This window comes from Aristolochia californica, unplaced genomic scaffold, assembly GCF_029961685.1.
Source record: "Aristolochia californica isolate CCGP_79_NKW_82.1479 unplaced genomic scaffold, dmAriCali1.0.hap1 SCAF_13, whole genome shotgun sequence".
Lineage (NCBI taxonomy): Eukaryota > Viridiplantae > Streptophyta > Magnoliopsida > Piperales > Aristolochiaceae > Aristolochia > Aristolochia californica.
In genome coordinates, this window is record NW_027181804.1 from 6515834 (window position 1) to 6586794 (window position 70961).

Consider the following 70961-nt stretch of genomic DNA (forward strand, 5'->3'; position numbering starts at 1 on the left):
GTCATATGTACTCCACCAACAACTTCATCTGTTGAAGGACGTCATGCGGTTGAAGATCATCTTGAACTTCAAGTTGACTAACCCCCCCTCAAATGTAATATGTCAATCATGAGTCACCTTCTTCTTTTAGGTGGCACTCTCCTACAATACCATATATCAATTATGTACCACCTCTTTTCCTTAAGTGAGACTCTCATATCAATTATGTACCACCTCTTTTCCTTAAGTGAGACTATCAATTATGCACACATGTCGACAATGTGTCCTTCCTTCGTTTGGGTGACACTCTCATACAATACTACATGTCAACAAGACAAGGTTACATGTGTCATCTCTTTGATAAGATTTAGGCCATTGTATCAAATTGTAGAGCTTCACAAACTATCCAATCTAATTCTAAGAGAGACTCTCCCTTATCAACTTTAATCTCAATCATTGGTTGGGTTCTCATCATCCTAATAATAAATTCAAACTTTGACCAAAAAACTTTGACTTTAGCCATTAATTGACATCATCTGTAAGGAATTTTAGTTTTGACTATTGATCAACCTGTAGCTAGATTTTTCCAATCTCGATCACTGATCATTACTCATGATTTGAACCTTCAATTGGGGCTCTAATTGGAGATCAAATTTTTAGAAATAAAAATATAATATTTATATTTTTTGTTATTTAGATAATTACAAGCACCATAAATTTGTCTTCCCCTTACTTTCTTACAAGCCTAAATATATGAAAATTGGATAAAAAGCTTTCTGATTTTTCTTTATCCAATTTATCCTAGGGCAGATTGATTGACCTTGTATGTAAGGGTGGCTTCGAACTGAGACGGGTCGAACTCGGCTCAATTCGACTCGGTATCCCTTGAGCTTGAGCCGAGCTCGATCGAATCCAGGTTCGGCTCGACGGCTCACAAGCCGGCTCATTAATTTAACGAGTGGCGGGATCCGGGGGATTTTGGATTTCGGGAGTCTCGAGACCGAGAGACTCTCTTCCATTTTTTCTATGCCATTTTTATAGATCAAAATCATTGTCTGTCAGCGGGAATGCATCGAAAATGGGGGATTTTGGTCTTCATATCCCTCGTTCTCCCTCCCCCTCTTCAATTCCTCACTCTCTGTCTCAAACTCTTCAATTTCTTCTTTTTCTATTTCTTCCTCTTTTATCTTCTTCATCCGAAGTTCTTCCTCGCCGACGAGACGAAAGCGACGGTCCAACAGAAGGAGGTAAGATTTTTATTTAAGCTTCTGTTTTGTTTTCTTCGCCGACCTAACCCTACTAAAGCTCTAACTCTCACTTCATTTTTGCAGTACTCCTTCATTCTTGGAAAGACTTTTGGAAATATCCCCGAACGACGAACACACTTTCTGTTTCAGTAAGTGAAATGTTGATTTTTTTTTCATTTTTATCTTCTGTATTATCTAGTGTGGAAATATCTTCATAGAGTCAATGTTGTGGAAATATCCCAGTATAGCCCAACACATAGTACATATCCAGTGTATTGTTTCAGATTTCGAGTATGTTGATACAATACCCAATACCAAAATGCACCACTCTGCTCTAAGACATGATCTATAAACCTTGTTCTGCATTATCCAGTGTGGAAATGTGAAAATATCCCAGTATATCCAGTGTATAGTTTCAAAATTTTTTTTAGAGAAATATGCATGGAAATCACTATAACGCTAAAAGGTAACTCCTCTTTTGAAGGGAGTTCCATATTTAAATTACAAACGGTGTTTTTCATTATTTAGATTCAGTTATAAAGCTTAATTTTATTTTGGTTACTACCTCATTGAAAAAGGAAAGTTTTAAAGTTTAGAGAGGAAAAGTCAGATGCAATTTTAACTTTCTATAAATCATTAATTTCTTGGTATTGAGGTTGAATTTCATCAGAATATTAGAAGAGTAGTGAAAGAGCAAACTTGTCAGTGTTTTTTTCTCTAACAAACTTGGTCCTAAGGTGTTTCTTGCTCCCTGACTGAAGCACTATCCTTTCAGCAAGGGTACCCTTACTGCCAATACATGTTCCAAATCAAAAGCATTGTCCTTTCAGCAAGGGTACCCTTACTTTCAATACATGTTCCATATCAAGCAATATAAGGGATGAGATAAATACCGAAGCACATTTATTTGAGAGAGAGAGAGAGAGAGAGAGTTGGTGTGCTTATTTCCTTCTCTTAGAAATTTTAAAATTTATATATAAAAAAAGGAACGGTATATTGGACTGGAAACTATTAGGTGCAGGGTTACTGGCTCAAAGAGACCCCGCTGCATTGAAAGACAAGGGTCGTTCCCGATTGTCACAACGTCACATACCTTCCTGTAAGAATAGACAAGTTTGATAAAATAAGATTAGGCCTAATAATAGACTCTGGAGAGAGAGAGAGAGAGAGAGAGAGAGAGAGAGAGAGAGAGAGAGAGAGAGAGACATACAGAAAAACAAAGACATACAGAAAAAACAGAGACATACAGAAAAAGAGTCATTGAAAAATAAATCATCCAGATATAACAGAATAATGACTACCGCATATGATTTTTTGTTAGAGATATAAGAATATTAAAGGTTAGGGGTATTTGGGTAATTTTATAAGAATGTTAAAGGTTATGGGTATTTGGGTAATTTTATTTTAGGATATTGTGTTCTGAAGTTATAGTTAATGTAGAAACCTCCCTAAGGAGGTACATACTAGTTCCTACTTCAACACTTTTGAATCTTTTGATAATCTTGTTTTGTCTTTTCCTATCAATGTCATTAAAGTGTTCCCCCTAGAATTGTTAATCTTCATAGGCATTGTTCTCCTTATTTCTGATAAGTATCTTAAATTATGTGTAGGATCTTTGTTGTTTGGATTGTTTTCTTTTCTTTATGTTTTTAATTTGTAATTTTATTTTTTTGTAGAAGTAAGAATGTCAACACCTCCTCAATTGACATCAATAATTAACACTAGTTCTAGTGTGGCCATAAATAGTGACTCAACTCCACCAGAGTCACTATCCTCTAGAACTATTAATGTCATAGAAGTGGGCCCAGATGAAATTACCTTAAATAAGGATGAAGGTGACTCTACCCATACTTCAAAAAGATAGACTAAGTCTCATGTGTGGTTGGAATTCAAAGAAGTATCACTTAATGGTACAAAACTCAGTGTATTCATTGTAAAATCAATTTGAGTGTTATTAGTAGTGGAGTGACCACACATATGAGTCGACATTTGAAACGTTGCCCTAGTAGAAAAGTGGCAATGAGAAAACAAAAAACCTTAAACTTTCAACCAATGGGAGTGGGGTTTAATGTTGATCAGAGTCCATATGGACTTCCTTTTATGGATTTTGGAGGCAAATATGATCAAGGTAAAATGAGAGTACTCATTGCTCATTGGATTCTTATGCATGAGCATCCATTCATGATAGTAGAAGAGGAGGGATTTAATTTTGTAATGAAGATGGCAAATATGAATTATGAGAAAATATCACGTAAGACTATTAAGAAGGAATGTATGGAGGTGTATGAGGCAGAGAAAAATAAATTAAAAATTTTATTAAAAGAGATTAACAAGATTAGTCTTACCATGGATCTTCGGAAGTCCTAAAATCAAAAGATCGAATACATGGTTATTACTGGGCCTTTTATTGACAGTAATTGGAAGCTACAAAAACGAGTCTTGAGTTTTGTACATGTTCCTCCTCCTCCTCATGGCGTTGATATAGGAGATGCTATTTACAAGTGTTTGAAAGAGTGGGAGATCAAAAATAAAGTTTTTAGTATTTCAGTTGATAATGCTGCATATAATGATGTTTGTATGAGAATTTTGAAAGAAGAATTTTCAAGGAAAAAAAATTGGTTTGTGGTGGGAAGTTATTTCATGTACGTTGTTGTGCTCATATTTTGAAGTTATTAGTCCAAGATGGTCTTGTTCAGATATATCATTGAGGATGTGCGTGAGAGTGTCAAATTCATAAATCTTTCTAAGGCTAGACTTTGCATTTTTTTCTGAAATTGTACAACAACTAGAACTAGGTAAAAAGAGGTTGATTATTGATTGTCCAACTCGTTGGAACTTCACTTATGATATGTTGTCTTCTGCATTAAAATTCAAAGACGTATTCTCTAGATTTAAAGTTAGAGAACCAACTTCTGATTGTTTGCCAAGTCTTGTTGAATGGGAAAATGTTGACATGGTGTGTGAGATTCTAGAAGTTTTTAACGTAGTTACTAATATAATTTCTGGGAGTGACTACCTTACTTCTAATTTGTACCTTAGTGAGGCATATAGGGTAAAAGAAGTTCTGAATTTTCATTCTACAAATGAAAATATTTTCATTAGGACAATGGTTAGTAGAATGAAAGAGAAATTTGAGAAGTACTGAGGTGAATGCAATTTATTGATGTTTGTTGCTTCAGTTTTGGATCCAAGGGTCAAATTAAGGTTGATCGAAATGTGTTTTTCAGAGATATATTCTAAGGAGGAAGCTACGATGAATATAAACTTAGTTCGACACACCTTATATGAGATCTACAATGAATATGTATCCTTATATAATGTGGATATTAGAAATGAAGAGATTCCGTCAAGTGCTCTATGGGTGTTTCCACAAGTCGTAGGTCATATTCTTCATCAAGTTCAGGTTGGTCAAAGTTAATGAATTATGTGAAACAAGTGGAAGCAGTTAATTCACCAAGGTCAGAATTGGAAAATTATCTTGAAGAAGGTGTATATAGTTGTGAGGAAACTTCACAATATGATTTTGATGTTTTAGAATGGTGGAAAGTGAATCATATGAAATTTCGAATGTTATCTAAGATGGCAGCAGACATCCTTATAAATCTCATATCCACAGTAGCTTCAGAATCTACATTTAGTGCTGGTGGTAGAGCAATAGACTCATATCGTTCTTCCTTGGCACCAAACAGTTCAAGCTTTGATTTGTGGCAGTGATTGGGTTCGGGCTCTTCACTGTGTAAAAAAAAATATCAAAAGGTGATTTTCTTTGATTAATTATTTATTATGATATTTTTTAGTTTTATTTATTAAAATTTTGTTTTATAATTACTGCCTGAGAAGAAAAGTGTAGAGATAATGCTACCAACTACATGATTTTTCATGTTTTTCTCATCATGGTAATTTTAATATTTTTAACTACATTAAGTAACTAGTAGTGAAATAGTATTTTTTTATCTAACAATAACTAATTTTATTTTTTTGTTTTTGTCAAAGGTGGAGATTTTGCTCATGCAAGGACATATATTATTTTCTAGCATGAAGAGAAACAATTATAGTTTGTAAATTTATAATAGATTTATAGTTTTTATTTAGATGATTGTAAATTGATAGTGATATTTCATTTAATTTTGTTGTGTTTGATTATTGTATGGAGTTTATTCATAATGTTATGCAGTGTATGTAGTATTTAGACTATTTTATGGAGTGTATAAACATTTTCATGGAGTGTTTATGGAATGTATAGACAATTTTATGGAGTGTTTATAGAGTGTATAGATAATTTTATGCAGGTGTTATGTATATAGATTATGCCCAATTTTAAATAGAGGTCATGCCAAATTTTATATAAGTATTATATACATAGATTATGCCCAATTTTAAGTAGAGGTCATGCCTAATCTTATACAAGTATTATATATAGGTTATACCTAATTTTATGTAAAATGTATGCATATTTTTATATACAATTTATTTGATATATATTTTTTGAAAATTTTAAATATATGTTGAAGTTCAAAACTCAGTTAAAATTATTGGGCTCTAACTCGATAATAATTTTTGGCTCGAATTCAAGTTTTGGTATAGGCAAGTTCGGGCCGGGCTCAATGCCACGCAGGCAGGCCAGTAACCCTCTCTATGAGCGGACTCATCTATCGAATTCATGGGTTGCGGAGTCGGGCCAGCGAAGAATCTAGTTCTAACCTGATAATGTTCCACCTGTCAAAATGTCATTGGCTACTTAGCTTACAGACGATGAGGAATCAGACTAAAGTGTGACGATCTTCCCCTACTCCCTTCTCTGCTGTCTCTGCAACATCCCGCAATCTGCTCAAACCAGTGAATCGTGAGTCGTTGCAGTGGAATTAGAAAAGAAAGATGGCAGTAATCTCCGCGCCACCCACTCACTCAAAGCTCCGCCACACGCGCTCTCGCTCGCATTTTTTCTCTGCCCCAACCGCTGCCTGGCGTTCCACCATCAAAATGGTGAAAACCTCCGCCGGGGGAGCAGGAGGTATTCCAGCCTTCAAGGAAGGGCAGCTAGAACGCCCCCGGTGGGTGGGAAAAACCTTGCTCTCCCATTTCGTCGGCGCTCTTATTTCCTTCAAGCCTCTCTACTCCCTCATGAAGGTTGGGGCAAGACAGGTGCTCATTAGGTTCGTGCGCGGCATGCGTACTTCTTCTGGAATTCGTAGTAGTTGCAGTCAGGTTAGTTTCTTCCTACCGATTGATGATTTGTATCTGTTCTTGCGAGCAGTACGGCGGAGCGGAGTAATATTCCGTGGCGGGAGATGACAAAAGAGATTCTTGAGTCGGAAGTCTACAAGGAAATGGAGAGTATAGAGAACCCCTCCCTCGTGTACCCAGATTGTAATCTCCTCCTAACTCTCTTCTGTGTTTCTTTAAAACATTAAAATCTCCTTGAAATTCTCCCATTCTATATATAACAGGGCATCCTGATCAGAAAATAGTGTTCGGCACTTCCATGAAATAACTGAAAACTTCTGAATGTCAAATTTCAAACTTCAGTTAGATCTTTCTTCATGCAAAATGTCAACAGCTTAGTGCCTGGTAAATCTTCGAAGGGCCTGACTTGTTCTGCAATACTTTTTGTCAGATTTTCTTTTTTTAATTAACATTTGAGCTGTTATTATTGTTACTTACCATTGCGCCAAAAGACCGGTCTCTTAACAAAGGCGCAACATGTATATTAAAGACAAGTCATTCCAATACTCCCCCGCTCGGGGAACACCCGTGTACAAATGCAAATGCACAATCCCACCTATACGGGGACGGCCAAAGACAAAGTCCCACCTATGCGGGGACTCGAACTCGAGACTACCTGCTCTGATACTATGTTACTTACCATTGCGCCAAAAGACCGGTCTCTTAGCGAAGGCGCAACATGCATATTAAAGACAAGTCATTCCAACAATTATTCCCCTTAGCGAATTTGAAAATAAAATTACAGATTTTACTTGTCTTTTTAATCTTAGTGATGTTTTGAAGAAACAGAAAATTGGGGTTCCATCATTCCAAAATGCTGTTTCTTGGATGTGTGAGTGGTGGATTACATCCTTTCTTAGTCTTCCATTCCTGAGACTGATGGCTTCGAGTGATTGTAAACAGATTATCTGAATCCGTTCCACGCATATGATGAAGGCAACCTTTCATGGCTGGTAATTACTTCCTTCTCTTTCTCACTTAGTGAATATCAAAAGAGTAAACTTCATTAAAAACGTTGCAGATCGTTGAAATCCTAAAAACTGTCTTATTGCAGGCAGCAGCAGAAGCAGAAGCAGCAACTATGTCAATGGTGAGGCGAGCAATCCCATACGCTTCTTCTCTAGATGAAGCTAATAAGATTGTCCGTGGAAATTGGCTGGAAGTGATACAACAACACCACAAAAAATATTCAGGAAATTCTGCAATTAGGGACATATTAGATATCGGTTGCTCAGTGGGTGTAAGCACAAGATTTCTTGCTGAAAGATTCCCTTCTGCTCAAATCACGGTAAATGTCCTTTATCTGTTTCGCTAGAGCAAGCTCGTCTTCGTTCCTAATGCTCCGATCACTTAGTAAAACTGTTTGCTCATGCTTGTGTTTTTTAGGCACTAGATCTTTCTCCTTACTTTCTTGCAGTAGCACAATACAAGGAAAAGCAAAATTTCTCAAGGAGTAAGCCAATCAGGTGGATTCATGGAAAGGGTGAATCCACTGGCTTACCTTCTCATTCGTTTGATCTCGTCTCAATTGCCTATGTGGTATGCTTCATCACATGTAAATTTCTCTATTCTGGGCATCCTTTCAGTTTTTGCTTTCCATTTAAAAATACAGTAAAAGAAGCAAAAATGGTGTTTCTGGATTGCGGTTTTGAATCTTAAATGCTCATTAATATTTCCAAATTTCCATACTGCAACTATGAGAAATTAATTGTTGGTTTCATTGTTTAAGAGTATCTGCATTAATACGTCATAACTCTGGAGTAACTTGCAGTTCCATGAATGTCCTGCGCAAGCAATCATCAACATACTAAAAGAAACTTTTCGAATTCTTCGGCCTGGAGGCACACTTGCAGTAACTGATAATTCGGTATGATAACATTTTTCTTCTTCTGAGTTACATAATTTACCAACTTGACTATTGCCCATTTTATTCTTCTGAGTTACATAATTTACCAGCTTGACTATTGCCCGGTATAACTTGTTTTGGTTTTCTTTTTTTCTCCATTCGCAGCCCAAATCCGAAATCCTTCAGGTGAGAAGCTCTTAGCTTTTCTGATAAAAGATCTGACTAATGCTCAAAAGCCTGAACTTACTGATATGGGTTTACTGTTTATTTGTGTAGGGACTGTCTCCAGTGTTGTTTACACTGATGAAGAGCACTGAACCATTTCTTGATGAATATTACTTGCTAGATCTAGACCATGCAATGAGAGAAGTGGGATTTGAAAATGTTTCCTCTCTTCTTACAGATCCTAGACACCGAACTGTGACAGCAACGGTTCCCATACTGTAGCAAGCAGTCTCTGCCCTGCTTCGATTTTGCAGAATTTGCTCAGAAGTTTGAAATATCAGAAGTAACTTCTCAAACATGAACATCAATTAGCATCGCGATGAGGAACTACAAGCTCGTCAGATAAATCTGGGGATGATAACAATGATGGAATGGGCAGGGGGTAGTCATCATTTATCATGGTCCTTCTATTTCCCATTTGAAAACTGAGTTCTTGCTCTCGAAGCATTTGAATAAAAAGGAAATTCTTGTAGCTGTCCAGACCTTATACGAAAGGATGCATATTATTTGCAATTCTCAAACTCTAAAGCTACCCCATCTTATGAAGATGGTGATTAAGTTATAAAAATTAACCAAGACCATAACTGAGAATTTTTGTGTTCTGGGCTTCACCAATTAATTACACGGATATTTATATAGAAGCTTTGAGAATGGAAAATTGAGGAAGAGGTTCACAAAAAAGTTTCGCAGCAAACCTTTGACAGTACAGAAACAAACAGAACTTGATTTAGTAGTTACAAGAGGACAGAACTTGACAAGAAAAAGTAAGAATCTCAATCCATCTACAATATCAACATCCATCAGTAATTACTTTCACTGTCAAGTCTTCATCATTTTTCTCTTTTCTTTTTTTGTGTTCTGTCATTCGACTCCATCCTCTTGTTTTTGGGAAAGGGTGTCCCAAACCAATTTAGATGTCTCAAGGTGGAAAATATTGTTTGCTACACTCTCTTCTGTACTAGTAATCAACCAACTAATGACAAGAATATCTTCTTTAAGTCATTGCTTATAGATAATATCTTCCTCTGAAAGCAAGAGAAGGTGTCTTAATTAGATGATCTGATAAAAGTCTCAGGTAATAAGAAATCTTTTAATGGATTGTGACCAGCATGACAATCCTTTCAATTGTATGGTAGTAATCTTGAGTAACTCACTCTTTATAATGAATTTTAGAAAAAATTCTTCAGCCATGATTTTTTATAATAGGCTGTGCCTTGATAAAAAAATTATAACCTTTGGATAGGATAAGACTAACCCAAGGTATGCAGCACTCACAAGCAAGGCTAGCCAAATAACTTGAAACAGTAAAGTGTGATTCATACCTGGAATAATAGGTTTTTGTAATGAAGTTTGAAAACTATGTAACAACAACTTGGATGGCTCCTCGGGTAATGCTTAGATGCAAGTGAGACAAAACAATACATCCAAGTTCAGGTACGAAAGAGTTTCAAACTCGATGATCTTGAGAGCCTTTGTAATCAGACTGCAACACGGGATTTCAAGTCCTTCACCAGCAAGGACTTGATTCTCAGCAAGTTTCTTCTTAGAGAGAGTTCTCCTTCAGCAAAGAACTTGAACTCAGGCCAACTGAAAAGTAAAGAAGACTATTGAACCAAGGGTGCTGCTTCTCGGTTAGAATCCTTCTCCAAGAAGGATTCGATTGTGACGAGTGTTGATTCTATTGTGCACAAGTCGTTCTTCTTAATCTTCAGATATCCTACTTCAACAAGGATTTAATTGCCCAAGGGATAGGGTGGCATCGAACCGAGCCAAGCCCGAACTTGCCTATGTTCGAGCCAAGTTTGATTAAAATATTTTGAACTCGAGCTCGAGTCGAGCCTAGCCTCAGGCCTAAAATTGTAATTAAACTCAAGCCCAATAATTTTAACCAAATTCGAGTTCGAGCTTTAACCTATATTTAAAACTTTGCATAAAATACAAGTCAAATAAATTGTATATAAAATTAATACATTTTACATAATAATGGGCATAACCTCTACTTAAAATTGGACATACCCTCTATATATTAACCTTACATAAAATTATCTATACACTATGTATTAAATTATTCATAAAAACTGTATAATTATGCATAAACTTTGTTCAATAATCAAACACAAAAATATTCCTTTGAAAAACAACACTAGTTTTGTCCATTTGTACTCAATCAGATAATTCTGATTCAAGGACTAGAAAACCAGATCATGGAGACAAATAAAAAGTTTAAGAAAAATGGTTTTGGATCACTTAATCGTATGCCCATTTTTCGTTTTTTCTTCGAAGTATGGATTCATACAGCAACAATTCTAAAATGATACCAATTTGTTCTTCTGAAAAACTTGAGTGGGGTTAGCATTAAGAAAGTTCTTCAAACAATTTGAGTCTCTTCAAGAGCCATGAGGAAGAGACAGTCGGAGTTCAAGAAACAATTTTTTTTCTTCACGTGCTTGTGATCTCACACATGCGATATTGCACGAGTGAAGATCGCATGATGTCTTCGCTCGCGCAGGGGGGAAAATATTTCTCCCCTAACTTAGGTATCTGGTTTTCCACTGAGACGACGTAGGGGGCAAGGGGGGGTCTAGTGGTGCCAGCGAGGAGTTGTCGTCGGGGCTGACTGTTGCGATTGAGGCGACGGCGACGGAAACAACGGTGAAGGCAGGCTAGGGGAGGAAGAAATTGAACCTAGCAGTGGCGAAGGCCGTCGACACGGTGATAAGGATCGGCAACGACAGACAAGGGGAGGAAGAAATCAAAGATGACTATCGCTCACTTTGGACTCCCGAGCCCTCGTTAAGTTAACGAGCCCGATTCACGAGCTTTTGATCAGAACCATGGTTCGGTCGAGCTTGGCTCATTAACTCAAACGAGCCTTATCTGGATCCAGAACTCGGTTTGAGATCTAGATAAATCGAATCGAACCAAGCCGAATTCGAGCTGCTCACAAACCGGCTCGTTTCGATGCCACCCCTACCTAAGGGAGTTGTTGTATTCGAAGCCAACTTAGGAAATATTTTTTCCAACTAAAATACTCAAGATCTTTGTACTCATTAATCCATGTGAAGTTATTTTCTCACTTGTAGAACATCTTTTATGGCTCTATATTTAGATAATTTGGGTAAAGGTCTACATTTTAGTACCTACTCTGATACTATATAAAGTTGGGTTGAAAATAGGTCCAAGGCCCATCCCAAAATGACTTGCCAACTTAGGAAACCTCTTTCCCAACTAATAAACTCAAGATCTTTGTACTTAGTAATTCATATGGAATTATTCTTTAATACTCTCCCTCACTTATAGGTCATCTTTTGTGACTTTACAAGTGGATAATTTGAATGAAAGCCCACATATGAGTAAATTTGAGATAATTTAACCCCAAAAGTAAACTTTTAAATAGATCAACCCAATCAGTTGTGAAAACTTGCTTACAAAAAGGTTATTGGACCTATGAATTCTATAGAGTTATAAATGGGTCTGGATGTGATATATCGGATAATATATGAAAACTTTAAAACTTCAAATCCTATTCGCTTCGATCTAAAATAAAAAAATTTGTATCTAGAATCGGAATATATAGATCTAGATCTTGTAAATATCTAAATCTGGGTTCAGAATATGAGAAACCTTATTTTCCCTCTAATTTTTATCCTCCCACTAATATCCCCCTTATTTATTTTACCTCGTGTTTTTTTAAATTTAATATTTTTTATTAGTTTTCAATTTTTATGTATTTTTAAAATTTTATTTTTATTATAAAAATTCAGATCCAAAAATTAACCGGATCTAAATACTATGAGAAAGGATATCAATTTCTGATAGTTTGTCGAATATCCAATTTCGGATAGTTTTTGGATATCCAAAATATCCGGATATCGGAATAGGATCGGTTTCGGAATTCCAAGATCCGGACAGGATCCGATCAGTTACTCGGCCTCTGGTCCGTCAGTGGGAAAGCAATCGCTTTAATCTTGATCGTTCACTTCTAACACTTCTGTTCAAAACCCTAAATCCCGTCCTTCTGCAAGTATAGAAGAGCGGCTTAGGGTTCTCGTGCAATCTCTCCCCTCGGCGCACTTTCTCTCAGCAGCCACACTTCTTTCCTTGCAATCTTTCAAACTAGATAGCTACTATGGCGGAGCGAGGTGGTGACCGCGGTGGTTTTGGCCGTGGATTCGGCCGTGGTGGACGTGGAGATCGGGGGCGTGGTGATAGGGGGCGTGGTGATCGACGAGGTGGACGCCGCGGTGGTGGCCGTCGAGAGGAAGAAGAAAAATGGGTCCCGGTAACGAAGCTTGGTCGTCTCGTGAAAGAAGGGAAAATCGTATCCCTCGAGCAGATCTATCTTCACTCTCTCCCCGTCAAAGAACATCAGATTGTGGAGGCCATGCTCGGTCCTAAGCTCAAGGATGAGGTTATGAAGATCATGCCCGTCCAGAAACAGACTCGCGCCGGTCAACGTACACGCTTTAAGGCCTTTGTCGTCGTTGGTGACGGTGATGGTCACGTGGGCCTCGGTGTGAAGTGCAGCAAGGAGGTCGCAACGGCCATTCGCGGTGCTATTATTCTAGCCAAGCTTTCAGTTATCCCCGTAAGGAGAGGATACTGGGGAAATAAGATCGGCAAGCCTCACACCGTGCCTTGCAAGGTTACGGGTAAGTGTGGGTCCGTCTTGGTGAGGATGGTTCCCGCGCCGCGTGGATCTGGTATTGTTGCTGCCAGAGTTCCGAAGAAGGTGTTGCAATTCGCGGGTATCGACGACGTATTTACCTGCACGAGGGGATCTACCAAAACGCTTGGAAACTTCGTCAAGGTTTTGAATTTATGACTTCTTCTGATGGATTGCTCTTTTTTTTTTTCTAGTTTCCGTGCAATATGTTTATCTGGCGAAGATTTAACTATCGTGGTAGACCTACCTGAATGCGTGATCTTATTTGTGTGCTGAATGTGTCTTATTTAGTGTTTTTTTATGGTGCAAATGTTTAGTTAGTTGAAAGGGCTTTTTTGTCCTCAACTTGTGTCTTCTAATGGCTAAACAGTTAGGTCTGTAACTTGTGATCTGTAGTCAGGTTATGTTAGTGGCCTATACAAGTTTCGTTGCATATGCAATATTGTCTTTCTTCAAAATTTTACTGTTATCGTTCATCTTGCGTCTTCTTTAAAATTTTGGTTGCCCTCTTGCTTCCATTTTATCAACTGCTAGGAAGACTTCTTTATTCAAGTCATGCTGGAAATTGTTCTACTATAAGCTCTCAATTCTTTGGGATATTGTCCTCAACCTTTGGGTGTCCTTTGAAATTGTTCTACAATAAGTTCTCAATTCTCTGGGATATTGTCCTCAACTGTTGGGTTTCCTTTGAAATTGTTCTACAATAAGTTCTCAATTCTCTGGGATATTGTCCTCAACTGTTGGGTTTCCTTTGAAATTGTTCTACAATAAGTTCTCAATTCTCTGGGATATTGTCCTCAATTGTTCGGTGTCCTTTTTTCCAAATATATATTTGACTATAATAGTTTAGCCATTTTGGTTCTTTTACATAGTGACGAGGACCTTCCTGTCTACACTTGGGTCTCAGAAAGTTAAGCCTGGACTGATGTTGGTATCTCTTTGTGTTCAGCTTGTTTTCTTTGATTGAGATCACATTGTTAGGAAGTGGCATTGTTTAGTGAACTAGATGATTTGTCTTTGTTTTAGTGTACTTGAGAGTCTGTCTAGCCAATTTAGCATTTATTTTCTCTTCCATAAGTATGTGTTTGCTTCAACATGTTGCATCTTAGTGTTCTTTAGGATTTCTTCTTCTGATGCGTCCTAGGTTCGTGTTTCTTGTATTTGCATTATCCAACAAAAATATTTTGAAGTAGAAACGTACACATGAACACATCATCTTATGTACATTACTTCATTTATGAAATGCAGGTGTCGATGTTTTGTTGTTTGAATCCTTTCTTGGTATGGATGTTATATTTATCGTCTTTCTTAATCTGTCATATTAATTTGTTGTAAATTGTGTACAGGCAACTTTTGATTGTCTGTTGAAGACCTATGGGTTCCTCACACCTGACTTTTGGAGGGAAACTCGTTTCAGTAAGTCACCGTTCCAGGACTACACGGATTTCTTGGCAAAACCAACAAAATCCGCCATCATTCTGGAGGAGATAGAGAAACTAGAGTCCTAGTTAAACTATTGGGTTTTTAAGGTTAGTTTTATTTTTCTTGGGAAGGTAGTTAAGATATGTTTTGGGGAGGGACAAACTTAGTTTTTTCAAAAAAATTGTTGCTACATGAGTTATCCTGTTCTGCTTGCATCATCTGCTGTAAAGGAGTTACATTTTGTTGCAGTTACGATTTTTGTATCTTTCCAATGCTTTTGGTCTTTTTAAAGTTTCTATAAAGATGAACTCGAGCATTTGCAGCAGGGAGGAGCCATTTCAATACAGAATGAACTAGTCTCTTATATATAGCCGGATTAGCTCTTTTGTCAATTATAAGCTTTTTCTTGGGGGAATGGACTGAAAAATATTCTTCCAAGTCTGAAAAAAAAACCCTGCTGGCCGGCAATGAATTTGCTACTTGCCGCTTGGTGTGTCATGGCCAGCGATGAATTTGTTGCAGTTGCAAAAATGAATTGGATAGAGTGGGGAGAGTAAGAGTGCATGTGCCAAATACAAGAGTCCGGTGGTGCTAATCCATGCACCTTATGGATAGATTTGAGCAGGTATGCGGTTCCGTAGAAAATGAATGGAATTGGATTAACTGGTATTAACAGTGCTCGAAGCAGAAGGAATTAGTCAATTAAATCGCTTCTAATTAATTGCATTGATGGTCATGTCTAGTTGTTCTGGATTTACGTCTCTTCCGTCTAATTAAAATGTGCAAGGTGTTCTAAATCTGAAATGTGGTTGGATTGTCTGTGTTTTTCCGTCACTAAATTTTACTGTGGCAGAAATTTTGCACTGTGCAAGAAAGAATTCTGTATAGTAATCGGACGTGCTTTCTAAAATGCAGGCTTGTGCCATGAAAGCAAAACTAGTACTGTATTCCAATAACTGTCTTATGGTGCCACAACAATGAAGAACAAAAGCTGTTATTGACGGAGTTAAAAAAGCCCATGCCAAAAGAACTTTTAAAACAGTAGGAGGGCCAGGCCAAGCGATCATATTTGCATATCACATATGTGATGCTTTGTTAGGAAGAGATGAGAAGGGACGAAAATATGAACATCGTTTTCAGCCTCCAGATAGCAAAAGAGCCTTTTAAAGGAAGGGAAGCTGCTGAAGTGGATAAGCTTGGATTGCCTCCCAAAAGTGTGGCTTCCCGAATTCTCCCTCTTTCAACATCCATTAACTAAACCTAGGCTGACTCAGCAAACTCAGCCTCTTCGGTTTTGTTTTTCTGTCCAGAAAAACAAATATCTTGGGTCCGAACTCCGACTCGGCGTCCGGATATTCGACAATCCCTGGCCGCAACCAATAAATTTTATAATCTTGTCAGTTCATGCGAATGTTTTTTAGTTTATTAGGTTAAGATAGAGATTACAGGTGGCCCACCAGCTTGTCTGACTCGATTACAAGCGGCCGGAAGCCTTCACGACATGTCAGCTCTCTGCCTTCACAAAAACATTTTTTTCTTCAAAAAAACATCACTTCTTCAAACTTCTCAATCCACGGTTGAAATTGCCCCACTCTGTGGGACCTCAGCAACTCTCTCTCCCACAGTTACCAGGAGTTTGCCGGACTTACGCGGTTGGAAACAGGATGTCCTCAAATATGGGCATTTAGACACTTTCGCCTTCCTTCTCCCATCTTGCCTCTGACTCTCCTAGATCAGTCTCAGAGGGAATACCAGAAACCGAGTGAAATACCAACCACCTCACCTCTTTCCATCGACCGATTTCACGATTTCTCTCCTCCATCCTCTTTCATGTCTATTTCCCCCTGGCGAACTCCTAAATCCTAGAGGGGAAAAGACGAATTCGCCATGACCGTAATCTCCTAGTGCCTCCTTCCCAGATTGCCCTGTTCGTCGCTGTTTCATCCTTCCGTGGGTTGATGACTTCTCCCGACGAGGACTGCGAGGAATCCATGACGATTTGCCTCCCCAAGAAGAACCCTAATCTTAATTCCCCCCCTGTCTATCGCATCTTGAATGGGATCGCCCCCGCTCCCCCCTCCGGGTGGTTAGAGATTCGCCTTTTTTATGTTCGTGTCTCGCCTTGCGTGATCGATGCCACTCCCGGTCATCTCACTCTTTCTCATGTTCGCCGTGAGATCGGGGTCGCCCTCGAGATTAATGGGTCTCGTATCCCTGCATCCGAGACCGCTTCTCTCACCCTTCGCCGGGACCGGCTTGATAAGGAGTCGTCGGAGGTCACCTATGTTAGCACCGATAGCGTCAGGGTTACCGGGCCTGTGGAATTCGAGGTGTATGAGTACCAGAACTTGATTCTCTGCGGTTCGCTCGAAAGAATGGACTCACCCTGGTGCAATGGGTTCGACGGTCACCAGCTGGAGAGCGACGCTAAGACTGGGTGGAGTATGGATTGCTACACGGCGGCGACGATTGCGACCGGCGGTTCTGCCTTCTTTCAACCGAAGCTTGGTATCTCGTCGCCGTCGATAGAGGTGTATGTAGCCGGATGTTGTTCGGGGTTTCCCTTGATTTTGACTAAGACGGTTCATCTCAGTCAGAGAAGGAAGCCGGCGAGACCGGGGATGCTTGATTCCATACCTGAGGATGAGGAGGCGGGAAGGGATCACAAAGGGGTTAATGGTTCGCTTCGCCACCGGACGTTACAGGTAGGAAAATATTTGCAACCGATATTTATCTCTGAGCCTATTCTATATATCCAGTGAAAGATCTCTCGATGGTCTTGTTTGTGAATTGCTTTTAGTCTTTGAAAGTAAAAGAATTGGAATTGGGTTGAAACTAAACTGGAACACTAAGTCTAGTTAGCCTTTGGTTGACAGAACTCTGGGATTCGTTGTAAATGTTCCAGATAAAGTTAAATAAATCATTTTAATCATTTTTTTACCTTTTGTTCCTCAATCAATAAGTTTATCTCGTATCCATTTTCTACCATGTGGTGTTTTTTTTAAGCATGAAGAGAATTTAGCAGACCATTAAGTTGATTATTATCTTATTACTCACTCGCCTAAATCATTGCATTTTTTTACCTTCTGTTCTCTCTTAAGAATCTGTTTAAGCTGAAAAGGATCATTCATCCTTTGCTCGACATTGCATTCTGTACTATCGTCATTCATATGTTGTCCTACATTTGGTATCCTATACGATTTTCCTGTGGACAAAGTCTCAAAGCCCTTCTTCTCGTCACAATATGTGGATTATCAACATTTTCACTGTACAGTGCATATCTACTTTTGCTAGTTAACTACTAATATTGATCTCTGTTCATATAGATTGTGTCCATATTAATCATATTTTTTCTGGTAGTGGACTTCGTTATCCAAAATGCAATGATTAGTCTTTATCTTTTTTCTGCAGCATCTATTGTGACTTGGTTCTGTTTTTTTTTTTTTTTAATAACTTGAGAGAATTAAAATTACGATAACATGCTCTTTGAAGCAATTGTGCAGACAAAAATCATGTCCTAACTGCAAAACTGTAAAAAAAAACCTATCTGGTGTGATCAAAGCCTGTTCTTTCTTCATGTGTGAAAGTGTCATCTATTTTCTGCTTCATATAGTTTTGCATATGGCCTAATCACTTTGGCTTGAAAGAATTTCATTTTTTCCATTCTTTTCATATCTCATGAAAAATGCTCTGGGTGTATTGATTTGCATCTTGCCAATCATGAATGTGCTACCTTTCCTGCTTTTGTAGAGCAGTGATTGGGTATTAGTGTTAGTGCTTCCATGAAATTGGAATTATCATTTGTTTTTATCCTTAGCTAGAGAGTCAAGACATTTTTTTTTCTAGAAAATTAGTCTGAACAGGTTTTCGTTCTACGTTTCTGAAGTCTGACTTATATATTTGGAAATATTTATCTCATGGGTTTCCTACTGTACAACCATGAAAATTATTGGGGACATTATTTTTGTTTCCTGGGGATGACTTTCCTGGATAGAACAAAGTGAGTATTTTTGTGGTATCAAATGCTAGCACAAAGAATGCATGATAATTCTTGCTTGAAGGATTTGATACACTGGATTATTACAAATTTAGCTGAAGAGACTTTGCCTATGCAGCTCTGGGATATTTAAAGAAGAAGAATCCTTATTTATATTTCTGGAGATAAAATAAAAAAGAATTTTTACAGAAAGAAGAGTACAAAGAGAAAAACAAACATGATAATAATCACTGCAGAGGTAGGCTATATGGAGATATATTCATCTGATATTTGGTTACTTTTCTGAAGGCTTCGTTACATTGGATACCTCAACATTTATATTCTCAACCGGCTTTAGATGACCATGTGTGTCTCTAAACAAATGATTCTCTCGAGCCTTAGAGGTTTTACTGGCAGGATAACTCTCAGTCGTTAGCAAGCCAAGACAATTCGACAGTAGTCATAGGCCTCTAAGAAGTTGAAAAACTTGCACTTTATGTGCTGGGGACTAGAGAAGATAATCCGTTATTTGACTACTCTTTCTTTAGATCTTTTTGAGATTCTTAAGAAGTACAACGGTCCAAATCTTAAGAAACTGGTACTGATCGCTCTTTATCAGCATATGCCACTCTTCGTGTTAACGAAAATGATGCAAAATTGTTTTAAAAAAAACAGATGAGAATGGTTGAGCACGTAGGTGTGAACTTCTGGAGCATTGAAAGGCTGTTTTTTTTAATGAAAAAAATTATATGTTTTCCTACTGGAAGAATACTATGTTTTGTTTATTACCTTTTTGACTATAACTTTATATTATTTTGCTTATTTATTTTTCTTTTGCGTTCTGTTAGAACCCTTTAGTAAGCTTATCTGAATTGTAATCTCTTCAAGTTTTCAGTTGAGTACTACTAACTGTCATCATAGAACTTTGATATGAAAAAAATTACTGCCAAATCTTGTTGTTGGATAATGGGTTGACCCGAAACTCGGTTTTTCTCCTTTTTCTTTTGCAGATCACGGATGGGGAAACCGATGGCTATGATTCAGAAGGCAAAATTGGGAATCATGACTTTTACCACCCCGAAGATAGATATTATGACGAAGATGGGCAATTGTCATGGTTCAATGCTGGGGTGAGAGTTGGAGTGGGAATCGGCTTGGGCATGTGCCTTGGGATTGGTATTGGTGTTGGGCTACTCATGCGCTCATACCAAGCAACGACTAGAACCTTCAAGAGGCGCTTTCTGTAAGATTCCCTACTCCAATTTTGTAACGAGAAAGGAGAGGTGGGCCTAGCAGGAGTGCACCTGTCTCTGTAAAAAATCCCACGAAAGTCGCTGGAAAGAAAGCTCTTTCAGTTTCTCATTCAGATAAACGAGATTAGTTTTTTTGTCAAGTGAGTGGAGATTGTACAGTCCGTTTGTTCCTGGGTGCGTGCGTTTCGTTTTTCTCTTTTGGGTTCTGCATTGGCTCACTCTCTTAGTCGTCCCTTTCTGTTTGTTTTCAATAGAGGGTTGCATGCATGTAATAGCATTTCTGCTTGATCATAGAGGCCCTGGATTCCTAAGCTGTATATCCGTCTAATATGCAGTGAGGTTCGGATGCTAATGATGCATGTTTGTCTCGTATGTGATTAGATCTCTCAGTGGGTTTTGTAACTTGTAAAGTTTATTTTAAAGGTTATGCACCAGTTCATGTGCGTTTCCCTGGTATTTCCGGACTCTTTGACCAAATATTTTATAAGAAAGAGAAGCATTTTTCGGTAGGAAGATAGATTTACAGGCACTGAACCATCAAGGGGAAGAGTTTTCCAGCTTTCTACGAAGAGGCTGTGGATAGGGGTGGCATCGGTTCACGAGCGGCTTGAGTTCGGTTTATCTGGATTCGGTTCGAGATCTTCGGAAGCTAGCGAACCGATAACTTTAACTTCTTAGGAACTGGGGAATCGCAATAAGCATCGGCCGTGGAGGAGGATAGCAGATGGTGACTGTCGGTGAGAGTCGCGGAGGAGGTGACGATGTCAGCATCGGCTCTCTCATTTGCTGTTTTCTTTTTTGTTAGGTGGAGAGTCTGTGAGAGTGTACTTTCTTTTTTGTTAGACTTAGGGTCACTTACCCTTTTTCAAATTTCCTCCCTTAGCCAAGATTTCCCTACTTGTTTATGAGCCTCAAGTACCTTTTGTTAGTCAATTTTTCATTGTCCAAAAGACTTCCACATTCTTGAGCAATAATTTATATTTTTCAGGCAAGTTTTTATTTACTCTTAATAACTATTTGGTTGAAAGTTATTGGATTTAGGATCTCATGACAAGGTCTTTGTCCAAGGTGGTGAGAGAGGAGAGGAAGAAGAGGAGAAGAAATGAAGAGGAAGAAAGAAGAAGATAAGAAAAGGGAAGAAACAACTAGAGAGACGGAGAGAGAGAGAGAGAGCTAGAGAGAAGAGAGAAAACAAGGGACGAATTTGAGAGAAAAGTGCGAGACTTCATGATCTACCTCATGCCTTGAGCCTCTATTTATAGTTATGTAAGGAGGTTCACAATGACTATAATACCCTTAGGGTTACAAGTTTTGAAAAAGAAAAGACATAAGTAGACATATATCATCTTCCTTAATTACATTCTTATCTTTTTTAATTTCTGCTTTTGCCATCTCTTTGAGGTGGGAGAGGTATTTACATTGATGCTACTTTGAGACGTCTTCCAACAAAAACCTTGGAGATTACTAATTAAGCTAGAGTTTTTTCCTTGCGCAAGAGTTCTCCCACATCCTTTTGAACGCTAGTCATGAAAGAAGGCAACACTAGGAGTTGATCTCCGATTAGGACCTTTTTTTCTTCAAAATGATTGCTTATCTTGAGTTGAATTAAAAAACAAGTCATACAAAACTTTTTAATTCTAGCTTATCAAAAAATTTCATACAAATCATTAATGACCCTCAAGGCAAAATTGTAACTAGAAAAGCAACTCATGAAAATATGGCAAACAGTGCTTTCGTTTCTCAAATACAACCCAAATGCTTTGCCAAAGCTAAAAAATAAGACTTTTGGATTATGGCAAAGTGAGAAGAATTGAATTAATTTGAAAGAAACTAAGTTTGGACTCTAGTACCTAGACCTGAAAATCATCAAGTCATTGAAACAAAATGGGTATTTGGGAACAAAGCGAATGAAGAAAATCAAGTTGTGAGAAACAAAATTACTAGTTGCCAAAGGGTATTACGAAGAAGAAAGTGTGAATTTTGAAGAAACTTATGCAGCTGTGGCAAGACTAGAGGCAATTCTAATCCTCTTAGCCTATGCTTCTCACATGAAATTCAAATTGTACCAAATGGATGTAAAGATTGCATGGTTTGAATAGGTACATACAAGAAGAGGTAAATGTTGCACAACTTGAAGGATTTGAAATTGTGAGTAAGCTTGAACATATATACATTGCATAAAGCACTATATGGGTTAAAGCAAGCTCCAAGAGAGTGGTATGAAAGATTAAGTGAATTTTTAGAAAAGAATAATTATAAGAGAGGAAGCGTAGATAAGACTCTATTTACTAAGAACCATGATCAAAACTTAATTATCATTCAAATTTATGTGAATGATATCATTTTTTGTTCTACAAATCCCTCTCACTGTGAAAAATTTGCTAGTGTAATAAAGAATGAGTTTGAAATGAGTTTAATGGATAAACTCACATACTTCTTTGGACTTCAAGTAACTCAAACTGAAAATGGCACAATCATAAATCAATCCAATAACACTAAGGGGTTGCTTAAGAGATTCAATATTGAAAATCTTAAGTCAATTAGCACACTTATGAGTTCGTCCTTGAAACTTGACTCGGACAACTCTGGTAGGGCCATAAATAAAAATGTATAGAAGCATGATTGGATCCCTACGTTACCTTTCAACCAGTAGATCAGATATAATGTTTTCGGTATGCCTATGTGCTAGATATCAATCCGATCCTAGAGAATCTCACTCAGTGGCAGTAAAAATAATTTTCCATTATCTACTTGGGACACCCAATTAAGGTCTTTGGTACTCAAACTCTTCATTCATTGATCTAGTCGGTTACTCAGATGTTGATTTTGCCGGTTGCAAAATTGACAGAAAGAGAAAAGTGATAGTTGCCAATTACTTGGAAATATGTTTGTCTCTTGGTTTTACAAGAAACAATACTCAATTGCATTATCCACTACTAAAGCTAAATACAGAAGTTATGTTCAACTTTTTGGATAAAACAACAACTGGACGATTACCCCTTAGAGCAAAAAGAAATTTCAATCCATTGTGACAACATGAGCGCCATAAGCTTAAGTAACAATCCGGTCCACCATTCTTGATCAAAACATGTAGAAATTATACATCATTTTATCAGAGAGCTTGTCTAAACCAAAGTAATAAAAATTGAGTTTGTCCCTATTGAAAATAATTACCGGATATCTTTACGAAGCCATTAGAACTTGACCATTTCTCTAAGCTTCAAGGAGAGCTAGGCATAAGCAATCCACCTTGATTCATTTCCATTTCAGTCACTCTACTAAGGTCATTGATCGATCAATGCTTATTGGTTGATGGATCAATCGAAATAGAATGATCGATCATTTACCATGCGAACATAGAAGATGAGCAGCCACGTTCAAATTTTTAACCCATCTCTTCATCCCAAATCATTTCAAAACCTAGTCCAACGATTTTCCAAAACTCCAGTGACCCCAAATCTCCATTCTCATTTTGTTGATTGAGAGATTTATCTTCAAATCCGAGGCTAATACCCTCATTTCATCCTTTTTTTCTCTCAAAACCGAACATAGCCAAAAATGGGTAGGACAAAGGTCATGGCAAAGAAGAAGACTCCTTGGAAAGACAACGACATTTGCAACGAAATGCCAAATTGGAGGGAGTACTTTCATACTCAAACTCAAATAGAAAGGTATTTCTCCATTTTTTCCCTAAAGAGTGTCGTTGAACCAATGAAAGTCGATATTTCCTTTTGTGAAAGGGAAATAGAGGACTTTGCTAAGCTCTTCCAGCATTACAAAGGCTTACTGGAGAGAGAGGAGCCCGTGTATCCCCTTCTAGTGAAGGCATTTTACATGAACCTAGAGATCCTCAGCTTGGGTCTCACAGTCTTAAATTTTCTTCCGATATGAAGAAAACAACCCTATCTATTTAGACACCCGCTCTGAATGATCTCCTCGGCTCCACCGTCACGAGCATGACGAGGTATATAAAGGAAAATTGGCTACGGATCTCCATGAGGACCTCCCTCAAAATATACAAGATGCAATTTTTGCTATCTTTGGACAGACAGTTGGGAGTTCCTCTGAGGTGAGGATACAAGACCTCACCATGCCACAAAGAGTCGCCATGGAAATAGTGACTCATGTTTTGAATCTCACAAAGGGCACCTTCTCTCGGCTGACCACAATTGATATTTTCTGGTAGAAGGCACCTTCTCATGTTTTAGAAATTATACATCATTTTATCAGAGAGCTTGTCTAAACCAAAGTAATAAAAATTGAGTTTGTCCCTATTGAAAATAATTACCGGATATCTTTACGAAGCCATTAGAACTTGACCATTTCTCTAAGCTTCAAGGAGAGCTAGGCATGAGCAACCCACCTTGATTCATTTCCATTTCAGTCACTCTACTAAGGTCATTGATCGATCAATGCTTATTGGTTGATGGATCAATCGAAATAGAATGATCGATCATTTACCATGCGAACATAGAAGATGAGCAGCCACGTTCAAATTTTTAACCCATCTCTTCATCCCAAATCATTTCAAAACCTAGTCCAACGATTTTCCAAAACTCCAGTGACCCCAAATCTCCATTCTCATTTTGTTGTTTGAGAGATTTATCTTCAAATCCGAGGCTAATACCCTCATTTCATCCTTTTTTTCTCTCAAAACCGAACATAGCCAAAAATGAGTAGGACAAAGGTCATGGCAAAGAAGAAGACTCCCTGGAAAGACAACGACATTTGCAACGAAATGCCAAATTGGAGGGAGTACTTTCATACTCAAACTCAAATAGAAAGGTATTTCTCCATTTTTTCCCTAAAGAGTGTCGTTGAACCAATGAAAGTCGATATTTCCTTTTGTGAAAGGGAAATAGAGGACTTTGCTAAGCTCTTCCAGCCTTACAAAGGCTTATTGGAGAGAGAGGAGCCCGTGTATCCCCTTCTAGTGAAGGCATTTTACATGAACCTAGAGATCCTCAGCTTGGGTCTCACGGTCTTAAATTTTCTTCCGATATGAAGAAAACAACCCTATCTATTTAGACACCCGCTCTGAGTGATCTCCTCGGCTCCACCGTCACGAGCATGACGAGGTATATAAAGGAAAATTGGCTACGGATCTCCATGAGGACCTCCCTCAAAATATACAAGCTGCAATTTTTGCTGTCTTTGGACAAACAGTTGGGAGTTCCTCTGAGGTGAGGATACAAGACCTCACCATGCCACAAAGAGTCGCCATGGAAATAGTGACTCATGTTTTGAATCCCACGAAGGGCACTTTCTCTCGGCTGACCACAATTGATATTTTCTGGTAGAAGGCTATCTTGCAAAGGGTCCTTCTGGATTATGGATATTTCATGGCCAGTCTATCATTAGCATAAGAGATTACTGCCATCCTCCTCTATAGTGGTATAGACCTCTCAGATTAGGTTTTTATGGACATGACAAGGAAGAGGTCCATTGGAGAAGTAAAGGTTGAAGATTTTGGTTTTTCTAAGTGATGCGGACTTTGGATACAAAATGATAAAATTCCAAAGGGGACAACCCCACAGCAAGCCGCTTGCGAAGACAAAATGAGTTCAGAGCCTCTTGTAGAATAGTACGAATTTGAAAAGAGGAGAAGAACATAAGAGGGTGCATCATCATCTACTGATGGGCTCTCTACTATTGAAGACACCATCGATGATGTTCATGCTACTTAGATATCAATTATGTCTCACTTCGACCTAGTGACGAGACAACTGCAGAGGATCGAGCAGCAGTTTGATATCATTCTCAAGTGACTCCCACCTTCAGCCTAGTTGACCATAGGATTCACCTAAATTATTTTATATATGTTTTTAATTTTATACTTGTACACATTTTTTAATCATTTGAACATATCTTATGACATGGCCATTGAGCTACTTTTTGTTTAATACTATGCATTCAATTTTACCATCTTTTTAAGTATGACAAAAAGGGGGAGAAGAAAATTTAGGGAACTTGGATCAAAATGACCTAGCACACATACAATTGTGCTTACAAAGATTAAAAACAAATAATGCACAAATTATGGGAGAGCATATAATATAATTGCATATTTACTTAACTTCAACCACTAGGGAAGTGTTATCTTTACTTTTTCCAAGTTAGGTTTTGTCATCATAAAAAAAGGGAGAGATTGTTGACCATAGGTTGACTCTCACATTACTTTTGATGATAACAAAACTTAATTGAGTTAATAACTTGCAAATCTACTATTTTAGATACTTAACCTTCAAGAGCATCTTAAGGTTTGAAGCATCAAATCCAAAATGAAGACCTCATGCATGAAATGAAGAACATCTCTTAACGTGAATACTCGAGTTCAAACTTGAATAGACAAATAGTTAAACTCATTCACTTTATGTAAGAGAGTATTTTAACTCTTATTTGTTAAGTATTTGTGATATCGGAGCTTTAGGATATTAAATTGCATATAGATATGTTTAGAATCATCATACATATCACTTAGAAACATGTTAAAGCACTTAGAGATAAATTCCTATGCTTTATAAAGACATATTTTTATCTGGCATTGGAATTATTGATCAGTCACTGACTATGATCGATCATCCAGGACTATACTAGCCAGAAATATAAAGCATGATCGATCAACCATAGTCGATTGATCGTTCATCCAAGACATTGTCATTTCATGTTATAATGCATGATTAATCATCCCACAAAGATTGATTGATCATATTTGTCCAAACAAGCTAAATTAACATGGAATGATTGATTACCCCACAGAGATTGATCAATTGTAGCTGTCCAAGCGAGTTGAATTAACACGGAACGATCGATCATCCCTCTAGATTGATAGATTAGTCAAAACATTGTCAGTAAGGGACTTCGAGCATGATCGATCAAATGAAAATACACTGATCAATCATACTTGTTATGCATAGCTAGAGGGAATATCTATTGATCGATCAACCACTGGCAATGATCAATCAACTTAAATTTTATAGAACAACGGTAACATATTTATCGATTAGTCCATCGAACAATAAGTTAGTGTCTGACAGAAAAGTAGTCGTTATGATCGATCAGTCACTTACTAGTGATCGATCAATCAACAGTCTTATTTTTGCTAACGGGCAAATAACAACTAGTTTGAGTTAGAGAAGTTATAAATACTCTACCAAACCATGAGTAAAGAGAGGCATGAACATTTATTGGCATATATTCAAGCCACAAAGCTTGATCTTGAAAATATTCTTTTAAAAGTGCTTTTGAGAGAAAGAGAGTGTTCTTTCCTATCTTTGAAAAACCTTAATCTCTTCCAATCATCCTTGCATACATAATAGTACAAGCTCCTTGATCATTATACAACGTGCAATAAAAGAGGAGGAAACTTGAAATCTCTCAAGGAGAAACGTCTCTCCAAGTAAAGTTGTAAAATTAAAATTTTCCTTTTCTTTTATGATATTATGAAAGGTTTATCTAGAACATGTTAATCTATATAGAAAGATCTACCTAGATCTAAAATCTAACAACAATTTATTGGCGAGATTGGATTGTAAGAAAATCGTGTATTGAGCTACTTGTGACTGAAGAAAACCAAAATCTCTTTATAATTTTCCAACTATTAGAGTGTAATAATGAATACTTTCCCAAGCAAGGGTTCTTGGTAGGTGACTACCACTAGGGGAACAATGAGAAAAAAAAATCTTTTTATCCATATGGTGTGTGCATGTCTATACTTACATTGAATTGCTTATATGCATGATATTTTATTTACTTGCACAAATCGGTTTTAATTTGAATAATTCAATTAACCACCCCCACCCTTCCCTCGCTCTTGAGAAGCCACCTAGGCCAACAATACAAAGTACTTTAGTGGTGGTGAAGCTTACACTGATACCAAGTGGTGGCCTAGGGACAACTATTCAAAGTTTGCTAATCCAGTTGAACTACTGATTAGGGTTGTTACCATAGTCAAGCTTTTGCAAGGCATCATAGCAAGGAAGAGAGTGAAAGATGTATAATTTGAGAAGTGGCCAAGTGGGAGATAGATCAAGTTGAAGTTTAAGACCTGAGAGTTGATGTCTACATTGAAGACATTGAAGACCTAGGCATGTAAACTTTTTATTTTTATTTTTATTTTGATAAATTATGTAACAACTTAAGGGAGGGTGTGAAAAAATTGACATTTTAAGGGTAGCTAAGTAATATGCTAGGAGATTTCTATTTTATTTCTTAGCTTACTTTTCTTTCTTACTAGCTGTCCTAGGTGTTTAAGGCTCAAAATTAGGTTGAATTGATCTCCATGTGTGTTGTGGAGACTATTTCTTAGTTTTTATAATCTTTTCTATTAAAAATTCAAAGTTATATGAGACAGGTAATTCCTTTTCCTTTCACACTCGTTCAACCTCTCTTTCTCTCATTGCTTTAGGAGCCAAACACAATCAATCCCATTTGATTCACATATCTGACCTGCACAACTAGGATCAGCTCTTTGATTTGTGTGCATATTTGATGTACATAACACATTCATTAAGTAGATTTGTGATGCATATTTGATGTGCACATCGACACTCATTCCACATATTGTACTAGATCTACTACCAAAACTGCATCCAAGCCACAAACCTGATATGCACATCCACAATTAAAAAACCATAGCCAGCTTTGATTTCATCCTTGAAGACTTGAACTACAAGTCCAATGTAGCACCTGTGTGCCTTTTTATAGTTTTTTTTAAAGCTTGCTAAAGGTTTTAAAAGGGCTAGGTGAGTTTCTTCTTAATTTGGTTGCATTTCAACTTGTGGTTATTATTTCGGTTCAAATTGATGGCTAACTTTGTGGTCATTTTTCATGTCTTTTATATTTTTTATGATTATTTTTGTAGTCTACCGTTGATGTCTCTTATTTTTGGTAATAAGGAGACTGGATTATTATTTTTTAATTATTATTTTAGTATTTTTTATAAAAGGGTAATAAAGTAATTTTTACTTGTATTATTATCAAATCATGTGTCACCTTAATTGTCTGTCAGATTTAAATCACAAGGCCGTAGTTAAAATTATTGCATCTTGTAGCCTACATTTAAAAATATGACATCTAAAAAGGTTATGTTTGAAAATTACCCTTAAAAGAGTTGATTTCACTGACGAGGAAGGGAAGGGAGCCCCACCTCCTTCTGCATTTTGTTATTTGGATGAGGAAGGGGTTTGTTACCCTTCCCTCTTGCCCAACAAAAAGTCCCCTCCCTTCACTTTATCTATAAATTTCTAGAATTTTACAAAGAGGGGGAGAAGAAAGGGCCCCTCCCCATCCCATTTCCCCTATTCTAATGTCAACAGTGGAGGGTCATTATTAGGCATCTTTTAATGATAACCCCCGCCATTAGTGAAAATGAAGGTTTAGGGGTAGTCATTTAGTTAGGTTAATGGAGGAATCCAACTTGCAAAAATTGGGTTTGTGGTTTCCCCCTCGGCACATTGGACTAGGGGCAACATTGGGGATAGATTGGGAATTCAGTTTGAGTGGGAGGGTATTTGTTGTCAAGAGAAGTTTTGTGAGGTTTTAGAGAGGTGGCCATCATCTCTTCCATCCCCTCTCTACTCCCCAAAATCCCAACATCCCTGCAAAATGGAAAGGTAACTCACTAACAACAAAATATGATTGTTCATTTCTTCTTTTTATTTTCGAGACAGGTTTTGGAGTGAGAGAGAGAGAGCGAGCGAGAGAGAGAGAGAGAGAGAGAGAGGTTCTACGACGGGAAGCCTCAGACCAGCAGCGCTGCTGGAGCGGCGCTTCCCTATTCCGTGCTGAACGCGGGCTATCTAACTACAATGGCCCGCCCTCAGCACAACCGCTCCAAGGCCGCCGTCGCCGTCGCTGCCGCTGCTGCTGCCGCGGAGGAGACGCCTCTTGTCGTCTCTCTCAACTGCCTGGAGGACTGCTCCCTCGAGCAAGAGAGCCTCGCTGGCTTCGCCGCTGTCGAGCACGTTAGCCTCAGCCGCATCGCTGAGGGCCGGATCGAGTCCGCCTCTGCCGTCCTCCTCCATTCGCTTGCTTTTCTTCCTCGCGCCGCCCAGCGCCGTCTCCAGCCCTGGCAACTAATCCTCTGCCTCCGCTCTGCAGATCGAGCCGTCGACTCTGCACTCGCCGCTGATCTTGGCCTCCGCCTCGTTCATGTCGATGTCCACCGCGCTGAGGAGGTCGCCGATACCGTAATGGCGCTTTTCCTCGGCTTGCTTCGCCGGACGCACCTGCTCTCGCGCCACGCATTTTCTGCCTCGGGCTGGCTTGGCTCCGTTCAGCCACTCTGCCGCGGGATGAGGAGGTGCAGGGGCTTGGTGCTTGGAATTGTTGGGAGATCTGCTTCCGCGAAGTCTTTGGCGACAAGGAGTTTGGCTTTTAAAATCAGCGTTCTTTACTTTGATGTCCATGAGGTACTTAAAGCTTTGATCTGTCTTGATATTTAAGTATCCTCACTTTCTGATGTTTTAGTGTGAAAGTGAATTCGAACTCATTAGTCTTCGTGAAGAAATAACAGTTCTGATGGTTTAGTCATTTACAGCTGGTGGCAGCTTAAAATCGGATCTGTTTATATAAAGACAAGCACTTGTTCGTGCAATGACTAATGCATTTCAAGAACTACAAAAACATTTTGAATCAAGAGTTAACGATGCTGGTATTTTCTGGTGGTTAGTGGGCGTGTGACGGGATGAGTTGAAATCTTTTGTCGTAATAGTTATGCTACTCTTAAGAACGAATTGACAATGAGATGTTTAGTTTTACCGCAGAGGGAAGGGTAGTGTTGAAGTGCTTAAATCGTGTGGGAGGAAATTACTCACTTGTTCTCCACTCTCCACTTATCCCTTGATTAGGAGACTTATATACTTGTATATGTCATGCTTTGCCCTTTTTACCGTGCTATTCATCATGTCCCTCCATCTTTATCAATTTCCAATTGTGCTTTTATGTTGAGAGAGGGTATGTGATTTATGTGGTTTCAGTGATTGTTTTAACGTCTTTTTAGTGGTAATCTTATATCTGGGTTGACCTAATCTGACCAATAACACTGTGCGCATTGGCTATAAGGTAGCTCTCATGTAATGGTAATTTGTAATGTAAATAAGGTAGCTCTCATGTAATGGTAATTTGTAATGTAAATCATAGTTATTCATATCTAGTTCAAGCAACTGTATTGCTAAGTGAAATAATTCACTTATGCAGGATTCAGCTGTATGCAAAGAGATCCTGGATTTTTTTATAGCTGACTATTTATTCTCGTGAAATTTTGCTAATGACTTGTAAATTAAAAGCTAGTGTAATTTCCCTATTACACACTCACTTGGTTTATATGTGAATTATAAATACCTGGACATTGAATCGACACTGAACTAGGAAGTGATTGAACCCAACTTTTGCTACAAATGTGCAAGCTTTGGACTAGTTTCTACTGAAAGTTTCATTTGTACATATGGGTTTGTTTTTCTATGAAAAATTTCACTTCTGTTTATCTTGGTACTGATTGAAATTACATATTGACATTGTAAACGCGGCTTCTTTTAATGTTCATTTTCATTTATTTCTGCGGCATGTCTGATTTGTTATGGTTGACACTTTTATGATAGGGAAAAGGGAAATCTGGACATGCAATTGCATTTCCACCTGCAGCACGTCGAATGGATACCCTTAATGACTTGCTGGCAGCAAGTGATCTTGTTTCACTGCATTGTGCCCTAACTAATGAAACTGTTCAGATTATTAATGCGGAATGCTTGCAGCACATAAAACCTGGTAATTCTTTAACTATTTCATTGCTCTTGATTGATGTTTCCTTCTAAGGTTCTTTCTGGAAAATACCGTGCTGGATGTTAACTGCTTGGTTGACCTGGAATAACTATTTTATGTGGGTGAGCTTACTTTTGGCAGAGGGTGGTTTTGGGGTAAATTTTGCAGGTGCTGTGAAACTAATTCCTGCCCCATCCTTGTCCTGCTCAATGATGAGTTTTTTCCTCCACTGTGTTGCTAGCCTGTAAAAATTATAATGTGGCTCAGCCTACTTGAGTTCATTTTATTTTAAAAAATTATGATATTTCATTTTAATTATTATTTGTTCCTGGTAACAGTATAAACTTCCTATTAAAAATGTATAAATTGTCATTTTCAAAAAAAGTGTATATTGTTCTTTCTATTCAAACAGAAGTGTACATTGTTGAAGACTAAATGAATCATATTAAGTTAAAAGTTTAGATTTTTTAAAAATAAATTCGAAATATGCAATTAAATAAGATAGAGGGAGCTTTTGAGGGCGGTTTTACAAACACCTGATTCTTCATATTCTATTGTGGCATTTATGTTTCAACCCTATCCTGCTTTGTGGAATTAGCCCCATCCTTACTTACCTCTTCGGAGATGGATGGTAAACTATCAACTCTAGTAGATAGGCCTTGTTCATATTTCTCAGTGACATAATTGGTTTTAAATCAATGGCATTCCTATGTAATTTAGAAAAGTGACACCTGTATGGAGATTCAAGTGGACAAAACTGTTGACATCTTAGATGGCAGGAGCTTCTAATTTCATATTCACGAGTTAAAAAATACAAGCATGTTATTGAATTGCTCTATGTTCAGTCTGATATTTGGTGTGCTTGCCTTGTCTGTCCATGATTGATAAATATGATGGATTGTGAGCATTGTTGATTACACCATATGTTTCAAATAATTCTTGTGGCAATATTCGGCATTAACTTGTGATCATTTAAAAAAATAATTTAAAAAAAAAAACTTGTGAGCATTTAAATGCATATGATTGTCGTAGTGATTATTCCTTCTTATCCTCTTTCCTGAAGACAAACATATTTGCTTTCTGCCAGGAGCATTTGTTGTGAATACAGGTAGCAGTCAGCTTTTAGATGATTGTGCTCTGAAACAGCTCTTGATTGATGGAACTATTGCTGGTTGTGCACTGGATGGTGCAGAAGGGCCTCAATGGATGGAAGCATGGGTATGGGCATTATAACTTTAGGGTATGAAAGTGGAATCTGAATTATGTTGCTAACAGGCTCATTTTCCTTGTATTTATATTAGTATTTTGTGTATGAGTTTCTCTATTGATGTGTGAAGTCCACTTGTTATATCTACTGCTCCAATATAATTTAAAGTTGTTCAAATCATATACTGGTTTTATGTTTTAAATGATATAGGAACTATTTACAGTTCAATGTCTGCTGAAAATTCATTCTGTAATGCCTGACCATTAAGATAATTGAATTTTATAAACTTTAACGGTTTTAGATGGGAAAGAAAGATAAAAACCTATCTCACCTTTCTCAAAAAAAAAAAAAAAAAAAAAAGAAAAGAAGAGAAAAACCATTGATATTGTTGATTTAGTGAAGAATTGGATGCTTGGTTTCATGTGACTAGATGTTGCAGAACTAAGGCAAACAATCTATTTTGTAAATATTTTATATTGTTGATCATGGTAGAGAATTGACTCAGATATAAGTTGGAATCTTTATAGACATACTTTTAAGTTTGAAGAAGACATGCATATTACCAGGATGTGACTTCTTGACCACATATGTATCTTTTCAGGAATTTTGTTAATGTTCATAGTAAGTTAATTCATTTTTTGTCTGAAAAATACATATAAAATCATCTACGAGTTTAACAGCTATAATTTTTATCAATTTTGCTGCAGGTAAAAGAGATGCCAAATGTGTTGATACTTCCCCGAAGTGCAGATTACAGTGAAGAAGTATGGATGGAGATCAGGGAAAAAGCAATATCTCTGTTGCATACTTTCTTTGTTCATGGTGTTTTCCCAATGAATGCTGTCTCTGATGAGGAAGATGAAATAAGTGAAAATGGATATGAAGATGAACGACCTAACAAAGTAGAGACAGATTGTACTTCACTGGTTCATGGTGGTGATCTTGTTGTAGAAGAAAGCCAGTTGAGTACAGAAAATAGCCAGAAGCAGTGTATTAATCAACCAGCAGGCTCCCATCTTCAGTATCAAGGACCTGGTCCATCACAAAGTTTCTGTGTTCGGTCCGAGGGGAGGAGTAGCAGATCAAATAGAAAGGCTAAAAAGAGGCATTCTCGTCGCAAGTCTCAACAAAAGTCAGATGACCCATCTTTTGATAGAGAGAGCAATTGCACCTCACAACGTGAGGATGATACTGCCATAAGCAGCCGGGATCAAGTTTGGAGTTCCAGTTCAAGATTTGCTTCTCCAGAGGATTCTAGAAATAAGCCAATGGGGCCTGCAGATTCGACCATGGAATCAACTCCAGAGAAAAAAACAGTAGTAAATGCAGGGCTTAATAGGAATTCTGGGGAACTATTAAAAGATGGGTATGTGATAGCTTTACACGTAAATGATAGACCAGGTTTTCATGTGTCAAGGCAAAGAGTGCCTGGGGGAGGTTGGTTTCTGGATATCATGTCAAATGTAACGAAAAGGGACCCAGCTGCTCAGTTTCTTGTGACCTTTAGAAACAAGGTTAGCTAGTTTGCAATTTTGCCTTTCTTTAGTTCATTCAATCGTTAAAATAACTTGTTGTTTTTTTCTAAATTTACTTCCTCAGGACACTATTGGGCTGCGCTCTTTTGCTGCCGGTGGAAAGTTGTTGCAGGTAATAGTGGATGCTTTACCATTGGATCTTTGCATTTAGAGGGGTTCTTTAGCAGGTCAGATGAAATCTTCAGTGTCATTTTCTGAAAATGAAAATACAAAAAGACATTCTTCTGTTTTAGTTCCCTAACAAATGACTATGAGGCATTTCCTTTCTATATTTATTTCCTGACGTTTGGAGAGAATGACACTAGGTGTCTCTCATCACATTGTGTGTCATCTATGCTACCCTAGCCAGTCGCTTGTCCCCCCTCCCAAAAAAATGCTAGCTGTAGCTTGGTGATCTCAACCAATTGAAATGTGGTGAATATTTTATACTGAATGACATGCTTCCCTGGTCCATGATTGTACAGATCAGACATCTGTTATTGAAAATTTTCATCACGTAATTTTTCTGTAACAATATATCATCAGATATTTGGTATTTGAAATGTCCAAAAAATGTGCATTAAATCTTAATCCAAATTAGTGTGCCTTGGATTCTGATTCAGAGATTATTTTATATACCTTTTATATTGTGAAATTGAAAGTCTAAAATACAAAATAATTTGAAGCGATTTATTTGAAAGTTAGGTGTGCAGTGACTTGGTGTATATGGACAAAAAAGAGTGACCATATGTTCCAGAAAAAAATGGAATCTATAAATCAGGTGGTTGATAGGATTAAGCAGGTGTCTTTATACTGGCTCCATTTTGAGGACTTCTCATTTCACCCGTTCTTATGGGATCACTGGTCATGCGTTGCCTTTCTCCACAAAGGTTGCCAAAGTTTGACAACTGCTGGGATCCCTCACCTACTTAATTTTGATTGAAATGCCTAAGACAATCCTGGTCCTGCTGGATTTAGGCAGAGTTATTTGTGATCCTTATGAGAGTATCCTTTTCTTGTACGTTGGACCCTTGGTCTTAGGGACTTTGACTGCTGGAACCTAGGCTCTTCTCCGGGGAGATCTGCATTGTGGTGGAGATATTTAACTTGCCCTACTCATTGAGGGGGGTTCCTTGGCTGTTACCTTCTCCCTCCTTGGAGGCTTCTCCACCTTGTTGAAGAGATCCTTGATAAGTCCCAGCAGCTGCCTGTGACCTGGCAGCATACCCCACATTCTGCAAACTCTACTGCTGATAAACTGGTTAGGCAGAATTGACCTCTTGGTGCCAATCCCCTCCCCTCCCCTTTCTTGCCTATCTGTGTTTTTTGGTTTCTTTTATGTTGAAACTTAGAATTCTATGATGTATAATCATAGTAAAAGAGGATTAAGGGGTGAGAAGAAGAAGAAAAATTGTGGAGAAAAGTTTTAGGAGGAGAAGAGGAAGAATGATAAATTTGGAGAAAAGAGGAGGAAGAATAGGGTAATGGACTTGTCCAAACCCTCCCCCTTAAGTTGTATTTATAGATATCAAAAGTACGAATATTACAAAAATACCCATCACCATAGGAAGAGCGAATAAGAGACATAAATCATAAACTAATTACATCAGTGCCACCCTAATTACATCATATCTTCCAACAACCCCCCTCAAGCTCGGAGGTAATGGCAGTGATCCCAGTTTGAACCAAATAACATAGATATAGTGATAAGCTCCTGCATCATGGTATCCCAACACCGGGCATCGATTCTCAAAGGGTAGAAATGGGTGATAAAATATAAGTCGAAACCAACCTCAAAGAATTTTGACCAAATATAGTTATTATAATCACTAAAGTGGGTTATGCTTGTCATTCACAAGACAACGATAAAAGACCAAGGATACCAATAAAAAGTAGAGTGGGTGATGTCTGTCATTCACAAGATGGTGATAAAAGACCCACATGTATCAAAAAAAAGTTTCAAAGGACTTAAAACACCCATGTAAATAAAAAGGACCAACTAAAGCAATGCTTCAAAAAAGTTTAGCCAAAGTGGTAAGTGAGAGTCAAATAAAGGACAGTAGGAGAAAGACTACCAAATAACAGGGCAATGGGTAATTATAAGGAAGATAAGGTGAAGAAGTCGGTTCTTAGGTAATTCAAATCCTCCATCAAACGAACCAATGCTGACAACAATTAGCAAATAATGAACCCAAGGTTAGCAACTGAGGAGTTTTTCTTCAATAATAATGTTTCAATCAAAGAAACACAATAGCAACATCGGATATGAGCCAATGCCCAAATAACATGTACCAAATAATTCTTTGCGAGACCATCCTTGAATAAGGAAACCGTGCACCAGGTAATAAGCTAAGGATAATCCAAGGTAATAATCCACGGTGATAACCAAGCTAGAATCAAGCCGGTAGTAGATAGCAGATAGAAGATAGTAGCTTTGACAGTGAGTGAGTGAGTAAAGCCGAGTTAATTACCAAAGAATCCAGAGTAATAGATTGCCAATAATAAGTTGAACCAAGTTCTGTTTGATAATCAATCTCCAACCAACTTGCAACAAGATAAAAATCATCATTGTCCTCATCTTTCTTACTTCTCCTTCTATCTTCCCCCTTACGCTAGGAGGTAATAACAATGATCCCAACTTGAAACAAAAAATAGTTGTAGTATGAAGGAAAGTATGAAAGTAATCAAGTCAACAAATGCTTTGCAAGCTCAAGTACTAATTCACCTCTTGTATGATCAAGTAAAAGAGGCTACTATAAACAACTTCACTCAAGTAAGAATTAATCCAAGAGAGAGAACCAAACCAAGCCAACGAGTCTTTGTTTTGGCAAATTGAACCAACTTGGGGTAAGAAGAAGAACCAGCCCGAGTTTGATTTTTTCCTTTGGTCAATTAATCATCCACTAAACAAGATTCTTCATACTGGCCGAAATCATGTGTTCCTTAATCAGGAAGGAGATAAAAAATCAAGTCAAATCAAATCATCCACTAAATCAACTCAAGGAAGATCTTCCATTAAATTAACCACTTTCCAAAAATTAATTAAGGAAACTTTTCCTTTGAGATATGGCGCCACCTCACCAAAGATATTAAAATCTTGTCTTGCCTTAATTTTTTAGGCAAAGATATCAAATTAGATTCTTGTAATCTTTCCAAATCACCAACAAAATATTAAAAAAATTGTAGCTTGAAAAAAAAAGGTTTATAATTCAGAATAAGAACGCTTCTTCTCTTTGATAAATAAATGAAGGAATTTTTCTGATAAAAGTTGATCTTCTAAAGATTATTTCCAGATATTGTTAGTTAACAAACAGAAACTTTCCAAGGGTAGATCATGAGATACTTTCCAGATATTGTTGATCAATAACAACAACTCAAAAAGTGAAGCAAAAAATTCTGCTCAAATTTGGATCTTCGCATGCAATAGGATATCAGCATTATTAGAAATTAGACGCTCTAATTCCAAACTAACAAGAACAATAATAATAAACGCAGAAAAAGAAAAACAAGCACGAAGAAAGACAACAAGATTTATACAGGTTCGCCTCAAGGTGAGACTACGTCCTGTCTTCCACCGTTGTAGTAATCTATTATGAAGATGAAATAGTTTACAAGAGAAATCGCTTCTCTAACCTCTTTCAGCCGCAATTGATGATTCTCCTCAACGATGAATAAACCCTAATAGCGGCGCCCCAAATATAAAGGGAAAACTAGGGCAACCGCAATACAAGAGTGAAATCCCCAAACTACCCTTAATGAAACAATAGTCAATATATCATAGACCCGCCTCGGGGCTATGCCCCTGAAACCCCAGAAGAGGGGCTCCTCGCCCCCCTTCCAATCCCCACGACGACCTTACCGCGAAGATCTGCGACACAACATAAGGTGTTAATTAGGCTCCATAACTTAAACAATATGACCTTTGATTCTTTTAATGCGAATATCTCCTTAAATATAAATCAAATTTACATACAAATTTCTCCTTTTGAAACTAAACTTAAATACATTTCATCCAAGTATAAATTCTCTTAAGAAATTATACTTCTTTTTAGATAAATAATCTGATAGATTTCATACTCTGTAATCTGGCCTAACTGAGTACTCTTTTTTCTTTGGTTAGCGTGACCATTGACTCTTCCAAGATCAATATGTCCATATAAAAAACTCAGAATAAGAATTGGTTGAATATGTAAGAAAATAAACTTATAAATCTTTCTTTTGATATTTAATTCTTCATATAAAGTCACATTCTTGATGGCATAAAACGGCTTGAAAGTTGAAGCTTTCTGCTGCTGCACAAAACTTTTTGCTACTTGACCTTTTCTACTTCAGATGTCGATTTCTGATTCTAGAGAAATCTAATTTCAATGATTTTTTTTTTTTTTTTTTTTTTTTGAGTTGGGAACTAGTCTCAAAGATCTTTACAACGATATATAATTTGTTATATGAAAAATACGGCAAGAGAGTGACACGTCCAATGAAATACGGGAATTCAGAAATAAGACTCAAAGAAAAAGGAGAAACTGCTCTTTTTTCTTTTTCTTTTTTCTTCTTCTTCTTCCCTTTCTTCTCTGTTTTCTTCTCAGTTCTTTGCCTGCTCTGATATCATGTTGAAACTTAGGATTCCATGATGTATAATCACAGTAGAAGAGGATTAAGGGGGAGAAGAAGAAAAAGAGTTGTGGAGAGAAGGTTTTAGGAGGAGAAGAGGAAAAACAATGAATTTGGAGAAAAGAGGAGGAAGAATAGGATAATGGACTTGTCCAAACCTCCCCCTTAAGTGAATAAGAGACATAAATTATAAACTAATTATATCAGTGCCACCCTAATTACATCCTATCTTCCAACATTTTATATTCTTATAAAGCTTATGTAATTTCTTGTATTTTCCCCCTCAGTTGTTTGTGAGGTGGTATGTTTTTTGTATCCCTCTGTTTTTCTTCTGTCTTAGTTAAATCCCTTTTCAACCTTCAAGAAAAAAAAAATTGTCGGTTCTACTTTCAACTTATAAACCCAAATCTGCCACGCCTACACTATATGTGGGATTTTTACCCTCTAATTGCCCTCATGTCCCAGGCTCATTGAACATACATGGTTCTGAGATGTGGAACATGCATGCAGGCATGAAGAGTAATAGAATTTGTCTTGAACTAGCTTGAGTCCAGTACCATGATAAGTTGGGCCAGTTCCTTTTCCAAGATGACTTGCCAATTGTAAAAGTCCTACTTCTGAACTTATAAACCTACTTCTAAGCATACACAGAAATAAGACTTTTATGCACTAATTTATGTACTTAAAAATATAAAATTGACAAAACTTCTGTGACAAATAGAACATATAGAAACAAACATATTTCCTTAAGAGTTCTTGTAAAAAGAAAGAAAAAAATCTACTGAATGATGAAATTACTGTGCCCCTAATATTGGGTAGCAGGCTAGCTGATGGTTATCTGAATTTGATCCAATTTAGTTTCCAATTTAGTTTGGACCATTCAGCTAGTGTAATTCCTATGGCTTATCTTGAATTTCAGGTTGAATTTGTGAATACTTCTTCTGATGCCCATCTGCATGGATACTCCTCTTGGGCTCCTTGGATATTTTTAGTGAGCCTTGTTCAGAGGCCTTTCTGAATCATATTGTTCGTGTGTGTCTGGTTCCTTGCATGATTTAAACTTCTGTAAATGTCATTAGTTAAAGTCCTGTAATACTGAATTAGTTAAGGATTGCAAATATCTATTCACTTGTATTTCAACTCAGTGCAAGTTCAAATTTGATTAGCTTCTTGTTACTGATGATAGATGAAATGAATAAGAAGCAGATGATCATGCTAAAATGGTTTTCTGGTTTCGTGAAAGTATTCCATAGACTGATATATGAAATTTTAAATCTTGATCACTTAGAGTGGCCTTTTATTGACATTGGTGCATTCTCTCTATCCTTGTGGAAGAAGTTAGCTACATAATTATAATTTGATTGTTGCATTTATTCCAGATAAATAGAAGAATGGAATTTGTATTTGCAAGTTACAGTTTTGATGTTTGGGAAAGTTGGATGTTAGAAGGTTCCTCATTGGAAGATTGTAGGCTTGTCAACTGTCGAAATCCCTTGGTAAGCTTTTCTTCTTTCTTGTCAAAGTGTATAATAGTTTGGAGCTGTTTTGCTTGTTCTACAAAATTATCCGTGGTTGGATTCATAGAAACATTTTTTTGTATTGTTGATCATTTTGATTGAATCATTCTAATGTTTGGTAGTCGAGTTGCTATTACTGACTATTTTCCTTTTTTTTATGTGTTTCATTTTTCTGAGTGGGTGATTCAGTATCTTAAAGGTTTGTATACAAGTTTCTCCAACCTGTGAATATTTTTGTGGTGGCTAGCTCTGAGCAAACCTTTTCTTTTTGGTAACAATGAGGAAAAAAGATTTCATTAAGAGGGTCCCAAGTGAGACAAGGGGTGCTAATGATATTGAGGGAGATAGTTTGAATTCTTTAGCTGTGGACAAACTTTATTATGTTGAACTGCCAATAATAAGTTGAGTTTTGAGTAGCCACTTTTGTTGAAACATGAAAAATTATAAATGCTCTCTTTTAGTATTGACCTGGGCTCTCAATCTTCAGAATGATGAGGGAATTGAAGGGGATGTACCTCTTGAAATAAATACTAAAGGATTGAATTGGAAACTAGCATTTGGACTGTTGTGTGATGATGGCATGCCAAGAAGAGTGGAGGCAAATGCTGGACATGGCGGGTTATTTTGGCTACTGAGAAACTGGTTTTTGCAGAGGCTGAGTTGTAGAAATGCAAGAAGATGGATATATGCTAAACTAGAAAGATAAAACAAATCTATAGAGAACATTTGAGGGGGTGGCTCCAATTGACAATAAAATACATTGACATTTATGTGATGGTTTGGACATGTCCAATATGTGCTGTGAGAAAGTTTTTTTTTTTGTCACTTTTAATTGATGGACCAGCTGATCAGCAAGATAAATATTGCAAGGAAAGACTTTCAAGGAACATAAAAAATGGACTTGGCATATGGTTGATCAAAAGGGAGAAAATGATTCATGTAACCTGGCCAATATGGTCTATGAAAGGCTTTTATGATCATGATGCAGTGAGGTCTGGAACAGTGAATCTCTCTGGGAACTCTTTAAGGGGTCCAGAAATTTTCAATAACTCTTCAAAAATCTTGATGTGCTTTATGATTGTTATTATTATTTGAGAGCAAAAGACAAAAACGTGAGTGTGTTTTGTCATATTTCATTAAATGATTTCATGTTGGTGCGAGTGGTTGCCCTGATTGTTTTATCTTCTTGGTTGTTATAGCTCCTGTTGCTCTCATTTATGCTACACGTCTTGCATTCAACCTGCCATTGGATTGAAGAGGGAATTGTCTTGTTTTGTTTTTCATTTATGTTTACCTTGCTATTATTCTTACCACTTTAAAACAAATTCCTTTTGTCCGTTCACAATTTAGTGTTCTGAGTAAAATGTGCCAATGATTATTGGGTAATTGGTTTTAGTGGGGAACAACTTTGTTCTAGTTTTATTAGTGAACTGTTCATGTGGACGATCTGTTTCTCATCAGTGGTTGAATGATGTGAATGCAGGCAGTGTTGGATGTACGTATTGAGATTCTAGCAGCGGTTGGCGAAGAAGATGGAGTTGCTCGCTGGCTCAATTAGATGATTTGAGGGACCTCAGTAGTCTGTGCTGTTTGTTACCAAAATCTTGGTTTTGTATTCCCCAACTCTGTAAAGCATTCAATTTTGATTATTCTCCTGGGACCTGAGCTTCAATAGCGCAGTTGTAGTTTCATTTCCGTTTTTTAATCTGGAAAGTTGCCTTGACATATGTAGAATTTTCACCCATGACTTGTATTTATTGTTCTCTTCTCATTCGCCTTGGTTTAGGCATCCACAAGTATGGTGATGAAAAGGGTTATGGTTTTCAGTGTTCTGATTTAAATCGTTTTAAACTTTCCTGACTTCCAAGATTGCAATTCTCATGAACGTCTTTTCCTTGTGGCGTCATTTGTTCGAAGAGTTCATCTGGCAAATTCTTTGGATTTCTGTCTTGCTTACTGTTTGTTTTTTATAGTTTTATTTTATTTTATTTGCAAACGATGATAATTTTATCACAAAGTTGAGTAATACAGGAAGTAGCTTGTAAGGCAGAGAGTCAAAGCAAATCACATACAGGATGTAGAGGCATCTTTCGGAATTCCCCGTTAGTTACTCTGGCCTCTTTTCTTGCGCTCTGTTCAGTTGTCACTATAATTGATGACAATATGCAAATTTGAGGCAGAATATTGCAGCTCATGGACTCCGTTCCAAGTCTCCGTGCTTTTCCTTGGGTTGGCTTCAGTTTTGATGCAAAGGCTTCCCAGGTTTAATATACCTCGTGGTCGTGAATGCGGAGAAATGCTGCTAGACGTTCAGTTACAATACATAGAGATTGGTAAGGACGCCCAATCATCCATTCCACATGTATCAAGACATTACAACAGAAGAAATATCAAAGCGATATAACAAGCTAATCTCTAATTCTTCTTATCATCTTCTTCTTTCCAAAGCACAGGCCAGTTCTGCTTAGCTTCCTCCCACCCCAAAACTGAGCCATTCTTCTCCGCGTCCCAGCTTGTAGAAAGGGTCCCATATGCGATCCCAAGTCCCGACGTTCCAAAGGAGAGCAAAACAGCGACGAACGGCAGCCATTGAGGGACGTCCCAGACTCCTCTTTCCTTCAACATGGCTAACAAGTAAACGAGTCCGACTCCGGAAGCCATCGGAATTCCAACTGAAACTAATGTCCTTGCTAATATCCTGTCGAAGACCACCTGCGGTATGGCGTCGTCATCATCAATCCCTGCGTTCTTGCCTCGGGGAATATCCTCTCTTTTGTTCCTCTTCTCAGAGGCAGCAATCGGTGTGCCAAAACCTTTGGCACCTGCATGTGGGGGTTGATACTGCAGATGGTGGGCAGTAAGTTTTCTTTGCGGCCACGGCGTGCTTTTTTGGGCATAAGGAGAGGGCACATTTAAGTGCAGCAGCGCGTTCATGGCTTCTTTATCTGCTTTTCCTGCTGTGTCTGTGGGAGTATCTCTCTCTCTTTCTTCATTATCTGAAGAGACGGAAGGTCGCAGATATTTCTTTGTTGGACTTTTTAGAGGGCACCAAAATTCTGCAAAATGGCTTATGTGTCCTCGGATTTATCAAGCTAGCCGTAAGCACGGAAAAAATTAATATAATATTCTACTGAAGATAAAAATAACTTTTATGTATTTTTTATGCCCATTTGTATTGTTTTGTCTCCCCACTCCTCATCTTTATCTTCTTCGGTTTTCCATGGGAGAACCCCCAGTGGTAGTTAAAATGATTCTCCTGTTTTTTTTTAAATTTTAATAATTTGTAAGTGGGCTCCTTTTCTGGGAGGACTGGCTTTTGAATGACTAATTTGTCGGCCATATGACCACATTTTAATTATATGATTTTGTACTCTACACTTTACTATAAATAGGTTTCTGAAAGGAAAAACCTAGAGGGGGGGAGGGGGGGGAGGGCGAATAGGTTTATCAAAACTAATGACTTTCAAAATAATTTATAAAATAAGCATCTATGACACTGAGATTTTTATAGTGGTTGAGAATCACTATTTCAGATTGTTACTCGACTCATAGGGATCTCTTACCCTAGAGTTAAAGATTCCACTATGATATGCCTAATGACACCAATAGTAAAGAATGAAGGTGGTTTGATTTTACAGTAATTGCCCAAAAAACAGATGGAGGGACTTATAGTCAGCAACCACCTAGACCCAAAAAGGGATTTCTACAACTTTATCAACATGAAAACAAATTGATCTCTGATGCAAAGATCACTAGCTTTACGATAGGATAGACATACATCTATATCAACACAAAGGAAAAGGTTACACCTTAATCCTAGGTGATCAACTAATATATCAACAACACTAAAATATAATTCAAAGTAAAATTGACTAATGCTAACTAGCAAGAATTTTTGAGTTTGAAAATAATTGATCAAGAAATGAATATAATCAAAACTTCTGTCTCTAGCAAAGTATTCAATAAATATGAAAATAAATGTAAAAATACTTAGCTCTTGAAACTAATATTTGAAAAGATCACCTCCTTGGATTTAAAATCAAAGGAACTTAAGAGAGACTTGAAAGAACATGGGAGACATAAATTTTTTTGCAGACGACTTCATTATTTAGGCTAGATAGGACTTTAATATTTATAGGAGAAAATCCAAGTGAAAAACTAGCCATTAAAAATGTATAGGCATAATTCTTGGCTTTGTCAAAATTTGGTGAAAATAATTACAAAAAATATAAAAATATATTCATAAAAATCCTCTATGCTTCTAAACATATTGGTGTGTCACTCACACAATTCGAAGATTTACAGCTCAACTTATGATCTTTGGAAGTCTTGAGTTTTCATATTTGTTGTATGGGATTGAATACTTTGTCTAGGGTCAAATCCTTTCTATCCACGACTCTTTTAGAAGTTGAATCCTTTGTCTAACTCAAATCTTATCACTTTGTTTCCTATAAAAATCAGCTCCTCTAATGTCTGGTCAAATCATCTATGTTTTAGTTCCTTTATTTGGGTTGATCCTCTTGATATAGTCGACTCGTGTGCACTGTTCTTCCCTACAAGGGTTGATTTCTTAAATAAATCCAAACTTACTATTAGTAAAGTTTGACTCCTTTTTCAACATGGATTTTTTATGAATTTTTTCTTCTTTGGACTCGACTTTTTGGCAGTGTACTCTACTCCATTTTCTTGAGCTCAACTCCTTTCTCTTCTATAAGTGGTTGTCTCTGGATTTTGAAATTCAGTTGCCTTTCTTCCTTCATCTGGCTCGACTTCTAGCTCTGCTAGACCCCATGTGCATATAGTCAAATACTTTTTCTTCCTAGCAGTTGCTTGTAGCAACATTTTGAATTGTCTTTCTTTCTCTTGCACATATACTCAACACCTTTTTCAAAATTTTGATAGAAACCTCCTTTTTCTCTAAAACCCCTAGAGTAGAGATCAATAATAAAATTTCTATGTTTGTTTATGTTGATTTTCAGGACTCCGTGGATTTAACTCACGGAGAAAAAGGGTGACAACATATTACGAGAAAACAGGAGGAAGAAAGAGGTTATGGACTTGTGTCCTAACCCTCCCCCTGAGGCTCAATTTATAGATGAATAAGATTACAATATTACCCCTAAAATTTATAGAGACAACCAGCGTGAGAGGGGAGTGTTGGAAGATCTGGAGGACTGTTATTTTATATGAGAAGATCCTATACATCATTTGCAACAAGTTGGGAGTTAATGATGTCCTCTCACCCCCAACTTGAGGGGGAGTGTTGGAAGACAAGTCCACACAACCAAGGAAGGCCTACATATCCAAGTGTGTTGGTAGATGGGCCCAAACCCATAAGACCAAGGAAGACCCACATATACAAGAGTATTGGAAGATGGGTCCAAGCCCATAAGATATGGGACCCACCATGATCACGTGAGGTGGCATAAGAGGTCTTACACAATAAGAAGTCTAACAGAGCCATAATTATTATGGAAGCAGGTCGCACAGAAGAGTTTTAGTTTAAAGGTGTTTTAGCCCACACGACCAAGGAAGACCCACGTATCCAAGTGTGTTGGAAGATGAGCCCAAACCCATAAGACCAAGGAATGCCCACATATCCAAGAGTGTTGGAAGATGAGTCCAAACCCATAAGATATGGGACCTACCATGATCACGTAAGGTGGCATAAGAAGTCTTACACAATATGAAGTCTAACAAAGCCACAATTATTATGGAAGCAGGTCTCACAGAAGAGTTTCAGTTTAAAGGTGTTTTAGTCATGTTAGTCTTCTATTTATATTGGGTTATTTAATTATACTAAGACTTATCTTTAAGTGTTAGAGTTTGGGTGTAATTGGGAAAAAAATAGTTTAATTGTAATTGGACTCTACTACCTTCCTCTATTATAAATAGAAGTTTATGTACTCTGATTACATTAAGTCAATGAAGTATTTGTCTTTTCCATTAATTCAACAAAAGTCTTTGGTTGTACACATTTTGTTCATATTACCTCCCCACAACATAGTAAACTTGATCCAAAATATATCAAGTCTATCTTCTTAGGATACTCTCGCACACAGAAGAGTTATATTTGCTACAATCCCACTCTCCAAAGGTTACTTGTGTCCAGGGATGTAACTTTTTTTTAATACTCTTCATACTACTCTGACAATACTCCTCCAGGTCTCTCTTCTGTACCTGCCTCTCCTCGACAGTTTGTGCCACGTTCTACAGAAACAGTTCAACCCCCTGAAGCACTGGCTGACACCTCACCTGCGGAGTTTACGGATCCCATTGAGGTAAGTCCATCTTCTCTTGTTCTTTTTTTACCACAATATGATACTCGACCCATTGCCTTAAGAAAATAACCCAAAACTTGCACTAGGCCCTATACTTCTCACGCCATATCCAATTTTGTATCACACCATCGTTTATCCTCTTCATGTTGTCAATTTCTTGTGTTTATCTCCTCCATCTCAGTCCCATAGTCCTATCAAGAGGCTCTAGAATATCCAGGGTAGAAGGTGGCAATGGACGAAGAAATGCAAACACTCTAAGAGAATCAAACATGGGTTCTAGGTCCTCTTACATCATATAAAAAATATGTCGACTGTAAGTGGGTCTTTACTGTTAAACACAATTTGGATGGGTCAGTTGTTTGCCTTAAGGCCCACCTCGTTGCTAAAGGATATACACAATGTTATGGGATCGATTATGAGGAAACATTTTCTCTAGTGGCCAAAATGAACTCGGTACATATTTTATTATCTCTTGCTAGCAATTCTTCCTAGCTGGTCTATCAGCTTGATTTTAAAAATGCTTTTCTCAATGGGGATATAAAGGAAGAAATTTATATGCAACAACCACCTGGATTTGTGGTTGAGGGGGAGTCGGTATATCGATTGAAGAAATCCCTTTATGGTCTGAAACAGTCTCCTTGTGCATGGTTTGATAAATTTAGCCAAGCACTCATATGGGCCGGATTTCAAAGATGTTTCGTAGATCACTCCGTATTTCTTAAAGACATACCTAAAGGCAAGGTGATTTTGGCTATATATGTTGATGATATTGTCTTAACCGGTAGTGATCCCAAGGGCATTCAAGAAACCAAGGAAAAGATATGTGAAGAATTTAAGACAAGATTTTGGACTACTTGTTGATTTTCAGGACTCCATGGATTTAGCTCATGGAGAAAAAGAGAGACAGAGACCCATTGGGAGAAAACTGGAGGAAGAAGAGGTTATGGACTTGGTGTCCTAACCCTTCCCCTGAAGCTCTATTTATAGATTAATGAAAATACTGTATCATAATAATACCCCTGAACTTAGGGTTTAGGGTTTTAACCCTGGAACTTTAATCTAATTATATCAATGCCATCTCTATGAGATGACTCTTTATTTATCATCCTGCCATCATTGTATGTGGACCTTTAGGCTTTCTCCTTGATTTGTGGGCCTTGAACCCGTCTTTTATATCTCTTGGATGCATGGGTCTTCCTTGGTCTTATGGGTTTGGGCACCTTCCAATACACTTGGATATGTGGGTTTTCTTTGGTCGTGTAGGCTTGGGCCCTATCTTCCAACACCCCCTCATGCTGAGGGTCAGAGAATAGCATGAACTGCCAGCTTGCTACAAATGATGTATAATTTTTTTTATTATAAAATGGCACTTCTTCCAATATGCCTTCATCTTCCAACACTCCCCCTCATGCTGGTGTGTCCTTCTATGAGGCCCTGCTGGCATAAGATAAGCGAGAGTAAAAATCACTCCTAGCCTCAAAGACATTGATCCATACTCCAGTCTTAACTCATGCTAGATGTAGGGCACACTTCGTCTTCTATAGGTAGTGTGTCTATCGACATTGCTCTGAAGTGTAAAACTTCTCCACCACCGTGTCCCTCCACAAGACAACGACTCTCAAGTGGTAGGAGTAATAAAAGCCATTATAGGACGGGTAGTGGGCTTACTTATCATGGTGTCCCAATCCGGACACCAATTCTCATGGTGTCCCAACCGTGATATTTTTTAGAGTTAAATAAATGATGGTATCCCAATCCGGGCACCAACTCTCATGGTACCCCAACCGTGATATTTTTGAGAGTCAAATAAGTTATGGTATGAGAAAAGATACTGAGGCCACCTCTTCTTTAATAATAATGTCTCATCCAAATAGACACAATAGCAACAGCTGAAATGGGTTTGGGTCCATATAACAAGAACCAAAATAATTCTTGTAAAATTGACCCATGAAATAATCTAATGTAAGTATTTGTACCAAATAATATGCTGACCAAAGAATAATTTGTCAATACTTCAAAATAATAAACCAGCCAAAGAAAAAATACCGAGTCGTGCCAAAATATGTATAAATTTGGACATGTATAACTAGGCAAAAAATTAGTGGGCCATGACTGAGTTGACCCAAACCGGGTTGACTCGGTCCGAGTTGGTCCGAGTTAACTCAAAATACTGGTGCAGAAGTAGTAAGCTCGGGTTACTAATTTGTTGGGCCGGTCCGGATTGGCTAGAACGACTGGATTTAATCAACTCTTCCAACATTGGAGATCAGAGACAACATCGTAGAGGTCCATTATCTAGAAAAGATTTTCGGGGAACCACCAACTAATACTAATAGCTTCAGCAAAATTGAAGACTTGTATTGCCTTGCCCTTCACTGTATCCATGAAGCATGTATCATTGGCTTCAAGATCAGGTGGTCTTCGAAGAGCTTCTTCTCATTGGCAAAGAGAATTTGAACCAAATCTAGGTTGTGTGAATCCACTTTCGGATCTTGGACTTAGTGGAAACACTTGGTAATTCGAGATGGGAAGGCCTACATTGGAGAATAATTCCATCTCTCCAACAGGTAATGTTGGGCAACAAGAAAAAATGAGTAACAAAATCAAACAACGATGTTCTAGAAACTATGAAAAAAACAAAGCATCAATATGAGAAAAGAAAATAAAGGATTTTTGAAATTCTGAAAACTATACTACGAGTTTTGAAAATCAAATGCTTTGATACCATATTGATTTTCAGGACTCCATGGATTTAGCTCATGGAGAAAAAGAGAGAGAGACCCACTGGGAGAAAACTAGAGGAAGAAGAGGTTATGGACTTGATGTCTTAACCATTCCCTTAAGCTCTATTTATAGATTAATGAAACTATTGTATTATAATAATACCTCTGAACTTAGAGTTTAGGGTTTTAACCATGGAACTTTAATCTAATTACATCAATACCATATCTATGAGATGAATCTTTATTTACCATCCTGCCATAATTGTATGTGGGCCTATGGGCCTTCTCCTTGATCTGTGGGCCTAGAGCCCGTCTTCTATAACTCTTGGATGCATGGGTTTTCCTTGGTCTTATGGGCTTGGTCCCATCTTCCAACATACTTGGATATGTAAGCCTTCCTTGGTCGCGTGGGCTGGGGCCTTATCTTCCAACACTACTTAAATACTTTCTGGGTATTGAAGTACTATAGTCCAAACATGGGATTATACTATCTCAAAGGAAGTATGTCTTTGATCTACTGGAAGAGACAAGAATGATGGGGGGTAGACCAACATAAACCCCTATGGATTCCAATACAAAATTATCTGCAGGCACTGGAAAATATGTGGATATCGTAAATATCAAAGCCTTGTGGGGAAACTCATTTATCTCTGTGTAATAGGGCCGAATATATCATATGCAGTAAGTGTGGTGAGTCGATACATGCACAAACCTCAACTTACTCATTGGCAAGCACTAGAAAGAATATTGCGATATTTGAAAGGAGCTATAAGAACCATGGTCACTTCATCATTGAAGGGTTCTCAGAATGCAGACTAGGCCGGATCCCCTAATGACAAAAAATATACTTCAGAATATTGTACAATGGTTGGAGGGAACTTGATTACATGGAGATGCAAGAAGTAGAATGTATTCGCAATGTCTAGTATAGAAGCAGAATATAGGGTCATGGCACACACAATTAGTGAGCTTCTATGGATTAGATCCCTTCTCATTGAACTGGGATTCTATAAAAAAGCCCCTACGGATCTACAAATCGATAATCGGGCGGCAATACATAGCATATCAAATTCGGTCTTCCATGAGAAAGTAAAACACATTGAGGTAGATTGTAATTCATACGAAAGAAATTCCAATCTGACATATTATCTCTCAAACATATCTTCTCACAAGGGCAAGTTGCAGACATTCTTACCAAACCAGTCACTCATAAGATTTTGTCCACCATCTGCAGCAAACTGGACATTTACAATGTTTTCTCACCCCTAGCTTGAGGGGGAGTGTTACAAGGTAGGACCCACCATGATCACACGAACTGGTGGGACCCACCATGATCACGTGAGTTGGCATGACGAGACTGACATGACTCTCTCAATAGGAAGTCTTACAAAGCCAAAATTATTATGGACACAGGTCTCACAGAAGAGTTTCGGTTTAAAGGTGTTTTAGTTATGTTAATCTTCTATTTATGATGAATTATTTAATTATGCTATGATTTATCTTTAAGTGTTAAAGTTTGGGTGTAATTTGGACAAAGGTAGTTTAATTGTAATTGGACTCCACTACTTTCCTCTATTATAAATAGGGGTTCATGTACTTTGATTACATCAAGTCAATGAAGCTCTCCACTTCTCAACTTGTGAAGAATCTCTTTCTAGCCTAAACTCTTTTTCTCTCTTTTCTCTTGTCTCCTCTCTACACGATCTCTCTCTCTCTCTCTCTCTCTCTCTCTCTCTCTCTCTCTCTCTCTCTCTCTCTCTTTTCTCTTGTCTCCTCTCTACACGATCTCTCTCTCTCTCTCTCTCTCTCTCTCTCTCTCTCTCTCTCTCTCTTTTTCTCTTGTCTCCTCTCTACACGATCTCTCTCTCTCTCTCTCTCTCTTTCTCTCACTTTGCTCTTTTTCTGCTCCCACTCTCATCTTGCTCGAGGTTTCAATCATGGGGTCCTAAATTCAACATTTACCAAGAGACCCAGTTGGCATAATATAAGAAGAGTAAAATTACTCCTAGCCATAAGATATTGCTCCATACTCCAGTCAAATGATCATAGCCAAAACTACTTTTCGTTCAGTTTCATATGAGAAAAAGTAACCCTATCGTGGGACACAGAGTCTACCCACTTTCTGAAGGTAGCTAAAAAAAAATACCTCTTGGGTGAATAATAGACTTGACTCACGCTGGATGTTGGGCTTACTCCTATCCTCTGCAACTAGTTGGTCTATTGGCATTGCTAAAAAATATAGTAATAAACTCTTCCATCACGGTGTCCTTATATAGGGCCCCAACTCTCAAATGGTAAGAGTAAAAATTCCAAATAAGGGGGTAAAAGGTAATCACTGGAAGATAACATTCTGAGGCCATCATATGCTTTCTTATTCATCATAATAACCAATGTTGATAATAATCAGCAACTGAGAATTCCTTCTTCAATAATAATGTTTCAATCAGAGAGACATAATAGCAATAGCTGAAATGGGATTGGGCCCAAATATCACGTACCGAATAATAAAAATCCTTAAAAATAATCCATCAATAATCCGCATGTATTCCATCACTAAATAAGGAAGTTTTACCAAATAATATGTTGGAACCAAGTAATAAGCTATAGATACTTCAAAATAGTAATCCAGACGGAGAAAGGGGACCGAATCAAGTCGAGTCAGGTACTCAGGAGCCAGACACGTATAACCGAGGTAAAAATAAGCGGGCCGAGTCAGCGTGACCCGGACCAAGTTGACTTGGTCCCAGTTGTCTAACTCGTTGAGTTAACCCATTTGATTAAAATCGTGACTCGACAAATTAAAACTAGTGGAACAGTGTTGTCTTTTTTCCTGTGACACTGGCTTCTGAACAACATGAGTCAAACCTGTTGGCGGGAACTCAAATGGACAATAGAGTCGTAGCCGGCGATGAACCAATGAGAACTAGAAATAGTCGAGCTTCGTCCCAAAAAAATGATAATGCCGCTAGCGATACCTTCATGAGACTACAACTCAAATTTGGAGATTTATAGATTAGCTACTATGAGGTACAAGGGGGAATTTGACCTTTTGTTTTGATATCTTGAGTTTTGTCGGGAGAATGAAGCAGGCATTGGCTCAGGGAATTAGGTTTCATCCAAAGGTTCCTGGCATGTGGATTTATGCAACAGCTTGGGAGTTTCACCAAAACTTAAATGTCACAGCTACTTGTGCTCTCATGTAGCATGGATTGCGAGTTAGTAGCTATAACATAGCCTTGCTGGTGAGGTCGAGAAGAGATTGCACAACCGAGAAGAATGCTAGTGACTCTCTCTGGTGGACATCAAAGATGTTGTAAAGACGAACATTCTCTCAAGAAGGTGGCAACAGGAAACTCTCCAGAAAAATCTCTCAAAATGGGGAACATTCTCTCAAGAGGAGGTCGCCATTGAGAATCCAATATCAAAATACTGGTAATTGGAAGAAGTAAAAAAAAAAAAAACAATATGGGTAGGCCAACTCTGAATGATCAGTTGAGATAGCAAGATAGAGATTCTAAAAAACCATACTACAAGTCCCGAAAATCAATTATCTGATACCATGTTGATTTTCAAGACTCCATAGATTTAGCTTATGGAGAAAAAAGGGAGATGACATATTGGGAGAAAACAAGAGGAAGAAAGAGGTTATGGACTTGTGTCCTAACCCTCCCCTTTAAGCTTAATTCATAGATGAATAAGATTATAATAATACCCCTAAAACATGAGCTAATTACATCAATACCATATTTATGATATGACTCTTTATTTACCATAATGCCATCACTGTATGGGTCTACGGGTCTTCTCCTTGGTCTATGGGTTTGAGCCTATCTTCTACCTCTCTTGGGCGTGTGGGTCTTGCTTGGGCCCATCTTCCAACTGTTTACTATCGTGAAATTTGGGTACTCAAAGGAGTCTTGAACTTATACTTCCTTATTCTTCCCCCTTTTTATGATAACAAATATATTATTCAAAAATCTAATAATCATGTCATTCCATGTTCTCTAAATGTGATTTTTAAATTTTTCTCCCCCTCTCCTATTGCATTATGAATTCGAACATGAATTTGTTTAAAAGCACCCTCTAAATCTAAGATCCGTTAAGATGTTTGATTTTTTAAATTATTCTAATTTTCTTACCCTTTTGGCATCATCAAACAAAAAGCATTGAAGTTCGAAGATAGAGGAATGTTTTAGCCAAAAGATTGGCATATTCATGTTGTTCAAAATTACATAAGTGATTCAAAAGAAAACCACAAAGTTCGTACTACAATTAAGATGTAAAAGTCTATTCAACAAATAGGGGTGGAGCTGAAGTAGAGGACTGATCAGTGGGAGACTACCCTAATGCAATTCCAAATTCTTCAAAGATAGACTGAAAGGCCAGACTATTCATCTCTATGGATGCTGACGTCTCAATCATTGCAGGCTCTCCTTGGGCAGAAACTCTAGTCTCTCCTAAGTGCTCATCCACTTAAGGGTGATATGGAACCTCCTCTGACTATGGATGGATCCCGATGCTCAATCTCAGCTATCTTCCCATCAACGTCATCTAGCTTCTGGAGATTCTCTAAATTGGCTAAATTCAGAGGTAAGCTGAGTAAGAACTCCAAAAACCCCTCTGTCAAATGATGCTAGCTCCTCAAGAACTTCTTATTCTTCTTCACTCTCTTCATCTTCTTGCTGCTGAGTGGATTGAGTAGCTGGCCTACGTGCCGTATCTCTTCTAATATTGTGATTGACAAAATCCTTGCATTTGCTGGAACTCCAACATTCTTCTTAATTCTGGTAACTCATCCAACAAAGGCCAACATTCTTCCCTTATGAATCATAATGCCAGAGAAGTGGAGGGGTTGAGGGTCCTTCTCTGATAATCTCTCTAAGCAATGGAGGGATGACGAGGCATTGCAATCTTCTTCCTTGAGCTATATTTCCTTTATGTTGGCCTAGACGGAGTAGGCTCTGGCTCAGTAGAGGGGGCAGACTCTCAGGGCTCTAGAGGAGGCTGAAAATGCTTCTCGACTTGTTGGATAACTATGGTTTTTCTGACCTGTTGGATTAGATCCTCTGTCCAATGTTCCGAGTGTGCTGGTTCCCTTGTTGGGTGAAGTGTTGATCCTTTTTTGAAGGATGAGGGTGTGATTTGAGTTTTCTTCTTTCCCATTTTGATCAAAATTAGTTAAGGTTGGAAATATGGTTTGGAAGAAGAAAGATCACGTGGGAAGATGAGAGAACATGCAATTTTTTTTTACCAACAAAGGTTTTCTTCCTTTTTCGATACTAGGGGTCAACTCCATGCCTGAGGAGTCGACTCCATGCCTAAGGAGTCAACTCCTCTAGGATTCCTTCTACCAAGCAAGTGCCGACTCCCGTGAAGGGATTCAACTCCTATAGGATTCTTGCAACTAAGCAGGGATTGACTCCTCTGAAAGGAATTGACTCCTATTGTGGGTTCGACTCCTTATGTGAAAGTGGTTTCCAGGTTATGTTAAAAAAAGGATTAACACCTTTTTATGGATTCAATGTTAACCGTTTTATTGTGAGAAACAGTTTCTCGTAAAGGTGGTCAACACGATGCCATTAATACCTTGATGGAAGGTTGGTAAAGTAAAGGTTCTTGATAAAGTTTTGGTCCCCTATCTTGTCACTCAATCCCCCTTCAGTTTAGCTATCGTCGAGAGTGTTCAGAGATTGGAAGCGCCAAACAGAGAGAACAAAGACTTACCGAATCTTAAGTGTATGGAGGGTGGTATGATCTTTGCTTCCGTTTACATTTATATGATGAATTCATGACGTTAGAAATTCATATATATATATATATATATATATATATTTAAGTCTTACATTCAACTCTTAGGCCCTAAAATTTTGAGTTTCTTTAAAGGAACTCTAGATTCATTATGGGCAATTGCTTCTAATTTTTTAAAATTTTCATTCTGAAGCCATGTATCTTCAAATAACTTAAGTTTTCTAAACAACACGAAGGATTTTCATGATTAGCAATCACAACACTAAGTGAAGTAAAGCACAATGCCTAAAAAATATTTCAAATCCAAACCTAAAGATAGTTCAAATCTAGCAATGTAGTGACAATTGTAGAGTTTTATTTTAAATATGACAATCAATGAACACTTGTCATTCAAAATGTTTTCTTTTAGTTTTATGTCTTTGGAAACTATCTTTAAGACACCTAAATTTTTTATGGATTTTCTTAAGTTCGTCATTGTTAAATCTTTGAAGATGATCAAATTCCATCTTTTCATCTAAGTTTATTTGGGGATAACTATCCATGCAATGAATTTAGATCACAATATTTTGGTTTTAACCAAGAATTTTGCTTCTCAACTTTTCATCTTGAGCTCATTCTTGTTTAAATCCTTGGGTTCCATGCCTGAACGAGTGTTGGTTGAGAAGAACTGAAGAAGAGAGAGAAGAAGAAGAAGAGAAGAGTAACAGAAAAAGGAGAGAAAAAGAGAAAGAGATCTAGAGCAAGACAAGAGGACGAATAGAGAGAGGCAAAAGCTAGAGAAAAAATAGAGGTGGCTCAATGACTTACGAGTCCTCTTTGCCACTTTATTTCTAATAAGAGATGTATTACAAAGACTAAAATACCCTCATAATTATAGTAAAGGGATGAAAGAAACTAATATTATAAGATATATCATTACATAAAAGAAACCCATACTCTCCAATACTCCCTCTCAAGCTGGTGCAAAAGATCAAATATTGCAAGTTTGGAACTTGTGGAGACAAGAGTACTAGCTACTGTCACTTTGGTAAATATATATACCAAATGATTTTTAGATGGAATGTAGTACATAGAAATGATACTAACTTGTGACTTTTCTAAAAAAAAATGACAATTAATCTCAATGTGCTTAGTCCATTTATGAAATACTGAATTGGTTGCAATGTGAATGGATGCTTAATTATCACAATAAAGTTGCATATGTCCATTTATAGGAAAACTAACTTTAGACATTAGGTATTTAAACCATAATAATTCATTTAATGCATGTCACATGACACGATATAGCGTCAATACAATACTTTGTTTTTTGCTTCTCCAAGTAACCAAATGTTAAAGAAGATAGTGGCATTATATGTAATTATGTGAGCAAGTGACACGGAACGTCATTATGCAATAACTTAAGTTAATTTTCTGTACTCATGTATTAGGGTTTTTACCCTCACAAACTATAAATAAGAGATGAGGTGGAGAGCTCAAAATAGTTCTCTCATTATTCCCCTCTTGGAACCTTAGTTCTCTCACACTTGTCCCCTCTCTTATCTTCTCATTGCCCTCTTATGTCTTCTCTCTCTCTCTTCTTCTCCTCAAACCTAGAACTTCTAGAGATGGAACCCTAGAATTTAACATAGTATCAAAGTAATAATTCTAGGGTTGTTAAAGCAAAGCTGCTCTAACGTGTTAAAGCATGCAAATGAGATCAAATTGAAGCCGTTAGAGGTAAATGTGCTATTTTTTTCAAGTTTCAACAAGGCCCTACATTAAATATGTCTTAAATCCCTTTTTCATTGCCTAAACTCATTCATTGTCATGTTAAAATTGATCCCAATTCGTTTTTAGAATCAATTCTTCAATCTATGTAAAATCGAATGGAATTGGGCCAAAAATCATGGCTGAATTCAATTTTTTTTAAGGTCCTTGTTGTTACCTTCTCTTGATTGGTTTAGTATGCGATAAATTCACTTTGATAAATTAAAAAACTTCTCTAAAAATTATCCACTTGATGCTCAATTTATTTGCTGCCTAATTTCATGAAACCCTAAGTTGGGGTTTTATTTTTTAAAAAAGTTTCTTTATTCATAGTACGTTTAGAAATTACCTTCAAAATGATCAATTTTTTCTGAAATTTTTAGCCTAATTATCAATCTTCTAAAGCTGTTGAAAGTGATGGTTTAAAAATATAAATATTTTTAAGTAAAGTCATACTTGTGCCCTTACATTGATAACCCTTGCACATGTATGGTTTTGTGTTAGTTCATGAATTCAATCTACAAGTTGCGTACTTGTTTAATTGATTGAAAAAGATTGATCATTCACATTTAGGGTTAGTCCAAAGTTTGTTTGTGAGTCATGTTTTTTGAGGACCAACCATACTTGGCTAGTTCTCCTCCTAGTTTTACACCTTTTGCTGGTATGCCCTAGCCAAGTGTGCATGTTGATCACAAACTTCCACAATATGAGCAGCCACATGAGGGCACTCTCTCACCTCTTGCCAAACTAGAAGTAGTGATTACTTTCCAAAATTATTCTTCAAGCCATAACTTAGGGTTTTAACAACTTAATTGAGCAAACACTCTTTCAACAAACCAAAACTTAAGGAGAACTTTAAGAGGACTTTTATCATTCATAAGGAGGAATGTTTGGCATAAAAATTAGATAAAACAAACAAGGAATGAAGGAAACTTATGCACATGATAAAAAAAAATTTTCAAGAATGAGTAGAACCATATTAAATGTGTTCAATCTGGTAAAATATTTTTGGGTTGAGGCAGTTAAGACCAGCTGCAATATTGTTAATAGAGTATACTTGAGACCCCCTTTAAGAAAAACACTCCTAATAAATTGTGGAAAGTTGGCACACCCAATATTGGATATTTTAGAGTGTTTAGATGTTGATGTTACATTCTAAATACAAAGCATCACTTGGGCAAACTAGACTCCAAATCCGATGAAGGAATTTTTATAAGTTAGTCAACAAGGAGGAAGTCCTAAAGGGTATTCAAAAGAAGAACCCAAACCACAGATGAGTCTATTCATGTGAAATTTGATTAAAGAGACCAAAGAAGATCATGTCCTATTCAGGATATATCTATTCATTTGAAATTTAACAACAATGATCCAAAAATATCATGTATTATTTAGGACAATAGGGATTATGAAGAAAAAGTGCTTGAAGCACAAAAGAACTTTAAGAAATAAATTTAGAAATGGTTGAAGAAACTGCAAAGAACCACATGACGAGCCAGTGTCAAGTCCAAGGATAGAGGTTTCCTAAGTTCCATAAGCCTAGAAATACAAGTCAACTGACCCACAGTTCATTACAAGCAAGGTATGGGTTTTAGTTCATTTGACACATGGTTACAATATCATAGGCACGAAGTAGGTGTCTACAAACACACTAGATGAAGTAGGTTAGTTAGTTAGGCTATACTAGTTGCCATAGGAGATTATGGGGAGGATGGTATTAACTATGATGAAACATTTGGTTGCAAGATTAGGAGCTATAAGGATCCTACTAGCCTTTGCATGCTACAAAGACTTTATTCTCTACTAAATGGATGTGAATTCAGCCTTTCTAAATGGTTTAATAGAAGAAGAGGTGTATGTCACAACTCCAAACCATGTGTTTAGACATAAAAAAGCATTCTATATAGACTAAAACAAACACGAAGAGCATAGTATGATAGGCTCAACCAATTCTTGATTGATTATGAATGCTCTAGAGAAAAATTTGGACACGGCTCTATTCATTAAGAATAAGAAGTCCCCCATCCTAGTAGTACAGATCTATGTTGATGACATTGTAATAATTGGATTTACAAATGAATTACTTTACAAAAAAAATAGATTTAATATAAAATGAATTTGAACTGAACTTGATGGGAGAGATTAAATTATTCTTAGAAATACAAATTAAACAAGTAAAGGAGAAGAAGGAAGGAATGTCATAACATCCCTTAGCACTTCAGCCAAATTGTGCAAAGGTGAGGTTGGAACTGGTGTTGACCAAACCAAATATAGAGGAATAAAGGAAGTCTCACCTATTGAAATGACTAGTAGCCCTACTATTCTTAGTTTTACTGCACTATATTCCTTTGATGATAGTAATACAAATCAACTATTGATTCTAATTTTATATACTATTATTTTATTATTTTATAATAATTTTTATTTTTTACTTATATATGTTATTAATTTATAATGTTAATCATTTATTAGATTAATAGTCTAAATTACACATCAGATGTAAATTACATATTATTTTTCATAATTTTATATTATTTATTACATTTAATGTTATATGAATTATATGTCGTGTATTAAACGCGGAGTGTCTGATTAATAGTATTTTCACATAATTAATTTTCAATAAATTAATTTTTTTAATTTAAAATTTTTAGTTTGCTAAGTTTGGGGGTATAGGAATGCTTCAATTTGAGGGATAGGTGTGGCAAATTTTGACCCGACCGAATGATCCAATCCAAACCCAACCTATTAATTTGGCCCAAATATGGCCCCATGTTATAAATGGGTCAATACGGGCTTATTCAACTTATCCGATTAATAAATGGGTTGGATTCCAATTTTGATATAGAACCCTATGAATCTTGGTTTAATTGACCAAAAGAGCACTATTGGAAAAAAAATGGTCTAGTTCAATATATTTGAAACTAGAGCAAGCACTTATTTACTTATTTTTTATTACTTAAAATAGTTTATTTAGTAATCAAATTCTATTTATAAAATTATATTTAAATAATTACATACTTTTTCTCATATTTTTGTCTTCTTTTTATTTTTTAGATATTTAAGTGAGTTTACCCGAACTCGAACGGGTTGGGTATGGGTTTAAATTTTATATCCGATTAATAAATGAGTAATTTTCCAACCCGATTAACAATAATTTTAAGTTGATCCATTGATTCCCCTTTGGCTTGATCCGAATACTTCAAACTCGAACTCAAGTTCGGCCTTGAGTCTAAAATTGGAATTGAGCTCAAACTGAAGAGTTTTAACTGAGTTTTAGCTCGTGCTTGAGCGGGGTTCAAACCCCCACCTACATTTAAAACTCTGCATAAAAAAATATACATTTGCATAAAATTATTCACAAGTATTGTACATCAGCATAAAATTGTCCATACATTACATAAAATTGTTCATAAACACTGCATAAAATTATACATAAACATTGCTTAATAATCGAACACAAAAATTTAAATGAAATAACAATATTAAACTTATGATCACTCTAACAAAACTATAAATCTAGTATAAATTTATATTAGACTGATAAAAATTATAAATCAAATATTAAAATAAAATTTTATAATTTTATTATTCAAATTATAAACCAAATATTAAAATCAAAAATTAATTATGGGAAACATACAATATAGGGTAAATTTTCAATACGTTCCTAGTAAAATTAAAATAAACAGAAAAAAAAAATCAAACTTTGCTCAAAACCGAATCTCAACATCCTCAAAATCATAAGAAAAAAACCGGACAAATTTATCTTTTACATCTCCTTTCTTTTGTAGGCAACACCAACATGAGCTTACAACCAGTTGCAAGATGAAGAATCAAAGATTGAAGAGGTTGAAGAATAGTGTAGGATGAGGTACGAAGAAAATCAGCATATCACAATTTTAAAATAGGGCATCTAGGGAGTCCGAAATCGATTTTTCTGAGTCAATCAGTTCAATTAGTAACGAAATTGGAGAGGATTAGAGTTTGAGTCAATTGCGGTTTTTTCGTTGTCTAGCCTCTAAATTTTTGTAGATGGAGGGATGTGCCCAAAATAGAAGGATGAATTGAAGGCGAAAGGCAACTTATCTGGAACTATGAAAGGGTTTAGCATTTAAATAACCGAGCTGACTCGTGAGCTCACGAACCAAACCACAGCTCAGTCAAGTTCTGTTCGTTTACTTAAACGAGCCCCCAAATGCCTACTCGAACTCGATTTGAGACCAATTCAAATCAATCCGAACCGAGCCAAGCTCAAACTATTCACGAACCGGCTTGGTTCGATACCACCCCTATTTGTAGCTCTACCACGTTCAATCAATACCGGTATACTAAAAATTGCTGCACTAGTTTATAAACGGTATATCTCTCCTGTACAGCATTCTCATGAAATGGGATTTTTTGTTCCGTTCGAACTGTACGATTGTCCCCATAAAAACGGACTATGTCATCATCACTCAAAGTTAGACGAGTGTGCGGTCCATTCACATTTGTATTGACTGATGATCCACATTGACCGCCTCGAAAGTCATACAAGACACTTAGCTGGCCAAATAAATGAAGATTCATGGAATGGACTTCAAGGCTGGTCAGCATCATCCGAGTTATTTCCATTTCAAGACCCTACAAAGCGGTTCAAGTATTAAAAACACACTAGGTACGTTTTTATTATTAGGTTGGGTTCTTGTCACATGAAAAGATTGGAATAGAAGATGGTTCATTTCTTCATTAAAAGGGGTCTCAGAGTGCTCCATTACTGGTATATTTGAACCCGTTAACAGTTCTCGATTTTGGATCAACTTACAGAAGTGGGCCATCCATTCGGTGAGAAGCACGTGTAATCTTACGTGATAGTTTGATGGATGGAGGAGAGAGAGAACCCGTCAAGGACGCGAAGGCCTCTTCCCTCGTGGACTGTACGAGAGATCCGTGCGTTGACTTAACAAGAAAACGACTTTCACTAAAAGGACTTCTTGACTTGCACCACCTACTTGCTCTGAACTCTCAAGTCAGAACTCGATCTTTAATTTAAACACCACGGCATCAATTCCTATATCTGGTCAAAGATTACGGAGGCAAAATATGATTTCATTTGTTACCTTCAAAAACGAGTTTACACCCTTTACAAAAGGCAATAACAGTCCCCAAAAAAAGAAAGAAAAAGCTTAAATTGGAATTCCATTTCTCCTCTCCGTTTATTAGCCAACACGGGGAGGGGGAAACATGGATCGCAGTGGAGCTAACCTACCTTCGTTCTTGACCTTTTAACTACTAGCATGCTTGTGCAAGCCAAAAGACAATAATACTCGGATATCTGTTCCTGATCGATCAAGTGGAAATAAGAGGCGAGTGAGGAGACATTGCATGAGGGGACATGGCATCGTCGAATCTGTTTCGAATGGAAGAGAAGCTCAGACGGAGATTAGCCTGCCACGGCCGCTTCTTCGCTGGAACCACTGCCTCTTGAGTTTGACCCATGAAGGTCCAGATCCGGTGGATGGCAACTCTCATGGTGTCATCGTCCATGTTGGCGAAGCAGACCCTAAACCATCCAGGCTCTGCGCAGTGGAAAGATGACCCAGGAGATACGTTCAGCTTGACATTGTAAATTATGTTTCGCCACAAATCCATCTCTCCCTCAAAGGTTGGCTCTTTTAGGAGTTTTCTCAAGTCCATCCAGATAAAGAGCCCTGCGTTACCTTTCAAATAACTGATACCAACTTGGGATAGGCCCGCTGTGAAGAGCTTGTGTCTCATGGCCAGCCTCCTTGCGCTCTCTGCCAAGTATTTGTCTGTGAACTCCTCGTCAGACAGCATGGATGCCACAAGGTGCTGTGTCTGGGTGGACACCAGCCCGAAGCTCGACATCTTACGAGCACAGTTCACCACGGTGTCATTATACGAGTAAATAATGCCCACCCTGAAGCCTGGCAATCCGAAATCTTTTGATAAACTGTAAATAACATGGATGAGGTCTCTGTTGCACTCGGCGTCTTCCTCTATTATCTCAGAAACGCTGACAAGATTAGGCTGCCTGAAGACAGAAGCAGCGTAGATCTCGTCGCAGACTAGGTGGATGTTCTTTTCGTTGATGAAGGTTACCACGCTTTTCAAGGTTTCTCTGTCCATGAGTTTGCCCAGAGGATTCGACGGGTTTGTTATTATGACCCCTTTCACTCTTATGTTGGCTCCTTGAGCCTTGTCGTAGGCAGCTTCTAGGGCATATCTGGTGATCCTAAAGTCGCTGGAGCTCTCGCAAACAACCGGCAGTAGCTGCACTCCTGTACGCCACCTCAAGTCCCGGTCCACCCTGAAATGCAATACGGGAAGAAAACCGGAATTCAATCTACAGATAATTTGAGTAGAGTCAGTGAACAGTAGTTCGAGGGAATAAAAAAGGGGAAATAAGAAGAGGCATACGCTGGATAATATGGCGAAGGGACCAGGAAAGCATCTCCAGGGTCTGCTAAACAGAAAGCAACAGTCTCACTGGCCCCTGTGGCACCACCGCCCATGACTACCCTGTCTGGGTCGAACTTGGCTTTGCCTCCTCTCACTTTCTCCATGAATTTGGCAACAGCCTGTCCACAAGTATCAGAATATATTCTGAGAGGCCACGCCAAAACCACTTTTTAACCAGTAATATATGATAATGAGCTAATGAAAACAAGAACAATACTGAGAACGCCCAACTACAAATGATTTTGTGAAAATAGTCTGGAGTTTCTCTATCTGTAAGACACTTAAAGACGGAGAGAGATGAAGCAAAAGGTCGGTTTGGTGTTTACGTTTCTGAATGTCGGTAGCCCATGATAGTCCTGAAAGATTGCCGTATCCTTGAACTCTGAAATGCCTTCCGGGGTGCAGATGGAAACTGATGGGTTCTTCCCAATCCAGTCCTGGATTAAGTCAAGAGAAAGCTGCAAAGTAAAAGAGGTAACACGGTCAGCATAAATCCATTCAAAAGTACTCTAGAACGCGATACGTGAAAGAAATGAATTGGAAACTGGTTGGTTACTTGATTTTCAGCCAGACCCATCTGGATAACGCCGTTGGGGTTCTGAGTGGGATGGAACGGATCGCAGTCGTATGCCTTCCACCCATCAAAGTAAGGTGAGTTTTCGCCATGGCCATCGCTTGAAGCAATTCGTGACAGCAAGGAGTATTCCTCAGGTGCTACAACCCCCATGTCCGAGCCTCACCACGTTCAAACTTCAGGAACTATGAAAGAAGAGTGTTTGAGAACAAATGGAGAGCAGACTAGCTAACGGAGCAAGAGTTGTGAAAGGAGGAAGCCTGACGGATAAATTTATAGAGAACGAGAGCGAGATCATTCAACGTTCAACATTCCAACGTGCTGGAGAAATCCAATTTAAATCAGTCACCCCCTATGGGTAATTTCTTCCTACCACTATTTTCCATCTTTCGTACATGTCGTAAGATTTCGCGGTAGCACGTAGCATTTCTTGGTGTAGAGGCAAACTGAAGTTTCGCATGAAAGTGGCCTCCCAACCATGGTAAAAGAAAGACTACTTTTATGATAAAATTGCGCTGACTTTAGGAGAGATAATGAGGCGGGCGGCTAGACTTTTTCACGAACTGTTACTCACTCTTGAACTAGATTCCTCGGCTGTTTGGCTAATATTTAACAAATTAAAGACCAGCACTCATGATCAATTCATCCATCCGTAATACACACTGGATCGTGTACCTGCTCTCTATGTGGATGCGAGACAGGAAGGACCCAGCTTCTCATTCAGTCCAAGGACTGTCCTGCCCTTGTGTTGCAACTTATGAGGAAACCAAAACATGCCCGCCGGATCAGGAACTGGTCCACCAGAGCTGTATTTCAATGGAAACAACCAACTGTTCCGATTTGAAAACTATTTTACTCGTCACTCTCCAAACAGTTGTTAGGAAATTTTAGACCAAATGGAGGTTTCTCCAAACGTCTTTGTGTGGAGTGCATTAAACCAGTCGACATTAGATTACAGAGGGTGAAACAACACCTACCTTGTCCCATTGTCTCTTTCTCACGGTTGAAGGGTGGGTTCCACGGTTTGTCTCTTGTCTCCAGAACTGCCACTTACTGTTACTAACATACGCTCTTCTCCCTCTCTCGATCGTAATCGCAGAGGTAACAGAGACATTCGCTAGTGGAGGCCTCACCGAATTTCCAACTGGGGACAAGAGAACAGATGGCAGGGTTTCGTGTTAGCTCCAAAGGTTCTGCCATGAAAGACTTTCTTCTTCCTGCTGTTGTCATGATACGTGGTAGAGATGAGTAAAGGCTTATTGGTCGGATTTTAATGTTATGTCTACTACGAGACGTCTCCTCTGAGAATAAACCGGTGAAATAAATATGATGGATTAAATTGGTCATTGAGTGTGTCACAGTCACCTCACTAGTCAAAAGCTCTTCGTCTGGTTTAGAAACTGGATCATTCTTTCATTCATATAGCCTCTTAAACGTGATTCAACCATGAGAACGGAAAGCTCTAGAACGTTGAATCAACGTTCTGCAACAGCAGAATTTGGATATGGACTAAAACAAGTGTTTAAAACGCAAGATATATTATTCAGGCGCAATCAGAGAGTCCAACACTGGAAACTCAATCTATTGAGAGTTGAAGAATTGGAAGAAGGAGAATAGTGTATCTCAATGGAGACTGCAACTTCCTCTGCTCTGAGCTATATTTAACTATTAAAATGAATTTCTTGCTCTATTGGATTTCCTTTATGTTTGAAACTTGAGAAAAACAACATTAAAATGGCTAGCTAGCATCAGAAACTAGGTTAAACTTCGGGTGATTCCATCAGGACTAATTAGAAACCGTGCTCATCACATGCACAGATTATATCATCTGATTCACATCCTTGATGGTTCTCTCTTTATGCATTTAACATGGTCTCTAGCCCTGCTCACTAGCCTTGACCTTAATTTTGTCTTTTAGAATATGTTATCTCACTGTATATTCTGTGGAGCTTAATGAATGCCCTACCCTGAGTCGGTAGCCTAATTTTTTCATATGATTATTGTTTTATTAAGGGCATTTTGTGAATTTTACACTTGTAATCCGGTTTCCCTAATTTTCTCTTTATATTTGGGGGCGCCGTTGTTAAGGTTTTAATCACCCGGAGTAAGATCATCAGTTGCATCCAAGAGAAGTTAGAGAAAAACCACCTATAAGTGTATGTGATTTTTCTTGTAAACTATTTCATCTACATAGTAGATTACTGGAGTGGCGGAAGACAGGATGTAGTCTCACCTTGAGGCGAACCTGTATAAATCTTGTATTTTTTTCGTGTTTGTTTTACTTTCTTCTAGGATTATTATTATTGCTCTCGTTAGTTTGGAATTAGGGAGTCTAATTCCTAACAGTTCTAACAAGCCATATAGAATAAGTAACTAATCATCAGTTACTTACATTGTTCCATTAAGGGTATTTTTGGATTTGAATCTAACTTATTTATATAATATTTTATTCCTAGATAGTTCCCTGGTACCAATGTCAAAAGCAAACATCTTTTCTCCTGAATGACACTTGGATACTATGTTCTAATGATTTAAGTATTTCTTTTGCAGCTCATTTTGGACACAACTGCCCGTTCAGTTCTATATCAATAAGTCTCCTCTTCCTTATTTCACTTCTCAATGTCTGGTATCTTATACTATCTTATATTCTTGGGAGAAATCTAAGATGAGGTGGCATCTCCTGTGAGGAAAATTCCCAACCCATATACAAACTGGGAATAACACTTACCTTCACTAGTTGAAAGGGAATTAATAAGGACCATTGCATTACCAAGTTAGCAAAAATATAAGAAACTTTTTTTAATATGCAAAGTGTCAAATATGCACTTTCTGAAAATTGTATCTTAATTAATGTTAAGAGACACACACCTATGTAGAGGTGGTATGGCAAGTAAATAAGGAGAACTTTCATAGAGATATCATAAAATTATAATTATGCAAGCTGGTGTATGTCCTTTTTTTTCCTTTGAAGCATATAACCCTAAATGCATTGTAGTCATTGTAAACACCTTCACACAACTATAAATACAACCTAGAGGCATGGGGTAGAGCATTCAAGCCTCTTCCTCTTGGCTCAAATTTGTCCTTACACCTCTCTGTCTTTTCCTCTTCTTTCTCTCCATGGGTTTCTTCTGTCCTCTCTCCCAAGAGCTAGAACTCCTATCTTCTCTCCTTCTCTTGAGTTTTCTTGTGCTTATGTTAGCCCTAAAAACCAACAACTAACACAATATTCAGATAAAGATACATGTCTTTTACTTTCCTTTATCCTTTAATAGATCCATTTCCCAGTTTTATCAAGATACACGTTGGGTGATCTTCCAACCACAACCAATTACATTAGATGACATTGATTTTGATCATATATATCAGATGGCTGTAATTGAGCAGCACTTAACTTCTAGGGTTTGTTTTAAACCCCATGGAAAAGAAGAAAAAAAAAAAGAGAATTTGACCATTATTATTACCAAAAATAGTTAGTGAAAAGGAGAATTTAATTATTATCTTATTTTTACTAAATATTTTTGGGAATAATAATGATCAAATTCTCATTTTATTTTATTTTATTTTTCTTTTCCAGGGTTCCAAACATATCTCTAAGATCTCTCTTGGCAGTTCTAAATACCATATCCATAGTTAGACAACCCATACCAGACTGACTAGTAGAACTTGGTTCAATCTGACCTGGTCCCTTGTTCATGATATAAGTGTAAGAGCCAAGAAATGGATAAAACCTTATGGACCTGACCAAATTTGCTTGTTCATTTAACCGATGAACCACATGACCTGGCTGGGCAACCTAGCTATTATGTAAGCCTCAATGTGACGATTTATAGGTTGAGTAATAGACCCCTTAAATAGGAAGTCATTTTGAGATAAAATCGTACTTAATTTTTCAAAAATAAAATAGCTATTATGTAAGCCTCGATGTGAAGATTTATAGGTTGAGCAATAGACCTCCCTAAATAGGTAGTCATTTTGAGATAAAACCGTACTTAATTTTTCAAAAATGAAATAGCCATTATGTAAGCCTCGATGTGACGATTTATAGATTGAGTAATAGACCCTTTAAATAGGTAGTCATTTTGAGATAAAACCATACTTAATTTTTCAAAAATGAAATAGCTATTATGTAAGCCTCAATGTGAAGATTTATAGGTTGAACAATAGACCCCCTAAATAGGTATTCATTTTGAGATGAAACTGTACTTAGTTTTAACAAGTAACATAAACTAACAAACCTATCACCTTTGTCTAATTTCATGAAGTTCCTATGATATAGGAATTAACGTATGCACTACAGTAAAAGGAAGGTACTTAGATTATGTGGTCGAGTGCTTGCCTAATGCCTCTCTTCCGGTAGAACGAATTCAAAGCATTCAGTCATCGCGGAGAAAAAATTGGTCAGTGACCAATTCAAAGCTCAAATAAGGTGGAAGAGAATTAATGGCAGAAATGGAAGCAAGGATCCTTCCCTTTTCTACTTTCCAGCAGACGATTAGTCTACCTGTCAGTGCGGAACTTCAGATATTTTCTCGATACTTGAAAGCCATAAATTTAAAAAACGCCAAAATCCAGCCAAAACAAGCAGCAAAACGTGGAGTTGTCATCCTTCTGATGCAAGTTATGTTGTCATATGGCAAATGAGAGAGTCTGGCTGTCTGAGATTGGACTTTTGCCAGCTGATAAATGCAGTGGGAAGATGATGGTCCATCTTTGTCAGTTGCCGGACCCATTGCACCGGCGGGATACTGTATCTTGCCGAATTCGAATATCCCCGAAACCGAATGGAATATGGGATTCATCAAGCAGGAGAGACAACGGCAAGCATTTTAGCGCTGGAGACCCACATGGAAGTTTCATTTGTAAGCATCGACTGATGTCATGGATGATTCTCCCCCTTGACCACACTTGCACAACTTGGAAGAAACAGCTTCTTGGGTTTTCTCGTTTGCCTGTTTGTTCTTCAACGCTTAAATCATCCGTGACAGATACAAATATGGAAAACGAAGTCTCAGAAAGGACCATTTCCTGTAAGCTGAGAGGAGACCACATTTTCATGTCGAGTATAAATAATCTGCACGGGGGGCGGAGATTATTTTTTTTGAAATAAAACAGCTGTTCATCACTGGTTTGATGAGCATCAGCCAGCGAGTTCCAGATTTTTCAAGCACTCAATGGAGGAGACATACATTAGAACAGATACGTTTGTTGCAGAAGGTTCAGGAGGCAGAAAGCAAGAGCTTCCTTTCCTTGTCATTTGCATCAGATACAAGGAATGATAGAAATGATCAACCACTTCAGTTATGCTTCGTTCTTTTTTTACTAAAAAACTATAGATTGTAACCCAAATTATTAAAGCAACCCACCACCTCCTAAGATTCAAAGCACAACCAAAACCATGTTCACAGACATGAATGCAAAGTATTGTCACTTTTGACAGGACGAAATTTTTTTTTTGAAACACTTTCCAGAACTTAAGCACGAGGAGTTGAAACTTCGGCAGCCATTAAAGCAGACTCTGTGGACGGTGGCCAGAAAACTTCCAACAAATTGACTAACTTATAATATTTTTTTTTGAAAGAAGGAGTAGGTTTCATAGTCAAAACATCCACGGCTGCTTTAATAGAACAGGGAAGAATTCCATCTCCAAGAGCCAAAAGGTCTTCTTTTGATTGGAAAATCTGGTCTTGACTGCTGTGACTTTTTCATATTCTAAGATGGATTGGTGAATAACTACCACGGATATACGTACTAATTACCTTGAGATGCAAATGAACGGAGTTCTGTTCTTTTTGTGACGAAAAGCTTGATGTAAATTTGTCACTTTGTGGCTTTTTTGACTTGTTCTCTGTGTTCGCCATATGATTTTACTATTCTTCAGGTAGTTGGATGAGGTTAACCATTTTGATCACAGGCGTGCTTCGCTAATTAGCCGCGAATGAGGGTAATAATAGTGAGATTACGAAGTCTACAAAGTCATTGAGTGAGGCGTGACATATAACTTATAAGATCTAAGCTTTGCAGTATATATATATATTGATTTTCTGTGTGTGATAATGTATTTTTAATATTAGAGTAAAAAAATTAAAGCCTTAATAAATCATCAATTATTTATTTATTTAATTATATAATTAAAAATTAACCAATTATTTACTAACTAACCAAGTAATTAAATAATCATTTAATTAACTGAATAATTAAACATAAAAAAATAATTAACTAATTAACAAATTAAATAAATAATTCATTTATAGTTAATCAATAATTGATTAAGTTTCTAATTCATTTATGTAATAAACCAATCAATTAACTAATGGAATGATTTAAAATTTTATTTAGGAAATAAGTAACGGATACTTCAGTCACCAATTACTAACCGATACTAATTGAAATTTATCACTAAGTAATTAATCACATTAGTAACCAATTAGATTGTAATTAACCAATCACGTAGCAATTACGTTGACGGATGATTAAGTCATTATTTCTTTTATGTAATCATCCAATCAACTAAGTATTAACTTTTAAATAGTTAACTAAATCATTTGTAATTAATTAATGGATACATAATTAACTAATTAATTAATTATAAATTAAATATTACTTAATTAAATCACTAATTTATTATCTAATTAATTAATTATTTTTTTAATGATAAACTAATTAATTATTAATTTACTAATGGATAGTTAAGTAACTAATGATCGATCATATATAACTCTACATAGCTAGTTCTATAAAGCATGATCGATCATATAGAACTCTGTATAGCTAGTTCTATAAAGGGTGATCGATCAATCGAAATAGGTTGATTAATCAACAATTTAGAAAAATCTTTTATTGGTCTATCATGTTTTATAGAACTACCTATGTAGAGCTCTGTATGATCAATTATGCTTTATAACCTCATCTAGCAACATTTTATGTGATTGATCATGTCAGAATTTATGATTGATCGTGCATTATAATTTTTTGCTAGTT

At 37.3% G+C, this 70961-nt stretch overlaps 6 protein-coding genes across 9 annotated transcripts; 4 read left to right on the forward strand and 2 right to left on the reverse strand.

Annotated features, from left to right (window-relative positions):
• The first annotated feature begins 6041 nt into the window (after positions 1-6041).
• LOC137948397 (uncharacterized) lies at positions 6042-8992 on the forward strand. Of its 3 annotated transcripts, none has more exons than XM_068794479.1 (8): positions 6042-6379; positions 6481-6593; positions 7353-7402; positions 7504-7737; positions 7836-7988; positions 8221-8316; positions 8461-8481; positions 8572-8992. In XM_068794479.1, the coding sequence occupies exons 1-8, from the start codon at positions 6102-6104 to the stop codon at positions 8740-8742; spliced, it is 1116 nt and encodes a 371-aa protein (XP_068650580.1). In that variant the 5' UTR covers positions 6042-6101; the 3' UTR covers positions 8743-8992. The 3 variants fall into 3 exon arrangements, with proteins under 3 accessions (XP_068650580.1, XP_068650581.1, XP_068650582.1); XM_068794480.1 differs by having other exon boundaries at positions 6280-6368; XM_068794481.1 differs by lacking the exon at positions 6042-6379 and having other exon boundaries at positions 6505-6794.
• A 3569-nt stretch (positions 8993-12561) lies between these two features.
• Positions 12562-14933, forward strand: LOC137948502 (small ribosomal subunit protein uS5x-like). Its single transcript, XM_068794587.1, has 2 exons — positions 12562-13330; positions 14533-14933. Exons 1-2 carry the CDS (start codon positions 12650-12652, stop codon positions 14692-14694), a joined length of 843 nt encoding a protein of 280 aa, XP_068650688.1. The 5' UTR covers positions 12562-12649; the 3' UTR covers positions 14695-14933.
• Positions 14934-16269: 1336 nt separating this feature from the next.
• On the forward strand, positions 16270-20740 carry LOC137947983 (uncharacterized protein At1g01500-like). The gene is made up of 2 exons (XM_068793864.1): positions 16270-17313; positions 19595-20740. Exons 1-2 carry the CDS (start codon positions 16567-16569, stop codon positions 19829-19831), a joined length of 984 nt encoding a protein of 327 aa, XP_068649965.1. The 5' UTR covers positions 16270-16566; the 3' UTR covers positions 19832-20740.
• An 8686-nt stretch (positions 20741-29426) lies between these two features.
• Positions 29427-42171, forward strand: LOC137947982 (C-terminal binding protein AN-like). 2 transcript variants are annotated; one of them, XM_068793862.1, is made up of 7 exons: positions 29427-30249; positions 31438-31603; positions 32685-32815; positions 33512-34318; positions 34404-34451; positions 40309-40425; positions 41930-42171. In XM_068793862.1, the coding sequence occupies exons 1-7, from the start codon at positions 29647-29649 to the stop codon at positions 42002-42004; spliced, it is 1947 nt and encodes a 648-aa protein (XP_068649963.1). In that variant the 5' UTR covers positions 29427-29646; the 3' UTR covers positions 42005-42171. The 2 variants fall into 2 exon arrangements, with proteins under 2 accessions (XP_068649963.1, XP_068649964.1); XM_068793863.1 differs by lacking the exon at positions 41930-42171 and having other exon boundaries at positions 34404-34506; positions 40309-40396.
• A 515-nt stretch (positions 42172-42686) lies between these two features.
• LOC137948984 (uncharacterized protein PAM68-like) lies at positions 42687-43539 on the reverse strand. Its single transcript, XM_068795231.1, has one exon. The coding sequence runs from the start codon at positions 43378-43380 to the stop codon at positions 42862-42864; it is 519 nt and encodes a 172-aa protein (XP_068651332.1). The 5' UTR covers positions 43381-43539; the 3' UTR covers positions 42687-42861.
• Positions 43540-62224: 18685 nt separating this feature from the next.
• On the reverse strand, positions 62225-64133 carry LOC137948806 (1-aminocyclopropane-1-carboxylate synthase-like). The gene is made up of 4 exons (XM_068794977.1): positions 63963-64133; positions 63733-63864; positions 63365-63525; positions 62225-63254 (listed from the first exon to the last, which is right to left on the reverse strand). Exons 1-4 carry the CDS (start codon positions 64131-64133, stop codon positions 62273-62275), a joined length of 1446 nt encoding a protein of 481 aa, XP_068651078.1. The 3' UTR covers positions 62225-62272.
• Between the last annotated feature and the right edge of the window lie 6828 nt (positions 64134-70961).

Coding starts and splice junctions, on each gene's coding strand:
- LOC137947983 (XM_068793864.1), top strand. CDS start 16,567: ATGACTTCTCCCGACGAGGACTGCGAGGAATCCATGACGATTTGCCTC. Junction 17,314..19,594: donor TTCGCCACCGGACGTTACAG/GTAGGAAAATAT, acceptor TTTCTTTTGCAG/ATCACGGATGGGGAAACCGA.
- LOC137948806 (XM_068794977.1), bottom strand. CDS start 64,133: ATGGGGGTTGTAGCACCTGAGGAATACTCCTTGCTGTCACGAATTGCT. Junction 63,865..63,962: donor TGGGTCTGGCTGAAAATCAA/GTAACCAACCAG, acceptor TTTACTTTGCAG/CTTTCTCTTGACTTAATCCA. Junction 63,255..63,364: donor CCTTCGCCATATTATCCAGC/GTATGCCTCTTC, acceptor ATTGCATTTCAG/GGTGGACCGGGACTTGAGGT.
- LOC137948984 (XM_068795231.1), bottom strand. CDS start 43,380: ATGAACGCGCTGCTGCACTTAAATGTGCCCTCTCCTTATGCCCAAAAA.
- LOC137948502 (XM_068794587.1), top strand. CDS start 12,650: ATGGCGGAGCGAGGTGGTGACCGCGGTGGTTTTGGCCGTGGATTCGGC. Junction 13,331..14,532: donor CGCTTGGAAACTTCGTCAAG/GTTTTGAATTTA, acceptor AATTGTGTACAG/GCAACTTTTGATTGTCTGTT.
- LOC137947982 (XM_068793862.1), top strand. CDS start 29,647: ATGGCCCGCCCTCAGCACAACCGCTCCAAGGCCGCCGTCGCCGTCGCT. Junction 32,816..33,511: donor CTCAATGGATGGAAGCATGG/GTATGGGCATTA, acceptor ATTTTGCTGCAG/GTAAAAGAGATGCCAAATGT. Junction 34,452..40,308: donor CCGGTGGAAAGTTGTTGCAG/GTAATAGTGGAT, acceptor CATTTATTCCAG/ATAAATAGAAGAATGGAATT.
- LOC137948397 (XM_068794479.1), top strand. CDS start 6,102: ATGGCAGTAATCTCCGCGCCACCCACTCACTCAAAGCTCCGCCACACG. Junction 6,594..7,352: donor CTCCCTCGTGTACCCAGATT/GTAATCTCCTCC, acceptor GATTGTAAACAG/ATTATCTGAATCCGTTCCAC. Junction 7,403..7,503: donor AAGGCAACCTTTCATGGCTG/GTAATTACTTCC, acceptor GTCTTATTGCAG/GCAGCAGCAGAAGCAGAAGC.